A 72,089-nucleotide genomic window follows, 5' to 3' on the forward strand; every position below is an offset into this window, starting at 1 on the left:
CCAGCCAATCAGCTCCTCACTGCCATGTCACAGGCTGTGTTTGAAAAATGGCAGTTAGGAGCTGATTGGCTGGTACCTTATCATTGTTCACTTTATCTCCTAACACAGCTTAGTAAATAGACCCCTTAGAATTGAAAAAGATTACCTAAAATAATTGATTTTATTAGAAGCAATATAATAATATGTTACACAATAATATACAATAATTATATATAACACATACTGTGCATGCATACTTAGTTTTACTAATGATGCAGCACCTTGCATAATTAGGCCCTTCCCCCTCAATGTCATGCCTTGATTCGCGGTGATATAGGGGAGGTGGCAGAGCTAGTCATAGACACTGAGTTGGGTATGAAATGCAGACGGCCGGGAAGCCGTCTGACTAAATACCGATGCCACAATCCCGAACGGTAAAGATCCCGACTGGGGCTGGTAAGTACCCTAACCCTCCCCTCTCCCCCCCAACCCTAACCCTCCCTTAGTGGTGCCTAACCCTAACCTCCCCGCAGGTGGTACCTAACCCTAACCTCCTCCTGGTTGTGCCTAACCCTAACCCCCTCTCCGCACCCTAAATCTAACCCTCCCGGGGTGGTACCTAAACCTAAGTCCCCCTGGGGGTACCTAAATCTAACCATTCCCCCTGTGGCTAAGTGCTAATACTGCCCAGCTTACCTTCGTTCGGGAAGCCGTATGTCTAGATTCCGGCGTCAGGCTCTAGACGGGTACCGGGATTTCGACACCTGTCTTTAGTCCCGCGTCGGGATTTAGATGCCCGGGATTTAGTCAGGCATCTTCCCAGCCGTTGGCATTTTGACCACAGCCCATAGACATCTATGGTGTTAAAAGGTGTCAGCCGTGTGCAATGGAGATCAGTCCACATGGCAGATAACTTAACCAGGCTTGTTGGTAATACAATGTTAATACAGGTATGCAAATATAACAGGTACAAACAGCTCCAGCCAGAAGCTTATCGGGTTAATGCAGGTGTTGTGTATTTTGAAGTAAAACACACTTGTATATATACATTCAGTGGTGGCATTGGCCCTTTAGCAGTGAGTGGTGGTGACACAGTGGTATTTATGGTACTTTCGCTGTAGCATCCAGTCTAGGTAACAGTGAGAAGCTCAGGAGCACGTCCCGTCTCAATGGAGGATGGAGAGAGAAGACATGTGGATAGGCTGCATAACCTTTGACGTTGATAAGTGTCAGCAGAGTGCGATGGATTCAGTTCACATGGAAGATAACTTAACCAGGCGTATTGGTTTATTAGCAGGCAGATAACAGGATGCAGGGTAACACAGGTTTAATGCAGGTATACACAAGAGCTTATAGGGTTAATGTAGGTGGTGTGCATTTTGGGGTAGGACACACCAGTATATATACATTCAATGATGGCATTGGTCCTTTTCCATTAAGTGGTGGTGACACGGTGGTATTTACTGTATGGTGCCTTCGCTGAAACATCCAATCTGCAGTGAGACACTCAGAGGCACGTCCTGTCCTGTCTCAATGGATGATGGAAATAGAAGATGAGTGGATAGTAGGGCATTTGGGTTGCAGTAGCGCATTTGGCTTGGTGTTCGTGCTGTGACAACGGCTCACCTCCATCTCAGGTATAAAAGTCCTGGATCCGGTGCTAGAGGCAGAGACAGTGTGGACATGGGGGTTTTTGGCTAAAACAATTTTTTTTATTAACATTTTATCAATTAACATATTAATTAAGTCCTTTATTATGTGGCATTTTAATTTTAAACTTTTTATCAACTTATTATCAATTCATATACTAATATAAACTTCCTTTATTATGTGGCACCTTAAAATCATATTTATGTTAAAATTTTAAATCAATTCTATTTATCATACCTAGGGGGGTATTCAATTTGGAGCGAAAAGTCCAGACTTTTCGCATGCCGGACTTTTCGCTCCACATCGGAGGTTTGGCAGGGGATAAAGTATCGTGCGCATGCCCGTTTATCCCCGTATTCAATTCCAGAAGCTGCAGAATCGGGACCCAACGGAAAGGTAAGTATAGAAAAAATCAGGGAATTTTCGGGAAATGTTCCTGGCACCCCCCTAATGATGTCCAGACATGGGGGGGTCACTATGGGAACCCCCCTTTTTACCTGCTGAAGGGAGTCTGGGTTTTGAAATAACCGTGGCAGGTGCCTAAATGCAGCATTCAAGAAGGGGTGAAGAATAGCACTTAGCTTATTTTTTGGGGCAAAATAACTATACCCATCAAATTTGGGGTACATCAAAATTGGTGTAAGCATATTTTTAAGTCCCTTAAATGATTTATTAAAATTCTTCAAATATGCACCTGCTGGTACCACCCGCAATGAAGAAAACACCTGCCGCATACTTGGGAACCCTCCCTGAATTAATTTAGCTAGTTTAGAAGTTTGTTACCCCAATTTATTTATTTTTTACTTCAAAATTAAAGCACCTTTTTTGGGGGGGTCCTGAAGCCTTTTTTTTTTTACACAGAATACTTTTAGGGGAGTCCACCAGGGGTGCAGGCTATTTTTTTTAAGCCTGCACTTCTAAACCCAATTCTGCACTTTTTTTCGCCATATAAAAATTGGTGAAAAGTTGTCCCCATTTTGTAACAAAGACTTTTCACACCGGCGAAAAGTCTTTGTAATTGAATACGGGGATAATTGAAATGGAATCGGTATGGAATCCCGGCTGCCGCATGGCCGGCAGTTCGATTCCTGGCAGAGGCAGCCCGACAGATCAGCAGAGCCCGGCCAAGGAAGCCCGACAGCGCTGGAAATCCTGATCATCCCTAAGGTAAGTATAAACTAACCTAACCTAACCCCCTAACCCTCCTTAGGGGTGCCTAACCCTAACCTCCCCCCTAAGTGCCTAACCCTAATCCCCCCTCTGTGCTGAACCCTAACCCCCCCTTCCCTGCTGCCTAAATTTAAGTCCCCGGGGGGGTGCCTAACCCTAACCTCCCCCCGGAGGTGCCTAACCCCCCCTTCCCCTAGCCTAACCCTAACCCTCCCGGGGGGCTGCCTAACCCTAAGCCCCCCCGGGTGCCCTAAGCCTAACCCCCCCTCGCGGCTGTCCGCTCGCGGCGCCTGGCATCCCTTTGCTCGGGATGCCGGGCACCGGTCTCCCGGCATCGGGTAAATGACAGGCGTCTAGATATAGACGCCGGTCATTTATCCCACGCCGGGATAAAGTAGCCAGGAAGCCGACTGTTGGTATTAAGGCAGCCAGTTTCCCGACTGCATACCATTGAAACATGCAAACATGATGTCATCGGCAATAAATTATCGCTGATAACAGCTTTTCGCAGCCAAATTGAATAACCCCCCCCCTTAATCTTAAACAAACCACCTTTTTTAGTAATGGAGGAAAAGCACATGGATATCTCCTTTTTTAACTGACTTCCTGGAGGAAGTTCCATTTTTTAAAATGAATTCAATAAAGTTTTCTGTGTATTTAAGGACACCTTGGTGATACCCATACCATCCTTGAAGCAGTGCGTAAGCACATGAAACGCGTTTGAGGACACAGGTGGCATTCCCCGAACATTGCATACCCTGGCATCCCTCTCGGCCGCTCTCGGCCAGACGCCAGCGGCTCATGTGGAGCAAGAGCCCAGGCCAGGCTCGAGCAACCAGCTCCCTACTACAGCCCAGACTAACTCCCTGTATAGAGGACGGAGGAACCAGAGATCGTAGGAAGGGTAAGGTAGGGAAAGCTAGTTTTATTTTCATCATATGGCAAAGTGACTTTGTAACGGGACCCACCAAACTTAATTCTCCATAAAGGAGTTATAAACATAATACTAACCTATCTCTTTTTTACAGGTGCCACTAATTTATAAACATTTGTTCCATATAGCATTCATTATTGATATTAATATGTTCGGGGCTAATTGGATACCTCCCTTAAGGTGCCCACACACTGGACGACTCGCAAAACATGCAATGTCGACAACGATTTCCCTTGAACTCCCCGGGCAACTCACCGGCACTCCTGAACAGACAATATCTTGCTAAGCTGTGCAATGTGACTATCGACCTAACGTGCATCCTTAATTATTTCCAGTGCATCGTTAAGGAGATAGGCAGATCTGCAGTAGGTAAGATCTGAAGATACGACAAACGACCCACGGGACTGCGCATCGGATCGTTATTCTTCCTGGAAGCTGCGCAATTTGTACGTTTTTTTAAACAATGTATCATTCCAATTGCATCGTTTTCGTGCTATTAGTGCCTAAAATTGTCCAGTGTGTGGGCACCTTTAGAGTTAGAAGTCTCTGAATCTAGCCTAACTATAAAACAAATTACTTGCTAAAACCATCACCCTATTTGTATTTAAGTCATATAACCCATCTAAAAAGTTCACCCATGGTGATGACAGCTAAAGTATTATCTAATGAGTGGTGTTACTACCCAGGCTCTAACATCTAGATATCTGTGATGCAATTGGTGTCTGTTAGGATCTTTGCTCTCTTGTCCATTTCTGTAATACAGATGTGATGGCCACAATGGTATTATCACGCCTGTTTGTATACACCCCTATATACCACATCACTAAGCACTTTGGTATGACAACAGTATTCTGGAGAGTTGAAGAAGAGGGATTGCATGTTTGATAGGCGATGATGGAAGACTTGCATAAATGATAAGCTAAAATCAATCAAGCATACTGAATAATTCCAGTCCATAATCACCCATAAGAAGTCAGACTTCCTGTCAAATTAACATACCAGTTCAGCTTTTCCATGCAGTGGACAGGTTTTGCAGACCAGAAAATCTGCAGATTGTCTTCCAATTAAGGTGCTATACGTTTGCTGATAAGTTATCCTCCATCTGGGCTGGAATCACAATAGCTGTTAAAAGAGTGGACAGTTTCCAAGCTTGAGAAAGTGGGTCATCTGTCCTCTTGGATTAGCTTTGACTCATGAATGCAGGAGATATTGTTGAAATTACTCTTGGTTAAATTCACACTACCTATGATCTGGACCCAGTCTAATAAGGAGTATTCATGTAATTGGTCCACTATTTGACAAAACAGTGCAACACCTTTTGCAGATCATATTTTTCCTGAACCACTGATCTCTTCTACAAACAAATCCTTCTTTAGATTCAGACTGCATAGCTGACTACATGTGTAGGTATGTATTATGGAGGCATCATTTCAGTATAAATGATGGGACAAATAAAAGTGTATTATTTGAGCTGGCACTAATAGTTTATTATTTGATATTAAGGGTCACTAATATTTAACAGGAGCACTAATATTTATTTTCAAAATACTGGGAGCACTATGTTATTTTATTTAGGGTGGGGGAATTGCTATTTACTTTAGGACTGGGTTATATTATCATGGTGACACTACTATTTACCCTATGACACTTTTATTGATATTACAATAGGGGCACATTTATTTATATTAGGATGGGGGCACTGCTAGTTATTTGCTTTTGAGTGGGGGCAGTGCTTATAGTACATGCTGCTGTGGCAATACAAATATGCATATGTGCATGATGGCATTTGTAGTGCCACAAGAGAATACACTATATTATAAAAGAACCTAGTGTCCAAAAGCCAGGGGTACCGAGAGACATATTGCTACTCAGTATTGCAATGCTCTAGGAGCCCGTCATTTTGTATGAGATATGTGGCAATGTACTGTAACCGTTGTTAGAGATGGTCTGAGATGATTTTCTTTTAAATTCAGAGGCTGTTGTAAGGAGATGATAGTATAGACTCAAATAAAGTAGCACAGACTATATTTACCTAATTTCTACAAGGAGGTTATGTACAAATCTGCAAAAGTCAGAATGCCCAGTGTTTGGCACATACAGTATGACCTATTTGTCTGCCTATGCACTTTTGTAAGTGCCCAGTACAAGCAACCTGCTCAATCATTTGTGCAATTGAAATCCAGAATAGGAATGTGCATGATGGAAAGGTAATCGCCAACTCCTGTCCAGTTTTTGACTCATCTCCTTAATTAATTTCAACTTTTCAATTTTTTGTCTTAGGGTGTCTATGTACTAAGCCTTTGAGAGAGATAAAATGGAGAGAGAAAAAGTACCAATCAATCAGCTCCTAACTGTCACTGTACAGAGTGTGTTTGAAAAATGACAGTTAGGAGCTGGTTGTTTGGTACCTCTGTTCACTTTATCTCCATCCAAGTCTTAGTACATTTCCCTGTTGCTGTTTGTTAAGATTTGTTTATGTACTAAAGAAGTCATGAGCCAATGGTGACACTGTGGCTGTCTTTATCTCATGTATCACGTGTATTTTAAAATATTCTCATACATTTTGTATGCCTTTAAAATCAGCAGCTAAGGAGTTAAAGCATAAAGTCTGCCACAGGCTCTTCGGTGGCCAAGTAATCCGAGATAATCATAGCTTACAAGACATACAATGATACTTTTTGGACTGCTAGTGTAACAATTTTTAGTATTCATTTTCCTTTACTATGTAAATGTACCTGACTAGCACCAATGTAATCTCTGTGTAAGGAGGTCAAATGTGACATCCAGCTCTATACACTAAATGTGACTGTAATAATCAGAATATACAGGCAATTTTCAGTCTCTGCGATTACATCTTATGAGTTGTAATTGCCCAGAGGAAAAAATAAAATTTCCTACTGAGAATCACCTGAGATCTCCTGAATGAGCATTTAATCGCTCATCCCTCTAAACTCTATGGAGATTTATGGTTTGAAGTTCACGCTAGGTGATAGGAGAAGAAGCAGTAGCAGAAAACAACTGAACTGAAAGAGATCATCACACTATAAAGCGATTCTACTGCTCTCGTGTAGCACAACACAGAGGAAACAATGAATTACAGAACAAGCAATCTCTGCAATGAGATCTCAGAGCTAAAAATCACCTGTGTGGTTTCGCCTTACAGCATAAACCTGCATGTGCCCCTGTAATAAAATAAAATAAACAATAACAATGTTTCTGTAGGTGTTCTACTGAGCATAAATAGCCACACCAATTCTTGCCATTTTCAAAGCAGTCATTCTAAAAACACACAAACAATCTGCAGATGTAGGCAAGTAGGCTAATGTGACAATACACGACTACATGGCCTGACTGTAGATGTGAGAATGAATTAAGAAAAACACTGCAGTTCTCTAGCAAGGGAGGGGTTAATGCACCAATGCCCTACAGGCCTATCCTGGAGAAATATGTTTTGTGGACCATGACTAGACACATCTCTGGCAAGGAAATAGTTACTAAAATGGTGCAGGTATGTGACCGAGGAGAAGGGATGAATAAAGCAAGTGATCAGATAAGGGGCATTGGAGCAATACTCTGCAAGTCTCTATTAAACAATGTTCAGTGGCTCCCTCCTCCATCACTTCCTCCCTCCCTCCTCCTCTCTGGCTGAGCTGGGGCACATGCTCCGGCCGCTGTGTTTGACAAGTGGGAATCCAGAAACACAGCAAGCGATAGCTGTGTATACCCCATGAGAGAAAGAGGAGAGCGAGAGGGTCCCCTCCCACAGGCCAGCAGAGGAAATCGTGAAGGGGAGAAGGATAGAGAAGGAGGAATGTCGCAGAGAGCTGAAGCATCCAGCACTGAATCAGCGGTGTTACAGCATCAGCACCAGAGAGGGAGAGATGAGGCCTGAGCTGTACATCTGCTCTTGTCTACCAGAGGAGGGAGAAAGGCAGAATGAGAGAACATCGACCCTTAGAAAACTGCAAGGTGAGGGCGATAGAGGAGAGAAAACAGGATGGAGGGTTTAACAGAGAGAACGGAAAGGGGGATACAAGGAATAAAGATGGACTGAGAAGGGATGTAGATGAAGGAGATTGGGAGGACGTTACGTATAATGAGAAAACATACACTGTAGAGGTTACATGTAAACATACAGGATTGTAATATTAATGTAATTGAAAATATAGCAATAAATATGGGAAAATGTAAGAAAGACAGGTAAATGATATTATTTTGCTTTATAACATGTTTTAGTATAGGGATAAGGAGATTTAAAAACTGCTGGAAAAACCAGAGAGGTGAAAATACAAATGTAGAGAAATGAAGGAAACCTGTCAGGAGCTGGGGAATGAAATAGAAGGGAGCACAGACATTACAGAATAGAAACAGCAGCGGTAAGGAAGACATAAGGAAAGGAAGAAATGGTGGAGAGGAATGGAGAAGGGCATTGAGTAAAGAGAGATTACAGGAATAGCAGGGATGAATGGACAACACTAACAATATATCTATCTGGACAGGTTGGAGGAGCATCTCTTCACTAGTGTAATCCCTTTTACACACTCCTTCTTTCCTATCTCATATCTGGAATTGGAGACACAAAGAAAACATTGATTCTTCTGAAGTCTTGTGAGAATTATCTGGAGAGTGAACTGTAACCACTCAGGATTGTGTGCAACTGAGGTTACCCGAATGTCATATTACACTCATCGGAGCAGGACAATAAAGGAGGGAACGTCGACCTGTTCCTTGCAATTAACAAGTATAAACAGACCACCTAACAGTATTACCAGGTAAGATGAGGTAATGATCTGCCATGCACTCCCCTGACAAAGTGTGCGGTAGAGAAGGACACAGGGGTGGGATGATGGGAGAAGTGAGATGTACTATACAGAACGGTTAGCACATGACATCTAATAAAAGAAGCAGAACAAGGAGATTGAGGGAAAGAGTCATTAAAGTAAGAGACCGACATCTGAATACTAATGATAGTCTGAATATTGCAGTCACTTGTTTTAGCCCATGTTATTATAACTATGATACACATGCACCACATTACCCTATTATTTATATGTTTACTTTTCCCATATAACTACTTCTCCTGCTTCATAGTGTCTCCATATGGTTGTACATTTAAAAGTTAATCCTCTAAGTACATTATAGGTTTCCCCAAGAAATTTCCAGAAGATTATACATTGATATCCTGATATGGGCGTAGGACAGCTAGATGTCACTTGTTTTATCACCTTACTACATTTATGTATAGAATCTTACAGTGACTATATTTAATTATGCATAGATGTGTTATGATGAGGGCGCGTTAGTACAGTTCCTATCTTAGTAAAAAGTCAAATCTGGGCCTGAAAGTATTACAACAACTAGTGGCCATCTTCTGTGACTACAGGGGACAAAGGCCAGGAGTCATTCTAGAATAAATGTTATTTATGTGAGTGACTGGAAACCTCCAGCAGATGTTGTTGGAACAAAGAAAATGGCCATGCATTATTTCATTACAATAAACTCAGATTGTAAAATTACATTCCATTTTTTCACTTACTAGCATCATAAATAGGCTCACCAATGTGTCTACTTCATACTTGACAGCTCCTTTCCTCTATAAACGCTGCCATCTTGCTCCAAAAAGCCTGACAGAAAACTAGGCACACTTGTGAATTCTGGACAGATAGCAAGATCGAAGATCATTCTCTACTGTGCTTTGGCTATTTTAACTCTTCATAAATGACTTCTAGTGTGTTGTTACCGTAACCAGTAACTATAAAAGCATTGCAATTTCTCTATAAAACACCTGTACAGATGAAAGGTCTTTTCTCACATTATGTGCTCGATTCAATTAGCTGTAATAATTACCGAGGGCTCGGAGCTATTCAATTACAAGCCTATTCCTTGCATGGATAAGTCCGCAGCTAATGTGTGTTAACCGATACATTCCAGGTTAAGTGCCCAGAGCTATGGGTTAACGCATTTGAGGTGGACGCTTTAAGGGCACAGAGCCCTACTTACCGCAGATTTCTGTTCGAGCCTCAGGAGGGGGCGAATATAAATCCATTTTAAGCACAGCCAATGGACTGTAATTGGAGCGGCTAATGGATTCTGGCCCTATGAGTGGTTAAGTTAGAATTCACAGTAACAAACCCTTTGGGGGAATCAACTTGTCACACAGGGTTCTCAAGATGACCATATGGTGATTTAAAAATATAATAATAAGACTGTATTTGATTCTAAGGGCAGTGTCCCCTGTGTTTCGGGCCAACAACTCCTCACTTACTGTAATAAACTTTTCAGTGGAAACCAAGTACAATGGTGGCACTCCATGATCCTGGTGGCAGTCTAAGCTTTTGACATTACATAAAAGATCTCTATGCTTCCTTGATAGGTTACCCGTCATTCTATTACTTTGCATATTGGCATCACCAATAACAGGTACTGTTATATGATGATGATTGACATTTTTATAACTTATTGGCCCTCATTCAGAGCCGTACGCTCTGAACAGAGCGCACGCTCTGCATGAGGGCCGGGCTCCTTTTTCATGGAGCGTCCTCCTGGACGCTCGTATAGCTGTGGGTCACCACCCACAGGCTATACGAGCGTGCATTTTGATGGCCGCGATGGTCGTGACCATCGCGACCATCGAAACTGCGAGCCGGAGCCTGCGGTTGAGGTTTTCAACCGCAAGCTCCGGAGTGATTTTGGCTCTATCAGAGCCAAAATCACTCCCACTGACATCACTAGTGATGTCAGTGGGCCGGCTTCTGACGGGAGGCGTTCCCGTGGGAACGCCCCCGTCAGGGAGGCACGCCCCCGGCACGCCCACCAAAGGGGGCGTGCTGTCAATCAACATTGACAGCACGCCCCCTTTGATCGGACACAACGAGCGAAGGAAAGTCCTTCGCTCGTCGTGTCTGGCGCATGCGCACGACGGAGCTCCCTCCGTCGTGCGCATGCTCAGTGCAGACCATCGACCCACTTGCGAGCGTACAGCCGCTCGCGAGTGGGTCTGAATCAGGCCCATTGTGTATTAAAGGGAAATAAACTATATTAAGTAAATATTACACAAAATACTTTGGCTAAAGTCATCTGCTTCTAAACGACTGTTTGATTATTGGCCCCCACGACTGTACCGTCTATTTGGATTTCTTATTTGTAATTTGCATTTGTACTACTGCAGAAAAAATATTCTCATTTAATTTATAGATAGGCAATTTCATTATATGAATAGGGTAATGCAACGTTCACATTTATAGCTCTGTCAATCTACATTTCTACACTGGCTTATGTATGCCTGATGTAGACATAATGCTGTGTTTAGAGTTGGATGTACGAGTACATTGAGATATGTGCATCTCAAAATACAAATTTATGAACACAAAATTTTTATGTGTACCTCTAGGACTTAGGATTTATCAAACTCTAAATCAAGCACCATACGCCTAACTAATATTCAAAAGAAATGCAAAACCTCCATATTATAAATGTAACTGTCTTTAAGAAACTTTTGTATCATACAAACTTGAGTGTGAGAAATCCTGTGATTTTTTTCAATGATAATGGCTGACAGAAATTTGCTAGTATATTTATTAAGTTGTTTGAGCTATTTGTTAATTCATATTTTTTATGTACAGACACTTGTATAATTGTACATTAATAGGATTTGGGGGCCTATTTTTTGTTACAAATGGGCTGGTTACACATGCGGAAACGCTAGTTTCTGCATGTTTTTAGTAAAGATGAGCCATTGGGATTTGGAGAAATCCGACAGAACCAAAATTGGGGTTTCGGTGTAAAACCAAGTCCTGGCTCATTCCTCCAGCCAAATTTGAAGCCACCTGTACAAACTAGCTATGGTGTACTTAAGCTGCCCAACCTCCAGTGTGTACTCGGAAAGAGTGTTTTATTTTAAATAGCATTTTATTCGGTAGATGAGAGATAATATTTAATGGAACCTACACAGAAGTCTACAATAACAATAGAAGCAACCAGTACAAATGGATATCACAGACAAAGTAAAATAAGAAAAAATTTACATATAAAATAGTTACTGCATAAACTAGTCTCATCTAATTTTATTATAAATATAAGGACAAAAAAGAAAAGAAGAAGAAAATGTAGTTATAGAAGGTGAAAAGAAGGTGTTGAGTGACCATCCACATAGTGGGGGAAGACAAGAAAAAAGGAAGGATGGGGGGGGTGGCCCAGTTATACTCCTGTGTAGCTATATACACATTAAGAGATCTTAGATATGCATATAAGTATAATAGAGCTGTTATCATGGTTGTAACTACTATAGGTGCAAGGGGTGCAGCTGCTATCTGGCTCAGAGCTGAGGGAGGCCCATCTTCCTTGTCAAAGTTACATGTTATATACATTTTTCACCATTGGGTGGTACATACGGGTCCTTACAAACTTGTGCAATGGAGTCTTCAAATACCTAGTTACGCCCCTGACTGTTTTATAGTATGTCTATGATCAAGTGTCATATAAATGCTGGAGGGACCTCTTGGAAGGAGTGTTTATCACAGCCGGGAACCTTGTGAGCAATTGGCGTAGGAGGCTACTTTCAAAAAATGTGGAAAAACTGATGTTCAGTAAAATGAACTACAATATCAAAGATGAATACTTTTGCTGACAATTACAGAGACTGTAATAGTGGATTCCAGGGGGATGAGCTAATATTGTGTGGTGATGATGATATTAACAACACTGATTAGCGTGTTGATGAGGATGCTGACATCTTGAACTTTGAGAATGATTAACACTGTTAGCCTTAAACCCATTGGTAGCTTGGTTTAACCAAACCATCAAACTGTTTGCTTTGTGGGGGACCAAACAGAACAAGCACTTTAGCAACAGGGATTGCCACTTTGTGGCTTAAGTGCTTGGTTTGTTAAACTGTGCATGTCCTTTTTTATATAGAACATAAGGGTTAGTGGACCTAAAAACAATTCCATCATGCACCACTTTTCATTATGGGTGCTGACCAACTTGCTGTATTGGTGTAAAGACTACTAGCCTGTTACTCAATCTCCATTTACCTGTACTGAGCTGAGACCTGTGATTTGCTGGTTGGAGAAGTTTATTATTATGTTTACTACTAGATGGTTACTTTGGTTTTAATTGTCTGTATTGGCCTGAGGCTTGTGATTTGCTCAGTTTGAATTTGAATGCTCACATTTGGATGGATTCAGTTTGAATTTGAAAGCTCACATTTGGAAGCTTGGTTTTAATAGTTAGTTCCATGTATGCAATTTACTTTCATGTCTTTATAGTTACAACTAATAATCAATCAATGCTTTACTTTCCTTTAAATAGTACTCCACCTCCAAACACCTGTACTAGCCTCAGGTCTGTGATTTGCTGTTAGGGGTAAGTTGAAAGGTGATCTCATTTTCCACTAGACCTTACTCTGGCAGAAATCACCTCTACTAGCCTGAGGCTGTCGTTTGGATTCAGTTTGCATTTGAAAACTCACTTTTGGAAGCTTTGTGTCAGGATGCAGCCTAGGATCGGCCATTACTCACATCTGCGATGGCGTCTTCCGGCTCCTAAGCATCCATACATCAGCCGTGGAGACAGGTAGTGGCTAAGTATTCTGCCTAGGGACTGCTAGAGCCTTCATGCGTGCATCCTGGTTGCTGCGGGTGCAGTCCTGGGCACGGCCATGTTCGACCATGTCATCTGATCAGTATCCTCCTATGGTAGTTCTGCGGTCAGTCAGCTGATGTCTATGGCCAATGACCAGCTACCAAGGGGCATTTTAGGGCACTTCCTGCAGCAGGAAGTTGCCTGTACAACTTCGCTCCTCAGTGGTTTTGCTACCGTGACAGCGTCCCAGGCTCCGCTGTGTTCCTTTCCTAGGGTATTCAGTCTGTGACTTCTAGACCCCTTCCAGCCTGCTGCTGGAAGCACTATACAGCATCTCATACCATTTGTGCTGTTTACAATCGCTATGCAATCGGTGCTGCTGGAAGCATTATACAGCGTCTCATACCATCAGTGCTGCTGGAAGTACTATATTGCGTCTCATACTAACTATCGATTACCATCGATTCTCAGTTTCTCATTCCAAGTGCTGACTACCATCGATTCCCAGTGTTTCATATCAAGTGCTGGCTATCATTGCCACTCAGCATCTCATACTATCGATTACCATCGATTCTCAGTGATTCATTTCAAGTGCTGACTACCATCGATTCTCAGTGTTTTATACCAAGTGCTGGCTACCATTGCCACTCAGCATCCTATACCAACTATCGATTACCATCGATTCTCAGTGTCTCATTCCAAGTGCTGACTACCATCGATTCTTAGTGTTTTATACCAAGTCCTGATAACCATCGCTATTCAGCATCGCTTACCAAGTGCTGATTACCAGTGCAACTCACCTATCAGTCTTTGGAGTATCATCCTTGCTCATCAGTGCTTATATAGTCCTCCCATATCTATCTCTGTGTTTTCTCCAGGTACCTGCCTCAGGGGCCGTGACCTGTTCACTTGGTGCAGCAAAACCCACATCCCGCTTGGAGGGGTCAATGGTGAAAACCATCGAGTGGACTAGACTCTGCGCCCTGGGGTAGGTCTCACCAACACCTGGGAGAGTCGTATGAAGTGGACGTATATATTGCCTTCCCATTTCCAATCGCTCGCTACCCTTAGCCTACCGGCCCAAGTTCCTGCAGTTGTAGCCAATATACATCCACTTTGTTTTTAATAGTTTGTTCCATGTTTCCGATTTACTTTTCCTTATAGTAATCAATGCTTTACCTTCCACTAAATACTCCATCTCCAATCACCTGTACTGACATTGGGCCTGTGATTTGCTGTTTGGAGTAGGGGCCCGATTCAGAGCCGCTCGCAAGTGCTGTGCGCTCACAAGCGGCTCGATGTTAAAGCCCTGCGCATGCACCACGTCCGGAGTGCTCATGCGCGAACCCCACTGAGCGACTGAAGTTCAGTCGCTGCGGGGCTTGCAACAAGACGGGGCGGCAGTCGATGTTGATTGACAGCTCGCCCCGTTTTGTGGGCGGGTAGGGGGGGTGGCCGGACAAACGCAGGTATTCCCTTAGGAATTCCTGGCGTTTGTTGGGGGGGTTACTGACATCACTAGTGATGTCAGTTGTGGACTTTCTGCTCTATTAGAGCAGGAAGTCAACTCGGGCTTGCGGCAGCTAGACCCTACCCCAGGGTCTCGTCGCAAGCCCGATGGTCGCGATTATCATGACGGTCTCCTTGCTGCTCACACAAGCTGGGGGTGGTCTCCCACAGCTTTGCGAGCGGCTGGAGAGAAAAAAAATACACCCACATTCAGAGAGAGTGCCCACCAGCAGCAAGCGGCTCTTAATGAGGTCCTAAGTTTGATGGTGATCTAATTTTCTACTAGACTTTACTCCAGCAGCAATTACCTATACTGGCCTGAGGCTTGTGATATGCTGTTTGGAGAAGTGTGTCAGTAATATATTATATATTCTACTAGGCTTTTACTTTTAGGCTATTAGTTATTAATGAAAACATTCCATAGGGTCATATAGTTTATTTAACTACCATCCTGTCTGCCTTCTGTGCCACTATGTTACATAGATGTTCTCTATTCTTTTAAACTGCCAAGTGCGTATGCTGCTGCTTTGTCGCTTAGTTTAGCCAGCCAGTTCGGTGTAGCCTTTGGTTAATATGGATGAAAACACTATTGAGAGCTGTAATGTGGTCAAAATTGACTAGAAATTACTGGAAATTAATGTTATGGATGTTAATAATACTGTAGGAAGAAAAATAGGTCCAAATTACTTAATTTTAGCTGTTTTATGAATTTTTAAAGAAATCCTAAACCAAAACATTTGAAGGTGGTTTTGCCAAAGCCAAAACATGATGATGATTTAGTTATTAATCAAACCAAATCCAAAACGAGGGGGTCTGTGCACATCTCTACTATTTAGTAATGAGCGTTTTCATTAATAGCAAACTCCACAAACTGAATGTTTTCAAAATTCCTGCGTGAACCCACAATATCCTCAGATGGTGTTGTCTCCCAGAGCTCCGCTCCTTCCTATTGGAAGGAGCACCAGGTTGTAAAGAGGGATCCAATCAGATACTCTACTTATGCCAGCCCGCTCCATGCACATGCGAGAACTTGGCTTATGCATGCACACTAACACTGCCAAGTCAAACTCAGCAACGTAAAGTTACACTGCTACTAATTAATTAACGGCGTAACAGTATTTGTTAGGGATCACGTGGACAGCTGCTTTTTCGGAGTTAAGTGTCCATCATTGCAACTCGCTACGAGTTGGGCATTTATTTATTGAGGGACAATAGGACCCGGATTATGAGTAGGCCCTTTATTATGAAAACAAAGGAAGGGGAGGGGGGAGGGGGAAAGTCCACAAATGCAATAAGACATATACATATAGTAAATATATAAGTACAACATATTTCCAGGGGATATAAAGCAGTTATGACTAGGGCTATAAACTATAATCTTGCAGGTGACCTGGGAGTCAATTTACTAAAGGTCGGTTTTGGTAAATTTTGTGTTTTTGGGCGAGTTTCCATATTTTTTTTAATCGAATATTTACTAAAGATAAAACCAATGGCAAAATAACAAAAAACTCACCATTAGAGCACTTTAGAACATCGGATCAACAATTGATACTTTTACATAGACAACTAGAAGAACCAGAGAATTACTAAGGTCGGTTTTAAAAGTGACCAAAACCCGATGGAAAAATTACAGCAAAAACCTGCCCAAACAATAGACCTGCCTTTGGCAGGTGAGTTTGGGAGAAGCACTGCAAAGATCACTATGATCATTTATGCAGGCTTCTTAGGGTTAAAAGCAATGAAAGTGTTAAAATAAAAAAAAAGTGGGGTCCCCCCCTAAATCCATAACTACCCAGGACCTTTCAACCTTGTCTGTTACTGAAAGAGTTAATATATACAACCCTTCTTATGTGTATGGAATTTATTGCTCATAATGTTGTGATTGACTAGATATGTTTTTTTCCATAATTTATAACACTATGCCTAAAATATATTAAACAATATTAAGAATTTACCTCTGTCTTCCTCAATGTTTAGCAGTGCTCTTGACAGTGACTGCAGGAAGAGGCACTCATAGATTATCACTGCACAGCTGTTATACAGATAATGGGCAAGATGTAATAGGGTGTGAGTTTTAAAAATGAGCGAGTATAGAGCTACAGTTTTAGAACTTGCATGTTTCTTACACCCCCACAACTCATTATGGCAAAACACACATCCAGATGTTTTGCTACTGTGAGCATACAACTCGGGCAATGTAATAGAGTGCGAGTGTTTACTTCTGAAAACTCATTAACAAAAATAGACCTGCTTCAGGATAGCGAGTTACACAAAAATATGCACAGATCTGTGCATGTTTCTGTGTGTATAGAATAATAAAGGAGTAAAAATAAAAAAATTATGTGCCCCACCCCCACCCACAAGCATAACCAGCCCTGGGCTCTGCAGAGCCTGTCCTGGCTCTTAAAATACAGGGTAAAAATGCGTAGGTTTCCCCTGTATTTTAAGAACCAGCACTAGGCTCTGCTGAGCCTGTCCTGGTTCTTAAAATACAGGGGGAAAAAAGCGTAGGGTATCCCTGTATTTTATGAACCAGCCCAATGCTCTGCTGAGGCAGTCCTGGTTGTGAAAATACAGGGGACAAAATAAGTAGGGGTACCCTGTATTTTCCATAACCAGCACCAGACTCTTTTTAGCGGGCGTGTAATGCCACAGCCGGGGAACCCTTTCACCGCAGGTCCTCCGGCCAAAGCACCTGACCACTAGTCAGCCCAAGTTGGGGATCCCTGGGGAGGTGGGGACCTGCCAATAAAGGAGTCCCCCTCTCCAGGGCACCCCAGGCCTGGGCTGATAGCCCGGGGATATCCTGGCACCCCTGGCCGGTAGGTGCCGGGTTGATTGTGTATAAAAGTGTGGTGTAAAAAATAGATTTAATAATATTGTCTTTTTCTGGTGAACTACAGGTCCCAGCAAGCTTCCCCCATATGTTGGTACTTGGAGAACCACAAGTACCAGCATGCGGGGTATTAAGGGCTCGCTGGTACCTCTGGTTCACCTACAAAATAAATATTAAAATAACTACAAGACACACACACCGTGAAAGTAAAGTTTAATTAAAGCATACATGCACACTCACACTTCCATACTCACCTATTCCTAGTGTAGATCACATGCTCTTCGTTCCATGCAGGCATCCACAGTTAAAAAAAAAAAAATTACACAAAACCACCTCGGACAGAGAAAGGGTGCCTCCATAGGTCAGGCTGTCTGTTGGACTTTCCCCCATAGACTTCAATGGTGGGAAAGCTCCACTGAAGTCTATGGTAGGAACTGCTACATTGTAGCCTTTGATGGTAACCGCAAGGTTCACCTCAATTAACCTTGTGGTTATCAGCATAGGCTTCAATGGAATTCCCCACCATTGAAGTCTATGGGGGAAAGTCTGACAGGCAGCCTGACCGCTTACAGCGAAATCAACATGCAGCTTCTACGGAGGTGAACACTGATTGGCTGGCGGCTGCTGCAATGACAGGGCTCATGTGGGTCCTAGTCATTCGCATGCTAGTCGCATTAAAAGGTCAGAGTTTTCATAGAAGAAAACTCACCCGGATTTTGCATAATGTAAGCGCCTCGTACTCACAAGTTCACAGGCTATTACATTTGATGAGTTTTGAGACAAACTTGAACCTTTAAATGTGCGAGAAGGTCCGAGTTTGTCTCATACAAAAAATCGGACTCTATTACATCATGCCTGCAGCATCTCAGATTGCTCCTTATGTAATACCTCCTACTGTTTCATAAAATCTCCACCTACAAATATGCATAATGTTCATCTCAACCTTTTCTTTCTATACACAGGTATCTGGACTTCATCTCAGACCTTCATGACTTGCTCCCCCATCTCCCAAAGTTTTGGTGCAGCTTGAAAAGCCCCCATCAAATATTACATATTTTGCCTTCTATGTCTCTGTTTTTCTTATTAGATAACCCACTGTCTCCCAAATTTACATTCAGTCACAACAACAGTGCCTGTCTGACCTTGTACAGTTTATTAGCTCTCCTGATAGGGGGGCTGGGTGGAGTTGTGAGGGGCTGTGTGTAGGGAGGGGTGCAGGGCCAGAGGGGGTTTAGACGTTAAGATGCAGAGCTCCCCCCAGAGGAGAGAAGCTGTAGAGGAGGCTGGAGGCCTCTCTCTGAACCATGTGCTCTCGGGGGGTGGGGAAGAACACGGAGCAAGGGGGACGCAGCTGCAGAGCTGGGGAGAGAGAGAGAATCCGAGGGAGAGTCCGGGCAGTCATTGGTCAGCTAGAAGGAATCTTAAGGGATCTGAAAGAAGTGGCGAAAGAGCTGAGAGAGGTAAGTGAATGTTATATCCATCTCCATCAACATCCCCCACAGTTTATGGCCATTGCTCTACAAACTCACCATCAACATGTAGACTAAACTCTATCTGTGCCATTGAGAGAATCATTTGCACCTCAGTGCCAATTTGAGCATGAGTATGTGGAGCACTTTACACATGAATTAATCATTACCAATGCATTAAAGGGTCTTTGAAACGTTTTTTCTCGACAATCGCAATGTCGCTAGTCTACCAGAATGTTGACAGGTACAGCATGTCGGCAGACAAAATGTCGAAATGTTCAAAATGTTTACAGCTAACATGTCGACAGGTAAAAACTATTTTAAGCCTAATTCTAAACCGTAACCCTAAGATTTCCATGGTTTACATTGAACTGTGTTGACATTTTAAATTGTGTCGACATTTTTTACATCAACATTTTTCAGTTGTATACATGTTATGTTTTGAAATCTTAACCCTGTCGACATTACGATGGTGGCCTTGTGACTATCGACATTGTGAATGTCAACATGAAGACTGCTGTACATGCCCTTTGAGCCAAAAATACAGTTTAATTCAATTAATGCTAAAAACACATATTAATTACTAACCTAAAGTGCTGACAATCTAAAGAGCGCCAGTCATTCACATCCCTCAAATAATACAATCTTGCCTATTTCCATGTCATAAATCTAATTTTCCGCTGGATATTTAAAAATAATAATACTAATAATAATTGACCAATAATCAAACTATATATATATATATATATATATATATATATCCTAGCTGAAGTACCTGGCCCAGCCCGGGTTTATATCTTCAAGTTATTAAGTTAGGCATGCCAGACCAATTGCCACCCCTGTGTAAAGTTTTCTTCCAAATCCATTCAGTGGAAGACCTAGAACAGACTCTCCAGGTCAAAGTTCTGCCCAGCGTGCACCAACGGGAGGTCCGACCGGGACCTAATCTTCAAGTTATTGTATGCTGGACAGAACTTGAAGATTTAGACCCAGGCAACGCGAGTTGCTTTGGCTAGTACTTGATATGTAATAGGGATGTGCAGGCTCGGATAGGTTCGAGTTTGCACGTTGAGTTCGGATTTTTCCCTCCAAAAAAACGGAACTCAGAAAGAGGCAAAACGTCATCTTGCATGGACGAACATCATCATTCCAAAAGTCCAGGAATGGTGATGTTCGTCCATGCAAGATGACGTTTTGCCTCTTTCTGAGTTCCGTTTTTTTGGAGGAAAAAATCCGAACTCAACGTGCAAACTCGAACCTATCTGAGCCTGCACATCCCTAATATGTAATGATATAATGATGATCCTAATTTGTGTCAGCCTACAATGCCATATTCAATGTGTGATGTGAATTTCCCCTTTCACTCTAAAGTTCTCACAGGGGAAAAGCCTGAAGGATCACTGTTCCATATTTGATAGCATTTGTTTCATCAATTTTTGTCACTAATCAAAGAAACCAACCACAGTGAAGCAACCAAACACATTTTGATTCATTGTTAACACCTAATATGTACATTGCTATCTCCTCTAAATGTTAAAAGCTTATTGGTAACAGTCTACTGTTCTCTGGGGTAGAATTGTGGGCACCATAATGATAAGTACATTTTTCATCATGTAGGGCCATTTTTATGTATCCTATCATTACTGTGCTCATTTAAGGTTGGTCAAACACCTAATAGAAATTTTTTTGCATACTTGCATTTCCTTATAGGTGAAGAGGTGGAACAGGGGAAGAATAGATACAGACACACATAGGCCAAGTACAGTAAGGGCGTGTTTATGTAATTGTGGCACAATTAGACATGGATGCATCTACAGGTACACCTTTAACAAAAGGGAAGGCTGGAATAATAATACACAGTGGTGATAGAACATTTTTTAGCAGCTGATTCTTATTGACTAGTTGTATCTTGACCCTCCCCAGCGTTAGCATTTAACAAATTAACCTCACAGCTATATTATATGATGTTCCAAGCAGGGCCGGTTCTAGACTAAGTGGAGTCCAGGGGAAGAATTTCCTTTGGCGCCCCCTAGCTCACACAGTCACTACCCCCATAGCCTTGCACTCACAGTGCTCCATAACCTCCCCCACACACTGCTCCTATAGCCTAACACACACACTGCTCCCATAGCCTCACACACACTGCTCCTATAGCCTAACACTCACTGCCCAGTCACACACTCAGTGCCTCCATAGCCTCACACACATCCTGCCCCCATAGCCTCACACAAACGCTGCCCCCATAGCCTCACACACACTGCTCCCATAGCCTCACATGCACAGTGCCCCCATAGTCTCAAACACAGACTGCCCCCTACTCAAACACTCACTGCTCCTATAGCCTCACACACAGACACAAGCTCCCATAGGACCTGATTCAGAAGTAGACGCTAAATGCTGCTGTGGTTGCAATTTTTTGCGGAGTCGCAGCAGTAATAATATGCCAATGCTATTTTCAGCCTCTTGTTCACTAGTGTCCACCGGACTGTGCAAGTCCTGTAACGCCCACTTTCAATGCCCGTGGACAGTGGGACAATCTGCCAATGAATCCAAACACTCCACCATCTGCGTACCTTTGAGTCTAGCATTGACACTTGCACCAGCCTATGGCTGGCACAGTGTCTCCTTTTCAACTATGGTTAAACATGGTCTCTGCAGCTGTGGCTCTGCATTTGGGAACACAGCAGAGTTCCATAATCCTCTGACAGGAGACGGGTGCCCCATGTAACCAAAAAGGCAACATCATACTTGCCTACCCTCCCGATTCAGCTGGGAGTCTCCTGAAAATCGGGTGCCACTCCCGGCCCCCCGGAAAGGCAGGCAAGCCTCCTCGCGATGTGTACGCCCCCCCGCGGTTGAAAGCATAAACCCCGGCAGCGGGGGGCCAGTAACGCGATTCACGAAGAATCGCGTCATCGTGGCTCAGCCCCCTACTGCACAGTGCCATTAATATCTGCATTGTGATGAGGGGGCGGAGCCATGATGATGCAATTGTGCTGTCACGTCCCATGCTCCGCTCTCAATGACGCATCAGCTGCAGGGCTCCGCCCCCTTTGACAGCGTCATGCCATATAAGCCCGACAGCTCCCTCCTGGAATGAGGGAGCTAATTCTGGCAAGCCTGGGCAGCATCTTGTATTGGAACAGCCCCTCTGGTGCAGAAAAATTTGTTTTTTCTTTTGCATTGTCTATCAATGGCGCTTGCCAGTACCCTTTAGTTAACCACTCTAGACTTAAGTAGCATGCTGTTCCCAGACTTTCAATGCGTTCATCCACATGAGGCATTGAGCAGGCATCAAACTTAGACACACTGTTCAATTTACAGAAAACATTACAGAAGTGTAAGCTCCCATCCGGGTTTTGGATTGAGTACAATGGAACTTGGCCACTCACTACTGTATGCAACTCTTCAATTATATCTAACTCCAACATCCTATTTTGTGGGCCTCCAAATCCAGATGGCAAAATTTATTGCTTTCCTACTTAGGTAGAATTAATTTACTTAAAATGATCTCATTCCATAAACTTTTGTTCCCATTACAGATGTTGTCAATTCTATTTTCAATAGACGAAAGCTTCTATATAGGGCGTTTAGAAACCTAATATGGTGTTTCAGGCGCCCCCTGATTGGTTTGTTAAAACTTTAACACATTTTGGCTAATGTAGGTGTCAATTTATGTAACTTAAAATTGTATAGTCATGCCGGCATTCTACATTATATACAAGACTGGCTACATCGAACAGATTTTTATACAAATTCTCTGGTAGACCATTTGTTTTTACCAGACCAATATTTGCTGTTTTTTCTCCACTCTCATAAACAGGATGTCAGGTTGTGGCCTAGGATCAGCCATTACTCACCTCAGTGTCGGCTTCTCCTGATCTCTAGCGCAGTCAGACACCAGGTGCGGCTGCAACTGACGCGCTGAGGATTATACCTGGGGTCTGATAGGACAACCATGTGCTCGCACCGTGATGTGGTTTGTGCGGTTACCGTCATGGAAGCAGCCATGACAGTCTGTTTTCTCCCTTTACCCAATGGTAGCGTTGGTTGCGGTCAGCTGACAATGTCCTCCTACGGACTGCTACCTTAGGGTATATAACCGGGCTCTTGACAACAGGAAGTTGTCTGTACAACATTGTTACTTCCAGTGTTAACTTGCTGTTGCAACGTTCCAAGTTCCGTTCCTTCTAGTGAGTTGTTCCTAGTGTTTTCCATGGTGTGTGTACTTAGAATGTCTTCTGAGTACAATCTATTAAGAGACATTTTCTGTGCTAGCTCCGCGGCTGAATCCTCAGCGTGTCTACTGAGTTCATCATTCAAGTACCATCTCATGATACCATTCTCCTGTGTCAGTGCTGTGTCTAAAGCCACAGTGTGTGTACTTAGTACATCATCCAAGTACCCGCTCATTATACCATCTTCTGTGCCAGCATTGCGACTGAAACCACTAAGTGTGTTCTCTGTACATCACTTCAGTACAATCCTCCAATATCTTTTTCCTGTGCTTGCCCTGTGGTAGTGTTCTTCAATATTTTCCCACTTGTGCCAGATACCCGACCAAAGGGCTGCGACCTGCCTACTGGGCACAGCTTAAGCCCAAATCCCGCTTGGAGGGGTCACTGGTGAACACCTCCCTGTAGGTTAGGCTCTGCGCCTTTGGTCAGGTCTCACCAACATCCAGTACTGGTGGATGAGGAAAGACACTAATCCCAGCCCCTCGCCTCCTGTTCCCTCCTCAAGCTGGGTCCACAGCTTCTAATAGTGTGGCGGAGAATCATCTTAGCCAGAGCGTGACACAGTAGCTCGCAGATGAGGTTGTTCAGATTCATTTGCTAATGTCTGCATGGCGTTTATAGCACTATACATATAAAGAACAAAATTGTAATTGTCATCACCAGGGCCAGACTGGGACTAAAAATAGGCCCTGGCATTTTAAAGGACACAGGCCCACCTCGCGTCAGCACCTGGCCCATGGCATAGACTCCTCCCCTTACTAATCCTGACTCCTCCCACATCTTAGTCTATGCGCTTACACATATAATTAATATTAGAACATAAAAGTGTACATCATTCTCTGTATTAAAATACACACAAACGAGCACATCCTGCAGGGGATTTAAACGTGCCATATTTAAACATTTGGTATTTGGTTAGTTCTGTTAGGTAAAGCTGGCGCTACATTGGTATATGTCACGCACAAAGTAAAGGAAAGGCATTTTCCCAATTGACCAAGGCCTAGCTTAGCAGTTGTAGAGGATTAGATGGTGTTCACTGTAGGAATTTTTTAGGGCAGGGGAGCAGAGCAGAGGAGGCCACGTCTGTGCCACCAAAGCAGAGCTGTTACTACACATTTTGATGGCTTGTAGACATAAAGGACCTCATTCAGAGTCGGCTGAAGCGGCCGCACGGTCATATGGGAAAAGGGGCCGGATAAGCAAATGATTCCCTCTCAAGTTGCGTCCCTAAGTTCGGATCGGTAGCTGGCCGACCAAGGGGAGGAAGCGGCCGGAATTCAAAAAAATACGCCCCCTTCTCGTATGCATTGCACATCATCTCCGGGCATATAAGGATTAATCGAGACCATCGGGAACCATCGGAACTGGTCGTAAAGCTTAAGGTTGACCATACCCTCTCTTAAGCTCTACGATCATGTCTGTGTAAAAACCTCCCATTTCACATGTACCATGACGCTACTTTGTTAATTATGCACTCCCATAAACCGTATGCACTCCCATAAAACGCCGTTCGCATAATTAGGCACGCCTGCCTTCGGACCTCCACTCCCCCGTTTTCAAGCACCTTCCCCTGTTATCATCCACAAACGCCTCAATCTGTCACTCAAACTACCGACCTGGCTGTGTTCAAGGAGAGAGAAATTTCTGATCATAGCGGCTAGTTTGCGCACGCGCATTGCGAACTTTACGCATGCGTAGTATAGCGAACATCGGTGGCGTACGACCGTGCGGCCCTTCGACCAACTCTGAATGAAGTCCTAAGAGCTTTGGTTTCCCCCGACACAAAAGAATATGGTAGTATGTGCACCGTAGGTGCGGGTCAAAAAAAACAGTTGTGTGTTCACTGAGAAGGGGCGTGAGCACACAATAGTACCCCCAATTCAAATTATTCCATACCATAGTGCCCCTTTGTCACATTACACTGCAGAGTAGTGCCCCTCATTCAAGTTACACACAGTAATGCCCCTTACACCCAGTGATCGCGCTAAATGAAAAAAAGTGTGGGACCCAGGGACCCCTCACTTAAAAAAAATGGGGTCCTACTCCATAGTGTCTGGGTCCTATGACAATTTATGCCTCACTGCATGTAGCGCATAAAAAAGCACAGAACAGCAGAAGAGGTACAGACATGAGGAGAATAGGGGGCACTTAGTACACAGAAGAGCAGAAGGGGTACAGACATGGGGAGAGGGGAGCAGGGGTCACAGAGTTGGGAGGGCAGAATACACGGGAGAGCAGAAGGGGTACAGACATGGGGAGAGGGGAGCAGGGGTCACAGAGGTGGGAGGGCAGAATACACGGGAGAGCAGAAGGGGTACAGACACGGGGAGAGGGGAACAGGGGTCACAGAGGTGGGAGGGCAGAATACACGGGAGAGCAGAAGGGGTACAGACATGAGGAGAATAGGGGGCACTTAGTACACAGAAGAGCAGAAGGGGTACAGACATGGGGAGAGGGGAGCAGGGGTCACAGAGGTGGGAGGGCAGAATACACGGGAGAGCTGAAGGGGTACAGACATGGGGAGAGGGGAACAGGGGTCACAGAGGTGGGAGGCAGAGTATACGGAAGAGCAGAAGGGGTACAGACACGGGGAGAGGGAAACAGGGGTCACAGAGGTGGAAGGGCAGAGAACACAGGAGAGCAGAAGGGGTACAGACATGGGGAAAGGGGAACAGGGAGCACAGAGGTGGGAGGGCAGAGTACACGGGAGAGCAGAAGGGGTACAGACATGGGGAGAAGGGAACAGGGGTCACAGAGGTGGGAGGCAGAGTATACGGGAGAGCAGAAGGGGTACAGACACGGGGAGAGGGAAACAGGGGTCACAGAGGTGGAAGGGCAGAGAACACAGGAGAGCAGAAGGGGTACAGACATGGGGAGAGGGGAACAGGGGTCACAGAGGTGGGAGGGCAGAGTACACGGGAGAGCAGAACATGTAGAGATATAGGGAGAGGGGAATAGGGGGCACAGAGGTGGGAGGGCAGAGTACACGGGAGAGCAGAACAGGTATGGGGAGAGGGGAACAGGGGGGACAAGTGAGAGGGGAGAGCAGAACATGTACAGACATGGGGAGAGGGGAACAGGGAGCATAATGGAGCTGGAGAGCAGAATAAGTACAGAAATAGGGGGAGGGTTAGGTTTAGGTACGAAGGGTGGAGGGTTAGGTCTAGGCACGAAGGGGCGGGAGGGTAAGTATGAAAAGCTCAGTTTTTAACAAACAAAAAAATTTGGTGAAAAGTGAGAAAAATATGGGAAACAATATGTGTCTATATAGTTCACACTAGCTGTAATGTGTCCAAGGCACACAGTAAACAACACTCAGAGAGGGCTGTTGCAGCAATCCAATAGAACCATGTTGTGGATACATAAATAAGCATATGGTACAGTACACAAGCCTCCTCCTCTATCCTGCCCAGTCACCAGCAGCTTGTAGAATCCCAGCCATATAGACAGGGGCAGCCCTAGCCCAAATTTTTTGATAAGCAAATATATTTTTTGGTGCCCCCAGGCATATTATTGCGCATGTCCAAACAAATTAAGGGGCCCTGGTCTCATGGAAAAAGCCATAATCATTACACATACCCCTTTCTCGTCACTCTGGGAACAGTCCTTTCCATATGTACCTTAATGCAGTCCCCCCAGTAGTTCCCGTTATACAGTACTCCCAGTATGCAATGCCCCCAGTAGTGGTCACCCTTATGCAGGCCCCCAGTAGTGATCCCCCTTATACTGTGCCCCCAGTAGTTGTCCCCACCATGTGCAATGCAGTGCCCCAGGAGTGGTCCCCCTTATGCAGTCTCCCAGTAGTGCCCCTTATATAGTGCCCCCAGTAGTAGTCCCTCCCTATGCAGTGCCCCCAGTAGTGGTCCCCCCTATGCAGTACCCCTTATACAACACCCCCTGTAGTGGTCCTCCCTATTCAGTGCCCCCAGTAGTTTCCCCCTATTCAGTGCCCCTTGTGCTCCAGGAGAGGTCCCCCTTATGCAGGCCTCCAGTAGTGCCCCCAGTAGTGATCCCCCCTAAGCAGTGCCCCTTATACAGTGCCCCAGTAGTGGTCCCCCCTGTGCAGTGCCCCCAGTAGTAAGCCCCTTATATAGTGTCCCCAGTAGTAGTGCCCCCTATGCAGTGCAACCAGTAGCGGTACACCCTATGCAGTGCCGCCAGTGGTAGTCCCCCATGCAGTGCCCCCAATAGTGGTACCCCTTATGCAGTGCCCTTTAAATAGTGGCCCCAGTTGTAGTCCCCCCCTATGCAGTATCCCCAGTATTGCCCTTTATATAGAGCCCCCAGTAGTGGTCCAACGATGCAGTCCCCCCAGTGGTAGTCCCCCCCTATGCAGTACCCCCAGTATTGCCTTTTATATAGAGCCCCCAGTAGTGATCCCCCGATGTAGTGCCCCCAGTATTGCCCTTTATACAGAGCTCCCAGTAGTGGTGCAGTGATCCCAGTGGTAGTCTCCCCCCTATGCAGTGCCCCTAGTAGTAGTCCTTTCCCCTTGTAGTGCTCCTAGTAGTAGTCCCCTCCCCTTGTAGCCCTTGTGGTGCCCCTAGTAGTAGTCCCCCCTTGTAGTGCCCCTAGTAGTAGTCCCCCCATATGCAGTACCCCCAGTAGTGGTCCCCCGATAAAGTGCCCCTACTAGTAGCCCCCCTTGTAGTAGTAGTCCCCCTAGTAGTAATCCCCCACAGTAGTACCCCTAGTAGTTGTCCCCTCCCTTGTAATAGTAGTCCCCCTAGTAGTAATCCCCCCACAGTAGTACCACCCCCAATGCAGTGTCCCTAGTAGTTGTTATAGTAATTTCCCACACTAGTGCCACCCCCCAGTAGATACACACATAATGGAAAAAAAAAAACACTTACCTGAAAGGCAGGGGAGGCAGCATGCAGGTCTTGCCTGGGATTTTGCCGAACTAGCTGCTCCCTGTTACTAAAGATACAGCTGGTCCTCTAGCGTCTGGCAGCAGAACATGGCAAATGAAGACTTCTCAAATGTCAATGTGCTACGATGTCTCCTATGAGGCGGTGGCCATTTTAGGAGAGACAATTTCAATAGTACTGTATCCATGTAGACGGACAGACCAGCCCATGCAGCCATCGGCCCTTCTGACATTTGCCAGAAGTGCCCGATGGTCAGTCCGGCCCTGGTCATCACTCCCTTTTCTTCCCAATGATTTTTAACCCTGAATTTCAAGATGTTTGTGCCTGTATGCCTTTCTCACCATGGATTGATAGGGGTATCTGTCATTTTTTCGCGCATTGGTCAACAGTGAATCCCGCTAACCTCTTCAAATAACAGAAATTGTAGACAAATACAACCTACTTCACTCTCATTTACTGGTGCTATACCAGGCACAACATTATGCAAACTCAGTGATTCGCACTCTGGGACTGATTCAGAGTTGGGGATAGAGTATAGAGTAGATATCTCTCTCAACTGTGAACCTGAACAAACCATATTGCAATGCAAGGGGTGTAAATACATACATTTTTTACATGTGAGGTAAATACTGGCTGCTTTTGCATGTAGCCCACAAATACTGCACAGCTTTATTATTACGCTACAATGTAGATATCAGTTTGGAAACACTCCTCCCAAATCTAAATCTCTCTGCACATTTTAAATCTGCCCCACCTGCAGTGCAGCATGGTTTCACCAAGATGATCAGTTGAGAGAGATATCTCACTCTATTCCCTGAGTGAGAGTAGTCTGAATCAGGCCCTCTGTCCTCGTGACTGTTCTAATCCCCTGAACATTATAATTGCCAAGCCTTTAGGAGGGAAGAAGACTGTTTCTGTACAAGATAAACTCCTCCAAACTCATTTAGATCATAATACAGTTAACACGGGACTCTCCTTTAGGAGAGATATCTTTCCTCATATTTCAATGGATAGACTTTTGCAGTCAAGTATGTTTGGATATCTCTCCCCTCATTATAGATTGTTAATGGGTTTGTCGGAAACAAACAATTGCCCTAAATGTAAAACCCAAATGCCACATTTTTACAATGTATGTGGAAATGCCCTCTCATATGACTATTTTAGACTTCGGTCAACAGATTTTGCTCTACTTATCTTTTAAGCTCTTACTCCAACTTTAGGCATTCCTCCAACTTATGTTCAAATGAGAGGTGGGGGTAGAAAATTATTATTGATTGGCTCGGCGGTGGCTCGTAAATGCATACTACATATGTAGATCAGCGAGGATCTTCCATCCATAGTATTGTTCAAAAATAAATTGTTCGATGCTTTTCAGATGGATTGGCTGGAAACAACACCACATAAAGAGACAAAAATTGCCTCTTTTTCCAGTTATGGGAGGACTTTATTGACTCTCTACAGTATTTCTTCAACTGAAATGTAAGATATATCAAAAGATATATCTAAAACAATTGTATAAGACATATGATGGAGGACTGTCCGGTTTCATACCCCTCCACTGACTTTTGAGATATGGATCTCCATTGGGGGTCCATGGTGCCAGGAGAGATGTGCCAACCATGTCTGGGTTGGGGATTGCATTACTTTCCTAGTTGCATTACTGCCAACTATGCTATTGTACACTATTTTCTTGATAAAACAAATAAAAAAATTAATTAAAAAAATAAAATATACTGATGACTTTATTAGAGGTCAAACCAAACCCATTGCTATGCTCATAAACAGGACCCCAATAACGGGTAATGGGTCAAGCAGACTTCTATAATGTGGCCTTGGAGCATGGTACTGACATTCAGGGCTGGATGCACAGTAGTCAGATACATCTTTATGGAGCTAACACTGTTCTTATATATGCCTTAGGAACTATTAATTGTTCCACAATAACATCCTTTCTTGAATACTTGGTAGAACAAATTTTTGACATACTGCCAAGTGATGGAATGACAACCTACTATCGGGCTCTACTGTGTTTCCATCAAGCTCTTTTACATTCTCTCTAGCCTTTACCAGTAGGGTCTTTTAACTGTTATGAGACAAATATTTATTTTCTTATTTCAAGAGTAGGAATACAGTAAACTGGCTCAACAACAGTTTCTACTCTATTAGGGATTACCTCCTTCTGCGGTCCGCTGCTGCTCTCATCATTTTCCGACACCCCAATCATGCTTCAAATAGGGGATACTTCAGATTCAGAGGACACTTTACTGCCACTTTATCAGTAACATTATCATAGATGTCCGGGTTATTTACTTCTAAAAAAAATTAGGTATCCCACAGCTTCCAGAAGTGGGAATAATCTCCACTATAGCATCAAACATCAAGTTAGCAACTAATCCCACAGTGTGTTTCTATGTTCACTTCAGCAGTAACATAATACAGAATATCCCCATGTATTCAGATTACACCAACAGTTTTCCCCTGACGTTTTGAGGGGTTCACCAATTGGGATTTTACAAGAGGCTACCAGAATCTACCCATTTGTCTTTTACAGTGATTATACACACTTTTTTTTTATATGGCTCAGCCTGTCAGCCTGCTGTGCATGCTGAGCAAAGAAAGACACTCTGCGATCACATTGCATAGGTTCAGAAGAAAGTGGACAATTAGCAGCAACATGGGCCAAGCCACCACATCTAAAACATCTGATTTTATTTTTATCAAGACTTATATGAGGCAGAAACCTTCCTGGCACAGCTGGCCAATCTCCAGGTTCTAAGCCTACAGTCTCTGGATGTTTAAGTTCATTCCACTGCCCAGCACCCTTTTGCCATGTAACAGTCTTACCAGAATTCACTGGAGATCACCATTGTGGGACTAGGAGCCGGTGGCATACACTCTAAAATTCCTCGGCTGCCACATACATCTCCACCATTTCCACAAGCTGATCTGCTGTTCAAGGGTCCCCATGGCTCTCCCATCTGCACAGAACTGCAGACAAAGACATTAGTCTATAATGACCCTTTCCATGATCTGTGGCCCTGTCAAGTCTCTGGTTGTAGCCCCTTCTTGGTGAGAAGGATGACGTCATGCATTTGACAGCAGGGAGGTTTATCCACTTAGTATTCCCAATGATTAACTCGTTATGCTTGAACAGACATTGTGACACCCAAATGAGTTAAAATTTCAGTTTTGAGTTTGTCATAGTGCAGGGCATCAGAAAGGCTTAAGTCAAAATATGCCTTTTGCAGATCTCTTGACAAGAACGATGCCAAATGGCCTGACCACTGATGTTTAGGTCAACTTTGTCTCTTAGCTGTTCTTTCAAAATGCATCTAAAAGGCTTCAGCATCATCACGGTTTGCCATCTTTTGCAGAAAATGACTAGCTTGTATGGAATTGGGGCTAGTTGTGACATCCGGGGAAGCATTTCCAGACAGTGCCACTAGATGCTGCATCACCTCTTTTAAGGCTTTGTGGTTGTGGTGTTGATGCCTGCAGAGTTAATCGATAATTGCTGTTGCTTCTGGATCTCTTCAACATCTAATTGATGTTGTCTCCAGGCCTCCCCAGAGCCACTTGCTGCATCCTGGTGGCTTCCTGCTGAACTGATGCAGCCTGTAGGAAGGTCTTAACTATGTCTTCTATGTTATCTCTTGGTGTAGGAGAAAAGCAGAATCTGGCTTCCCTTAGCATCTGATGATGACACCACCATGAAGTTCAAAATATTAGTCTTCTTCACACAAAAAAAACAATAATGGGTGTCTGTCACTTTACATTTTTCACATACATTTTTATGGCTGCGATTTAAATGCCATGCTTGCACTCTTCACAATGTATTGCAAGATCAGGTTAAGGAGTGCTGTCTTCTGGGGTAAACAGCCGTGCTCTGCATGCAGCAGCCAATCAGTGTCACACTTGTCAAGGTCCTTGGTATAAGTACCGCAGCTAGTTTTGTCAAAAATAATAAAAAGAAACCATAACCTGTCCGGCTCTAAATAAACAGAAGTCTCCCTCTCTAAGGGTGGGAGAACCTAATGTCCAAATCACACAAAACAGCAGTCTCACAACAGGTCTGTCAGGTAGTGAGAACTGCCCCAAAAAACTGACACATCTTTTATCTGTTAATATGTGTGTGATATTCTGCACCAGCAGAATTCCAGATACATTAAACAGTCCAGGTGCTTAACCCTGTGTCAGTTTTCTTGACGTGTAGAAGTAGTTACTGGTACAGCTGTACTCACAGTTACACACTTGTTAATTTGGATAGTGTGGAGCTTGAGCGGAATATACAGAGCACCAGTCGGTGATGTATCAAGGTATATGCAGGATACACAGGCCATATACAGGATAATGTAGCAGTGTCTCTGAAGCTAAGTGGAACACGTCCGTGTCCCACTGTGGCGCTCATGACTGTGACAAGATGGCGCTGCGCATCAGCAGAAAACCAAATGGCAGCTTTCTTGGTAAAGTTGAATGAGCATTCATGGAGGTAGCGCAGTAGTATATAATTCCAGCGGCATTTTTATAATGAGTGCAGGGGGTGCAATGCACATGGGCCCCCGGGTCCTGGGGGACCCACACCGCACACCCTGCACACATATATGAAGAGCAGCAAAACTCACAGGGAAAATAGTGGCATACATTTTCACTGTGACTCGCGCATGTGTAGAAAGAGGTCTTCAGGAATAACGCACGGGCGCCATTTTCCCGGAGACCCGTGCATGTGCAGTAGATTCTGGCATTAAGAATCTACCACGCTCTGTGCATTGTCACAAAGGAGGGGGCTCAAACGGAGGCTGCACGCGGGCCCCCTCCTCTCTTAAAACGCCTCTGGTATACTCCACCCTTCAACATTATCAGCCTCTCACAGGTGGTATGGCAATCGAGGCTGCTCATTAATTGCCACAGAGAAGTTTATAACCTGGGACATATAGCTGCCATCAACAATTTCCCCAGTGCTTTTGTCCGAATATATATTTATTACAGATCTAATTAATCATCAAGATTAACCCTAGCAATTCATCATTACTGTAGTTATCCTGTAACCACGAACTTGCTAGCTGTTGTTAAATCTCAACGCTTCTCTTTGTGTATTCTCATGTAATACTGTACACACACTGATGAGATCATTTTTTAAGAGCAATCATATTCCAGACTCCTTTGATTGTCCTTTGTTGTTAATTACTAGCATGAAACTGCAATTGTTTGGTTTTAATGACTTGAAGAGGAGGAGATGATTAAAACACTTGGCCTACACATATGCCAGGTTTCCATGGAAATGATAGTTCTCATATTCTAAAATCAGGCTGCCAGTGAACCATACCACTGTTTACTCAATGTAACATAGAAACGAACTGGTTACAGATATGAGTGTGTTTTATTTATATAAATATATATATATATATATATATATATATATATATATATATATATATATATATATACACACACACACACAGTGCATCCGGAAAGTATTCAGAGCGCTTCACGTTTTTCACATTTTGTTATGTTACAGCCTTATTCCAAAATGGAAAAAAATTATTTTTGTCCTCAAAATTCTACACACAATACCCCTTAATGACAATGTGTAAAAAGTTTTTTTGAGATTTTTGCATATTTCATTGAAAAGAAAAAACCTAAGAAATCACATGTACATAAGTATTTACAGCCTTTGCTCAATACTTGTTGATGCACCTTTGGCAGCAATTACAGCCTCAAGTCTTTTTGAATATGATGCCACGAGCTTGGAACACCTATCTTTGGGCAGTTTCTCCCATTCCTCTTTGCAGCACCTCTCAAGCTCCATCAGGTTGGATGGGAAGCGTCGGTCCACAGCCATTTTCAGATCTCTCCAGAGATGTTCAATCGGATTCAAGTCTGGGCTCTGGCTTGGCCACTCAAGGACATTCACAGAGTTGTCCTGAAGCCACTCCTTGATATCTTGGCTGTGTGCTTAGGGTCGTTGTCCTGCTGAAAGATGAACCGTCGCCCCAGTCTGAGGTCAAGAGCGCTCTGGAGCAGGTTTTCATCCAGGATGTCTCTGTACATTGCTGCATTCATCTTTCCCTCTATCCTGACTAGTCACCCAGTTCCTGCCCCTGAAATATATCACCACAGCATGATGCTGCCACCACCATGCTTCACTGTAGGGATGGTATTGGCCTGGTGATGAGCGATGCCTGGTTTGCTCCAAACATAATGCCTGGCATTGATGCCAAAGAGTTCAATCTTTGCCTCATCAGACCAGAGAATTTTGTTTCTCATGATCCTTCAGGTGCATTTTGGCAAACTCCAGGCAGGCTGCCGTGTGGTTTTTACTAAGGAATGGCTTCCGTCTGGCCAATCTACTATACAGGCCTGATTGGTGGATTGCTGCAGAGATGGTTGTCCTACTGGAAGGTTCTCCTCTCTCCACAGAGGAATGCTGTAGCTCTGATAGAGTGACTATCGGGTTCTTGGTCACCTCCCTGGCTAGGGCCATTCTCCCATGATCGCTCAGTTTGACGGCCAGCCAACTCTAGGACGAGTCCTGGTGGTTTCGAACTTCTTCCATTTACGGATAATGGAGGCCACTGTGCTCATTGGGCCTTGCAAACCAGCAGATATTTTTCTGTACTCTTTCCCAGATTTGTGCCTCGAGACAATCCTGTCTCGGAGGTCTACAGATAATTCCTTGGACTTCATGCTTGGTTTGTGCTCTGACATGCACTGTCAAGTGTGGGACCTCATAGACAGGTGTATGCCTTTCAAAATCATGTCCAAACAACTGAATTTACCACAGGTAGACTCCAATTAAGCTGTAGGAACATCTCAAGGGTGATCAGTGGAAACAGGATCCTGAAAGTCCTGAAACTTTGGATGTCATGATCTGAGTGTTATTATTGTATTTATGAAGACCGGGGAGTGCCGTTATACATGGATATATGATGTTACTGCCTGAATTAGCGTGCACCACGGTGCTGAGTGGAGTGCTAGCATTCTGATTATGTTGATATATATTGTGATAACTTGGGGTAATTTAGCTCGGTAAACGGGTCAGTGGTGCAGTGCCTAGGTGCATAATAAGGGTTCACATGCAGCTTTTCAGTTTTAAATGATATAAATGGATCTTTACTGGCAGCATTCAGGAACAAAAATAACAAACATCTAGCCCCCATTCAGGGCACTAACTCACTTCTTAAACCATGACTATTATGGGCAACTAGTCTGCAAATGTAACAGAGTCTCTCAAAAGCCTCAGTCCTGTCTCTCACAGGTATAGACACGGCAGGTTGGTCTTCAGACAAAGGGGCATATTCAATTGAGTGCGAGAATAGTAAAAAACCTGCAAAGTTTTTCTTGCAGGTGCGGGTTTTTAGCTATTCAATTAGGTGCGTGGTTTTTTTTTTTTTTTGCTCGCCGGGAGGTTTTTATTCTCACACCTCCAGAGCAAGCGTGATTTTTCCTAATTTCATAAATTTTAGGAAAAATCAGTGGGACTTGTTCTGGTACCTCGGCGGCAACCCCCTTAGGACTAATTAAGCAATTGGAAGTTTCCAATTAGCTTAATTAGTTCTTAATTACCTTTCCGAAGTGCTGTCTTCTGCATCCAGCGTCGGGAGCCGGCTCTTCTGCAGCAGGGTGAGTATATTAGTGTGTGTGGTGCTTGTAAGTTGATATGAGTGACTGTGTGTGTGCATGAGTGTGTAGCCCCCCCCCCTGGAATGGGTGCTGGGAGATCTACATCTCCCAGCAGCCCTTGCCCCTCCTACCAGCCCCTGGAGCCTCCCAGGAGCTCCTGGGTCTCCCAGCAGCCCCCTCTCCAGTAAGAAGAGAGGAAGCCACCGGGAGCCGCGGAGACCCCCGGCCAGGTAGGTGAAGATTTTGAATTTCTTTATTTTTACGCGGCATGGGGTTTTCAGAGCTGAAAACCCTGCGACCACTATTTTTATATTGAATACCGCGGGTATCGGGAGTGTGCATACCCACGGTATTCCTAAATTGGGCGTGAGGTGCGCAAGGTTTTTACCTCGCTAAACCTCGTGCCCAATTGTGTATGCCCCAAAGTCTTTTTTGTGGTCCTCCCTGCCTCCTGCATGTATGGACACTGGTCTCCTGGCCTGGCTTGGCTGTCACAACTTCACACAAACAGTGTGAGATTTGTTGTTCTTCCTCTTGGTCTGGACAATGGTCTCCAGGCACATTGGGCTCTGTAATGGCCACAGTCCCACTTGGACTCTCTTCTGCCAGCCTGACTGGTCTGCCTCACTCTGTACACAAGGTAGTCTCTAGGTGTGGACACACTTACTATTTCTGCCCTGTGTGCATGAGCGTATTCAGTGCACACCTGGTCCCCAGGGAGAGAGGAGAGGGCCCCAAATGAGGAATCAATACGGGCCCCGTCCTCTCTCCCCGGTGGTACACTGATGAAGCAATAGACTCTGGGCACTAGTCTGTGCCCAGAGTCTACTGTGCATGCGCAAGTCACCAGGAAAATGCTGCAGCAACCATTTTCACAGGGATTTCACTACTGCACATGGGCAAAATGGCAGTCGTGGCCATTTTCCAGGGATTTTGCACAGTGCTGCTACAGCCGACACAGGACTTCGGCGAGGTAAGTATTGAAAATATGGGTGCAGGGTGTGTGGTATGCCCCCTCTGGACCCAGGGGTCCGTGTGCACTGCACCTATTATAGATATTCCCCTGCCTGTATGGGCGGATCCCTCCAGCTCCACACAGAATCACTATCACCACCTAGCTTGGTATTTCCACTATATATATATACACACACACACACACACACACACACACACACACACACACACACACACACACTGAAGTACCAAAAGTCATAGGATAGATGCATAGTGTCATATAGGACCCCCTCCAGTATGGCGAAGCGCAGCAACTCGATGTGGCATGAATTCCACAAGTGAACGGAAGACCAGATGCATAGATGCATAGTATCATATAGATGCATAGTATCATATAGGACCCCCTCCAGTAATAGATAATAATAGATGCATAGTATCATATAGGACCCCCTCCAGTATGGCGAAGCGCAGCAACTCGACGTGGCATGAATTCCACAAGTGAACGGAAGACCTCTGGAGAGATGTTGACCCATGCCATCTTGATAGCTTCCCACAGCTCCTTGGTATTTTTAGGTGCAGGATCTTGGGTGCAAATTGACCTCTCCACCACATCCCATAAATACTCAATTGGGTTCATGTCTGGTGGCCATACCATTCATCGGAACTCTCCAGAATGCTCCTCGAACCATGTCTGGATAAATTGGGACTATTGACATGGTGCATTACCCTACTGGACTGTTACATCATTGTGGGGGTATATGAAGTCCATGAAGGGCTACAAATGGTCATCAAGCAAATTCAACATAGCAGGTTACCAGTCAATGATGTGGCGGACCAGCGGACACAACCCATGCCACGTGAACACACCACACCATTATGGAACCACCACCAGCCTGCACAGTGCCTTGTTGACAACTGGGATCCATGGCATGAAGACATGAGATAGAGATGGGGAGAGAGAGATGGACATGGGGGAGAGAGAGACATGGTGGAGATTGAGAAAGAGAAAGAGACATGGGAGAGGGAGAGAGAGAGAAAGACATGGGGGGAGACAGACATGGGGGGGAGACAGAGAAAGGCATGTGGGGTTAGACAGAGATAGACATGGTGCAGAGATAGAAAAAGAGAGACATGGGAGAGACTTGGGGGACGGAGAGACCGGTAAATTCGGCATTTAGGCAACCCCCATAGAAACCTATGGGAGCTGCTTTTGTTATAGAAAAAAGGAAAATCAGTTATATCTACTGTGGTCCCCCTTAGATACATTCAGGGGATCCTTAATATTTGTGGCTACTCCCCAGAAACGGTTGTTTTTGGGTCATATCACGCAAATATTATTTGATAACTATGCCCCTTAGTGAGATAAATGAGTTTAGCTGCTGTGCTCAGACTTCTTTTTAGAATGAAAGCCTGGTTAGATAAAATCAGTTAGATGTAGCCACTGTGGGAGATTGTAAATCCATGGGGGAGATGGACTAAGCCTTGGAGAGTGATAAAGCGGAGAGTAGTGGAGAGTGATAAAGTACCAACCAATCAGCTCCTGTCATTTTTCGAACACAGCCTGTAAACTGACAGTTGGAGAGATATACAGTACCACCTAATGAGCTCCTGTCATGTTATAGGCTGTGTTTGAAAAATGACAGGCGCTTATTGGTTGGTCCTGTATCACTCTCAAAGGCTTAGTGACTCTCCTCCATGTCTTTACAGTGTCTTGTGTGTGTTACGTGCATAATATGGATATGCTCCTTAGATGTTTGTAACATTATTTAGAGACATACTAATATGGGGAACAAAGGACAGTTCTAAGATTTTCCCCACTGAAACATGCATTCAGCTAGATATTTAAGTTGCACCATACAGTTTTGTAAAACTTTGGTTCCATCTTTTGCACATCACAATGTACAGTAACTATTTCATTGTTCTGTGTGCAGTGTACTTAGAGACTTTGAGCACCATAATAAATTGAGACTAATTATGCTCTACAAACTAGGGGTGAGCGGGTTCGGATTTCTGAAATCCGAACCCCCCCGAGCCCCCCCGATCCGAGTCCGATCCGAATCAGGCTCGACTTTTCCCGCCTGACTCGGATCTGAAATCGAGGCAAAACGTCATCATCCCGCCTTCCGAGTCTCGCGGGTTTTGGATCCTATATAAGGTACCCGCGTTGGCGCCATTTTCTCACTCGGCTGTGGACAGTGAAGAGGGAGGGTGGGAGTTAGGGCTGTGTAGTGTAGTGTAGTGTAGTGTAGTGCTGCTGTTGTCCACTACTTCGAAGTCCATAGGGGCTGGCTGTGTTGTGCTGTGCTGCTGTTAATAGGGGCTGTGTCCACTACTTCAAAGTCCATAGGGGCTGGCTGGACTGTGTTGTGCAGTCAGTTCTCCATAGGGGCTGTGTCCACTCCAAAGTCCTGTGCAGTGTCCCAGTCCTAAAGGGGTGCTGTAGTGTTGTCCAGGGGGTGCTCTGTCCATCAGGGGTGCTCCCCCCAAGTGCTAAAAAAATAATATATTTTCTGTGTTTGTGAATTGTGTGCGCAGTAGCCGCACGTGCATCAACAAAGTAGTGCCAAGCGTGCGCCTGTGTCATAAGTAAAGGGCCGGCTGGCTTGACCGTTAAGGGTGCTGTAACCCCCGAAAGTACACTCCAGTCCAAACCAAAAAAAATATTATTTTCTGTGTTTGTGAATTGTGTGCGCAGTAGCCGCACGTGCATCAACAAAGTAGTGCCAAGCGTGCGCCTGTGTCATAAGTAAAGGGCCGGCTGGCTTGACCGTTAAGGGTGCTGTAACCCCCAAAGTACACTCCAGTCCAAACCAAAAAAAAAATTATTTTCTGTGTTTGTGAATTGTGTGCGCAGTAGCCGCACGTGCATCAACAAAGTAGTGCCAAGCGTGCGCCTGTGTCATAAGTAAAGGGCCGGCTGGCTTGACTGTTAAAGGGTGCTGTAACCCCCGAAAGTACACTCCAGTCCAAACCAAAAAAAGAATTATTTTCTGTGTTTGTGAATTGTGTGCGCAGTAGCCGCACGTGCATCAACAAAGTAGTGCCAAGCGTGCGCCTGTGTCATAAGTAAAGGGCCGGCTGGCTTGACCGTTAAGGGTGCTGTAACCCCCGAAAGTACACTCCAGTCCAAACCAAAAAAAAAATTATTTTCTGTGTTTGTGAATTGTGTGCGCAGTAGCCGCACGTGCATCAACAAAGTAGTGCCAAGCGTGCGCCTGTGTCATAAGTAAAGGGACGGCTGGCTTGACCGTTAAGGGTGCTGTAACCCCCGAAAGTACACTCCAGTCCAAACCAAAAAAAAAATAATTTTCTGTGTTTGTGAATTGTGTGCGCAGTAGCCGCACGTGCATCAACAAAGTAGTGCCAAGCGTGCGCCTGTGTCATAAGTAAAGGGCCGACTGGCTTGACCGTTAAAGGGTGCTGTAACCCCCAAAGTACACTCCAGTCCAAACCAAAAAAAAAATTATTTTCTGTGTTTGTGAATTGTGTGCGCAGTAGCCGCATGTGCATCAACAAAGTAGTGCCAAGCGTGCGCCTGTGTCATAAGTAAAGGGCCGGCTGGCTTGACCGTTAAAGGGTGCTGTAACCCCCAAAGTACACTCCAGTCCAAACCAAAAAAAAAATTATTTTCTGTGTTTGTGAATTGTGTGCGCAGTAGCCGCACGTGCATCAACAAAGTAGTGCCAAGCGTGCGCCTGTGTCATAAGTAAAGGGCCGGCTGGCTTGACCGTTAAGGGTGCTGTAACCCCCGAAAGTACACTCCAGTCCAAACAAAAAAAAAAATTATTTTCTGTGTTTGTGAATTGTGTGCGCAGTAGCCGCACGTGCATCAACAAAGTAGTGCCAAGCGTGCGCCTGTGTCATAAGTAAAGGGCCGGCTGGCTTGACCGTTAAAGGGTGCTGTAACCCCCAAAGTACACTCCAGTCCAAACCAAAAAAAAAATTATTTTCTGTGTTTGTGAAGTGTGTGCAGTAGCCGCACGTGCATCAACAAAGTAGTGCCAAGCGTGCGCCTGTGTCATAAGAAAAGGGCCGGCTGGCTTGACCGTTAAAGGGTGCTGTAACCCCCGAAAGTACACTCCAGTCCAAACCAAAAAAAATATTATTTTCTGTGTTTGTGAATTGTGTGCGCAGTAGCCGCACGTGCATCAACAAAGTAGTGCCAAGCGTGCGCCTGTGTCATAAGTAAAGGGCCGGCTGGCTTGACCGTTAAAGGGTGCTGTAACCCCCAAAGTACACTCCAGTCCAAACCAAAACAAAAAATTATTTTCTGTGTTTGTGAATTGTGTGCGCAGTAGCCGCACGTGCATCAACAAAGTACTGCCAAGCGTGCGCCTGTGTCATAAGTAAAGGGCCAGCTGGCTTGACCGTTAAGGGTGCTGTAACCCCCGAAAGTACACTCCAGTCCAAACCAAAAAAAAAATTATTTTCTGTGTTTGTGAATTGTGTGCGCAGTAGCCGCACGTGCATCAACAAAGTAGTGCCAAGCGTGCGCCTGTGTCATAAGTAAAGGGCCGGCTGGCTTGACCGTTAAAGGGTGCTGTAACCCCCAAAGTACACTCCAGTCCAAACCAAAAAAAAAATTATTTTCTGTGTTTGTGAATTGTGTGCGCAGTAGCCGCACGTGCATCAACAAAGTAGTGCCAAGCGTGCGCCTGTGTCATAAGTAAAGGGCCGGCTGGCTTGACCGTTAAAGGGTGCTGTAACCCCCGAAAGTACACTCCAGTCCAAACCAAAAAAAAATAAATTTTCTGTGTTTGTGAATTGTGTGCACAGTAGCCGCACGTGCATCAACAAAGTAGTGCCAAGCGTGCGCCTGTGTCATAAGTAAAGGGCCGGCTGGCTTGGCCGTTAAAGGGTGCTGTAACCCCCGAAAGTACACTCCAGTCCAAACCAAAAAAAATATTATTTTCTGTGTTTGTGAATTGTGTGCGCTGTAGCCGCACGTGCATCAACAAAGTAGTGCCAAGCGTGCGCCTGTGTCATAAGTAAAGGGCTGGCTGGCTTGACCGTTAAAGGGTGCTGTAACCCCCAAAGTACACTCCAGTCCAAACCAAAAAAAAAAATATTTTCTGTGTTTGTGAATTGTGTGCGCAGTAGCCGCACGTGCATCAACAAAGTAGTGCCAAGCGTGCGCCTGTGTCATAAGTAAAGGGCCGGCTGGCTTGACCGTTAAAGGGTGCTGTAACCCCCAAAGTACACTCCAGTCCAAACCAAAAAAAAAATTATTTTCTGTGTTTGTGAATTGTGTGCGCAGTAGCCGCACGTGCATCAACAAAGTAGTGCCAAGCGTGCGCCTGTGTCATAAGTAAAGGGCCGGCTGGCTTGACCGTTAAAGGGTGCTGTAACCCCCAAAGTACACTCCAGTCCAAACCAAAAAAAAAATTATTTTCTGTGTTTGTGAATTGTGTGCGCAGTAGCCGCACGTGCATCAACAAAGTAGTGCCAAGCGTGCGCCTGTGTCATAAGTAAAGGGCCGGCTGGCTTGACCGTTAAAGGGTGCTGTAACCCCCAAAGTACACTCCAGTCCAAACCAAAAAAAAAATTATTTTCTGTGTTTGTGAATTGTGTGCGCAGTAGCCGCACGTGCATCAACAAAGTAGTGCCAAGCGTGCGCCTGTGTCATAAGTAAAGGGCCGGCTGGCTTGACCGTTAAAGGGTGCTGTAACCCCCGAAAGTACACTCCAGTCCAAACCGAAAAAAAAAATTATTTTCTGTGTTTGTGAATTGTGTGCGCAGTAGCCGCACGTGCATCAACAAAGTAGTGCCAAGCGTGCGCCTGTGTCATAAGTAAAGGGCCGGCTGGCTTGACCGTTAAGGGTGCTGTAACCCCCGAAAGTACACTCCAGTCCAAACCAAAAAAAAAAATATTTTCTGTGTTTAGCCGCACGTATATATCAAATTGATATAACATAAATGGAGGACCAAACTTTCTCCGATAAAAATAAAATAGAGAAAGATCAAGAACCACTTCCTCCTAGTGCTGAAGCTGCTGCCACTAGTCATGACATAGACAATAACATGCCATCAACGTCGTCTGCCAAGGCCGATGCCCAATGTCATAGTAGAGGGCACATACAATCCCAAATGGCAAAGTTCAGGAAAATGACCTTGAAAAAGACATTTAAATCAGCTGAAGAGAAACGTAAACTTGCCAATATGCCATTTACGACACGGAGTGGCAAGGAACGGCTAAGGTCAATCCCTAGTATGTTCATGACTAGTGGTTCAGCTTCACATGACGATGGAAGCCCTCCTCCCACTAAAAAAATCAAAAGAGTTAAGCTGGCAAAAGCACAGCGAAGAACTGTGCTTTCTAAGAAGATATCACAAATCCCCAAGGAGAGTCCAAGTGTGGTGGTGGTTGCGATGCCTGACCTTCCCAGCACTGGACGGGAAGAGGTGGCTCTTTCCACCATTTGCACACCCCCTGCAAGTGCTGAAAGGAGCACCCACAGTCCACTTGCTGATATGCAAATTGAAGATGTCACTGTTGAAGTACAACAGGATGAGGATACTGGTGTAGCTGGCGCTGAGGAGGAAGTTGGCGAGGAGGATTCTGATGGTGATGTGGTTTGTTTAAATCAGGCTCCGGGGGAGACAGTTGTTGTCCGTGGGATGAAAAAGCCCATCATGGTCATGCCTGGGCAGAAGACCAAACATTCCACCTCTTTGGTCTGGCAATATTTCTATCCAAATCCGGACAACAACTGTCTTGCCATATGTACCATATGTAAAGGTGAAATAAGTAGGGGTAGGGACGTCAACCACCTAGGAACATCCTCCCTTATACGGCACCTGAAGCGCGTTCATAAAAAGTTACTGTCAAGTTCAGAAACTTTGGCTAAGACCGTAAGCAGTCCAGGGACACCTAAATCCCGTTGTCCTGTTGTATCCAAGCGCCTGCAAACCACACCGTCAACTCCCTCCTCGTCAATTTCCTCCTTAGTCAGGATCGGAAGTAGTCCTGCAGGCCATGTCACTGGCATGACTGACTCTCCTATCCGGGATTCCTCCGGAGGATCCTGCATTGCTACGCCTACTGCTGCCGCTGCTGCTGTTGCTGCTGCTGGGAGTCGTTCATCATCCCAGAGAGGAAGTAGGAACACCACTACTTTTACTAAACAATTGACCCTCCAACAGTCCTTAGCGAAGAGGATGAAGTACGACAGCAGTCATCCTGAAGCAAAACGTATAACTGAGGCCTTGACTGCTATGTTGGTGTTAGATGTGCGTCCGGTATCCGCCATTAGTGCAGTGGGATTTACACAATTGATGGAGGTAGTGTGTCCCCGGTTCCAAATCCCGTCTAGATTCCACTTCACTAGGCAGGCGATACCGAGACTGTACAGAAACGTCAGAAAAAGTGTCCTCAGTGTCCTGAAAAATGCCGTTGTACACAATGTCCACTTAACCACGGACATGTGGACAAGTGGAACAGGGCAGACTAAGGACTATATGACTGTGACAGCCCACTGGGTAGATGTATCACCTTACGCAGCAACAGCAGCAGCGTCACCAGTAGCAGCATCTCAGAAACGCCAGCTCGTTACAAGGCAGGCTACGCTGTGTATCACCGGTTTCAGTAAGAGGCACACCGCCGACAACCTCTTAGAGAAACTGAGGGAAATCATCGCCCAGTGGCTTACCCCACTTAGACTCTCCTGGGGATTTGTGATATCTGACAACGCCACCAATATTGTGCGGGCATTACATCTGGGCAAATTCCAGCACGTCCCATGTTTTGCTCACACAATAAACTTGGTGGTGCAGAATTTTCTGAAAAGCGACAGGGGCGTGCAGGAGACGCTTTGGGTGGCCCGAAAAATTTCTGGCCACTTTCGCCATTCAGCGACTGCGTGCCGAAGACTGGAGCGCCAGCAAACACTCTTGAACCTGCCCCACCATCACCTGAAGCAAGAGGTTGTGACGCGGTGGAACTCAACCCTCTATATGCTTCAGAGGATGGAGGAGCAGCAAAAGGCCATACAAGCCTATACATCCACCTATGACATAGGCAAAGGAGGGGGTATGCACCTGACTCAAGCGCAGTGGAGAATGATTTCCGTGTTGTGCAAGGTTCTCCAGCCCTTCGAACTTGCCACACGTGAAGTCAGTTCAGACACTGCCAGCTTGAGTCAGGTCATTCCCCTCATCAGGCTTTTGCAGAAGCAGCTGGAGAAAGTGAAGGAGGAGCTAAGATGGAGCGATTCCGCTCGGCATGTGGGACTTGTGGATGAAGCCCTTCATTCGCTTTGCCAGGATTCCAGGGTGGTCAATCTGTTGAAATCAGACCACTACATTTTGGCCACCGTGCTCGATCCTAGGTTTAAAGCCTATGTGGTGTCTCTTTTTCCGGCCGACACAAGCCTGCAGAGGTGCAAAGACCTGCTGGTGAACACACTGTCAGCTGAAGCGGAACGTGACACGTCAACGGCTCCTTCTTCATTTTCTCCCGCAACTGGGGCTGCCAGGAAAAAACTTAGGTATCCTAAGCAACCCGCTGGCGGTGATGCAGGGCAGGCAGGACCAAGTTTGGACATCTGGTCCGGACTGAAGGACCTGGCAACAATTTCTGACATGTCTACTGTCACTGCATATGATACTGTCACCATTGACAGAATGGTGGAGGATTACATCGGTGACAGCATCCAAGTAGGCATGTCAGACAGTCCATACCTGTACTGGCAGGAAAAAGAGGCAATTTGGAGGCCCCTGTACAAACTCGCTCTATTTTACCTGAGTTGCCCCCCCTCCAGTGTGTACTCCGAAAGAGTGTTTAGTGCAGCCGGGAACCTTGTCAGCGAAAGGCGTAGGAGGTTGCTTCCACAGAATGTGGAGAAGATGATGTTCATCAAAATGAATTATCAGCTCTTCCAGGGAGACCAGCCTCCAGAAGGTACAGAGGGACCTGTGGTGGTGGATTCAAGTGGGGACGAGTTAATACTTTGTGAGGATGAGGATGTACACACTGAAGAGGGTGAGGAATCGGTGGATGAGGAGGATGAGGATGACATCTTGCCTCCGTAGAGCCAGTTTGTGCAGGGACACATTAATTGCCAGCTTGTTTTGTGGGGGCCCAAACGAACCAATCATTTCAGCCACAGTTGTGTGGCAGACCCTGGCGCTGAAATGATTGATTTGTTAAAGTGTGCATGTCCTGTTTATACAACATAAGGGTGGGTGGGAGGGCCCAAGGACAATTCCATCTTGCACCTCTTTTTTTTCTTTGCATTATGTACAGTTTGGGGCCTAGTTTTTCTAACTGCCATCCTGTCTGCCACTGCAGTGTCACTCCTAGATGGGTCACGTGTTTGTGCCGCCCACTCGTGTCGCTTAGCATAGTCATCCAGCTACCTCGGTGCAACCTTTTGGACATAAAAACACTATTGTGAGGTGTGAGGTGTTCAGAATAGACTGGAAATGAGTGGAAATTAAGGTTATTGAGGTTAATAATAGCATAGGAGCAGAAAAACCTACAAATTCTGTGATTTTAGCTGTTTTTATGCTTTTTTCAAAAAAATACAGATCCAAAACACAAAACCCAGAACCCAAAACACGGAAGGGTGGTTTTGGCAAAACCAATCCAGATCCAAAACACGAAGAAAGATCCAGATCCAAAACCAAAACACAAAACACGAAAAGTGGCCAGTGCACACCCCTACTACAAACCCACTATAATACATTCACATTGCAGGTCTCAGGTAAGGACTCCCCCAGTGGTGTTACTTTATGGGAGAAGATGGGAGTGCAGATGTGAGCCAGAAAACCACTTCAGGGCATTTGAGCTTCTCTGGTAGGAGCAGCTGTTATGCAGCACACTGCTACCTTTTATATTTAAATAGAACAAACATATAAAAGATAAACAGCATCCTGAACACTGACTTAACACTTGAATTATTAAAATAAATAATTTTATTAGCCATGCAATAAAAAGAAGAGGGAGATGTCCATCTAAATATGGCTTCAACACAATGTTAATGGTACAAAAATAATAATATACAATGTTTAATTATAATGTTTTAATCTATTATGTTCATAATATCTATATTAATGTGAATATAAAATGTATAAAGAGAAGAAAAAATATTAAAAGAAAGTAAACGAATGGACCCATTTATCAACGAATTTTATCATATGCAAAGACTTTAAAAACTCGTTGCGTATGATAAATGGTGCTCCAGTCAGTCAGCTCCCAACTGTCATTTTTCAGTTGGGATGACAGGAGCTGATTGGCTGGCGCATCATTATTAAGTGTGAAAAAAAATTGAAATATGTTTAAAATGTGCACTTCCCTCAATGTATTCTCGGTTCTTATTATCTCAGTATGTGTATACGATGTAGTGTTGTTTTCATATGACAGTGTCCACAGTAATTGACACCTCTGATATAGCTATTAAATAGTAAACTAGTTGGTATTATATAAACAGTGTTATACAAAGTATTTTATATCAGAATTCTCAGTGATAGGAGACCCATTAGTTTGCATACAGAGTGTACCTGCTATAAATGTACAGTAGTAGTGTGGTTGAACATGAATACAAGTCACTGATATATATCATTGATCATAATGTAACTGTTAGTAGACCTATGTAGTTGCATACATTTAGCTATTCTATGCATTTGTGTTAATAGGTTGTTCATGTATTGACATGCCCGTAGCTGAGCAAGTAGCTATAATATTAGTGTGTGGAGTACAGTCTGATAGGGCAATTTGCTGCATTTTAATAAGAGGTCCCCACACAGTGGATCCTCTGTACTTATCTGCAAACTCTATGTACTATAATCTAAATGAGGACACAGATCATGTAAAACACTATCAGTGTTTGTTTGTAGGAAAGGTATCTATTTCCTAACTTACAATGGTCTTTATACAGGTAATCCGTTCATCAAACATAGGGCGAAAACTCTTTATTGATGACGTCATTTTCGCTGTTTTAATTATCCCCGTATTCAATTTCAAAGACTTTTCGCTGGTGTGAAAAGTCTTTCTAAAAAACAGGGATAAGTTTCTCCAGTGTTTAGCTGGCGAAAAAAAGTGCAGAATTGGGGTTTAGGGGTGCAGACTTAAAAAAAATAGCCTGCACCCCTGGAAGTGTCCCCTAAAAATAATCTGTGTCAAAAAAAGTTTAAAGAAAAAATCAGGACACCCCAAAAAAATAACTGTAAATTTAGGGTGAAAAAAAAAAATAGGGAACAAACTTCTAAAATAGCGAAATTAATACCAGAGGGGTTCCCATATATGCGGCAGGTGTTTTCTTCATTGCGGGTAGTAGCGGCAGGTGTATTTTTGAAGAATTTTTAAAAATAATTTTAGGGACTTAAAAATACGCTTTCACCCATTTTCATGTACCCCAAATTTGATGGGCATAGTTATTTCCCCCCCCCCCAAAAAAGCTAAGTGCTATTCTTTACCTCCTTCTTCCAGGCGCATTTATGCACCTGCCGGGGCTATTTGAAGACCCCACTTACCTTCGCCAGGCAAAAATGGGGGTACCCATAGTAATCCCCCATGTCTGGACATCTTTAGGGGGGTCCCAGGAACATTTCCCGAAAATTCCCTAATTTTTTCGATACTTACCTTTCCGCCGGGTCCCGTTTTCGCTGATTCCTAAGTGAATACGGGGATAATATAGTATTTTAATGAGAGGTCCCAATGTTGGATATCCTTTCAATTAATACATTAGTTCAATGTGTCAATAATAGATTCTATGTTTCTGCGTATTGGTAAATACAGCAATTAGGTCTTTCTGTATATGGTCCCCATGTGAGCAATCCACTAATTAGACTTTTTTACACTGTAAAAAGTAACATGTTGAACTTGAAACGGTTACATGTTCCAATAGTTCTTATTAGTCAATCTGTTTGTATTCACACCAGAACACAGCGCTTCACATATATTTCTCATAAGTAAGACATACATACATAATCATATCAAATACAAAGTTAGTTTATAGGAATAGAGCAGTGCAGGCAGAGACTCCTGGGGTGATTCAGTAGTGGATGGAATTGCAAAGCTGCACGCAGGCATATACTGTAGTGTGTAGTGCATGCAGGCTTTGCAATTCCGTCCTTTCAAATATGCAAATGCAGCAAGAGGTGTCTGACACCCCCTGCTGAATTTGCGATCCCAGCACTGCGACCAGGGTCACAGGCTGGGATAATTATCAAGACCATCGGTGATGGTGGACGGCGCCGGCCAGCTGAGTAAGCCTCAGCTTACACGGGCTGGCCGGCTTGCGAGGCCACGAAATTGCATCCGTGGACCGTGGCCACTTAGAAAGCTTCAGAGGTGAATTCATAATCGGTCAATCAGAAGCAGCTAAATAGTGCTAGTGACTCTTCATCTTTAGCGTGAACTTGCACCAGCCCTCAGATGCTCGCACCAGCCCCCAAAAATTTGCACCAGTCCTCAGACACTGGCACATCCTCTCACACATTTGCACTAGCCCTCAGACACTGACACCAGCCCACAGACACTGGCACCAGCCCACAGACACTGGCAAGTGACACTGCTGCAGGTGTGTATGTCTGCCTTTGCTCACAATTATATGAACAGACCAGGGGCGTCTTAAGAGAGGAGGGGGCCCGTGTGCACTCCCCGTGAAGGGCCCCCTCCACTCTCCCCGGTGGCCGGCAGCCGACTGACACGGCTAGCCAGCCACCGGGGCCTTAGTAGACTCCGGGCACTAGAGTGTGCCCGGAGTCTACTGCACATGCGCAGAACGTCGGAAAAATGGGCGCGGCGGCCATTTTCCGGTGTTCTGAGCAGCGCTGACACCCGACGTGGGACCACAGACAGGTAAGTCTAAAATAATATGGGTGCAGTGTGTGCGGTGCGGGGCCCCCCTGGACCCGGGGGCCCATGTGCCCTGCACACACTGCACCCATTATAGATATGCCACTGGAACAGACACATACTGTACTCTGCATGTGTTTGTATTACCTTTCCTTCCCTCATATTGCATCTCCAAGAATGAGATATATCAAGCCTTCTAAAGATGACAAGAGAAGTTGTCTATAGCAATCAATCAGCTTCAAGCAATCATTTATCAAGTACATGCTATAAAAGGATATCTCTACCTGTACAATACATCTCTTTTCAAGTATGAGGAGACACAAGCACCAATTCTGCCTATGGAAGCAGGCAGATGCTTTTTTGTAGGCATGAGCTTCAAAATGGTCACTTGACAGATCGCTCAGCAAGACAATTAGTACTGTATGAGAGAGATACAGAACCATGCTTACACTTGCAAGATAGATTGTATATGAGGCAAAGATTTCTCTCGATTCCCACAATATTTTTTGACTCCTTTGTATATAGTATTCACAGTATATTGCACACATTAGGGGTGACTTCAGAGAAATTTAGAGGAGGATGCTCAACACAGGGGTGTTTCCAACACTATTGTCATGCCATTAGACCCCTCTCTCATCATAATGTCCCACACACAATATCATCATATACCCCATAAATCCCTCAACATTGCCACCTCCATTAGCTATGACCATATTATGCCTCACAGTAGTGCCCAATTCATATAAAATAGAATAGAACAATGTATTTTATGCATACCTCCCAACTTTCTTTTAGTGCAGCTCGCCTTCGACATGTGCCTGGAAAAATGGTGTGTCCTCATTGCAAGGGGTATGGCGTGTCCTCATTGCAAGGGGTATGGCCTCAAGTGATTTGCCAGGCACATGAGCCACACCCCCTGTGTTTGTCATGCTGGCAGCATACCCAGCGCTCCAGGAGCTTCTGGGCATGAACCCAGTCCCTCTCTTCACTGAATAAATGCAGTGCCAGCTTTAGAGCACTAACACTAGATGCTTCTGCACATAAGTCTGCCTAAGTCATAATTATGTGAATACATATTTAAGGTACTCAGCCAACGCTCACCTGCGCCTTTCCAGTCAAAAGGAGTCGCAAGTGTAAGATGCGAATAAGGGCCTGATTCCGGGCTGATGTCGCTGCTGCTACTGTACGTCTCCAGCGGCTGTGTGAATATATGCTTATGCCGCAGGAGGCACATTGTGTAAAAATACGCCCACTGCCAGCTTCTCTGGTCCGCTGCCCACGTATGAACACACAGCATTGGATCAACATCGCGACCATCGGTCACAGCATCGGACCTCAGAATGGCTGACACAACTATGCAGCCGGGGCCAGTGAAACTGCGTTAAAGGACGCAGCCACTGGTTTCAGCACACCCAGAAAATGGGGCAGACACCCCCCTCATTTTCTGTAACGCTCCCCATTGCCACCCCGAAATGCCTACAGCCTGTTCAGGGCACTGCAACATTGTGACACATGCGTACTGCGGCTCCAGTACATGTGCAGTCCTGAAACCTTTGGTCAATAGTGATCGAATCAGGACTGCGTCCACGGCTGAATTCGCCCCTACACAGCATAAGGGATACATTTTTGGGTGTGCACAAAATAAAAATGCATATTTTATTGAAAACAGATACACATTCATCCAATTCTTATGTACCCCACAGTATTTAAGTATAGAAGTGGTCTGGCAATAGAGGAAGCAGAGCACTGCCCAGCTCAATTCAGAAGCCATGAGTCAATCCATTTAGATATCTGCTCCAATTGTATTCCAGTTTTCCCAGGGCGGTCTTCTTTTTCCAACTTCAAATTTTTTATGCAAAAGACCCACAGTATTTTCTCATAATTAAAATTTTTGATGAACCCATAGTGGCAAAATAATCAGAGATGTGCGAGTTTGGTTTTACTCGGATATATTCGGATCTCAAAAACGGCATCTTATTGGCTGTCGGCTATCACGTGTTTTGGATAGCCAATAAAATAAATCCGAACTTGCGATAATTTTGGCGAAAAGAACAGAGTAAAACCGAACCCACACATCTCTACAAATAATTTGTATGTGGTTCCTATAACGGTCTTCCTTATTAAGCGTTATTAGCCCAAGGATATTTTCTTGGCTTTATACATGGTACGTGTATATTTCACAGAATTTGCATGACACTGGGAAAGTTTATATTCAATGCACTATTAGGCACCTCTGCCTTTATTCTTCACACACATACACATATATATATATATATATATATATATAATCAGAAAGAAATCACTCAGCACTCCTTTCTGTTCTTAAACATCCACCTAGGTGCCCTCCTGAAAATAGCATAATAGTATATAGATGCGGCACCACTGCCAGGATTTAATATTGCAAAAGAAACACCAAGAGGCTGGTATCCGTGTCAACGTTTCAATTTAACACCATACATTTTCATCAGGACCGATGATGTAAAATTGAAACGTTGACACGGATACCAGCCTCTTGGTGTTTGTTTTTCAATATTAAATCCGGAGAGTGCAGCCGCATATATATATATATATATATATATATATATAAAATCTAAATTAACTGAACACCATGGGAGGTGTAATTCGGCAACAGCTAAATTGGAGAAGGATGCCATTGGCCCTTAATACATATTATGTGCAAATCTTAATACACTTATTTTCATCTTCTCTACATCAATTATCCAGAATATGTAACCATGATTCTAACAATGTGTTTGTGATATAGCAATTATATGAGATCATGGAACAGAATTTAGGAAACAACAATAATGTAATGCTGTATTGTTCTTATTAAGCATTTATCTTATAGGTAGTTCACTATCATGTGGACAAGTTCCTTAACTAATTATATGTATGTTTTAGGTGGTGGAGCAGATAGACAGACTTACTTCTGACTTTGAATTTGAACTGGACACTGATGACTGGACCCCTGGAACTGTTAGTAGCACATCCAGCAGTGAAAAGGGGGGTCCACTGTGTGACCTTGGACCTCTGGATTTCCTGAGTTCAGACAGTTGGGAATTCTGTTCTTTTCTTGAAGCATCCACTCCTTCTGATTCTGGAGATGGCTCAGACCGTCCTCCTGACTACAGGCTACTTAATGGTGGAGCCACTCCCAATGGGCCAGACTCCTCAAGTGAAGAAACTCCTGTCCCACCACTGAAACCCCAGCCAACAAGGACCCCTGGCTCCAGAGACCGGGTAAGGTTCAGTGACAAAGTCCTGTACCATGCACTCTGCTGTGATGACAGTGAAGATCCCCCATATGGCCAGGACACTCATCGGGACCCCCCAAGAGCTGCAGTCCATAGTGCTGCTATACGGAGCAGTAAAGGGGGAATTGCTGGAGTCAGGAGGGGCACCCGGAACTGCAGTACCCAGACTGTGTGCGACAAGAGCACCCAGACTGTGCTACCATATGTGCCAAAAAAGGGAAAGAAGGAGCAGAGCTGAGGAAAAAAATATAAAACTTGAGCAGTTTGAATGAGTGGAGTGAATGAGTAGATGAAAGAACAGATCAGAAGGGTTTTATATGCTTAGAAAGCAGGGTGGTTAGCTAAGCAAAACAGGTGTCATGTTGACATCGCTGCACACTTCTATACTATGGGCAATATATGGTGCACTTTTTAACCTTTCTTATGAACTATGGGGGAGAGGACAATAGAGCGGGGCTCCTCATAACCCACCCTGTAACCTCACATCTTCTGCTGTGACCTCACATCTTTCTGTCCCTGCGCCAGCAAAATCTTCACCTCATGTGTATACTATTAAAGAGAAAAAATAAAATCACTGATTTCAAAGCGTGTTTTATCAAGGAAGGGGATGGTGATGATGATGACAGTTGTCACTATTGTGTGAAATGTCTGATTGTCTCAGGTTTACAACAGGGTTTTCCAAAACAGCTGAGCCATTATGCTATTATAATGCCATGCAAAGGGCTTCTGTAATAACACTACGCACATGAAAACAAAATGGAGGAGCTCAATCAAAAAGACGCTCCTGTAACTGGGGTAATTGCTCTCAAGAGGTCATTGTGCTCTCTGTTGCACCCCACCAATTTCAGAGCTGTAATGCCATTGCATTTCCAGACCATTAATCTTCAAACACTCCACTTACTGTGGCGTTCGATTCTCCAGAGAAATAGAAAGTGAACTTGTGTGCAAGAAAATGAAGTTAGCAGGATTAATAATTTAATAATATGTGTTGAAATGCCTCCAGTACAAACAATGTTTTTCTGTCTATTGAAGCAACACAGAAGTGGCAAACGACCAAGGTACAGATAAAGAATAGCACTTACTGTTATACTCTATGTACTACAAGCCCTCTAATATACAAATATGCCTCCCATCATTCCAGAGGAAAAATCAAGTCATACCTTATCCCTTCTATCTATCCAGCTGTAACGTACAGATCGCTATAAATGTGAAGGTGAGTTGTTATTTGGGAATCATTCTAAAAATGTCAGGTTTAAGAATATATTTGTGATTTAATTCTAATGGAAAACAATATGATTTGTGCCTGTGACTTGACAAATTTAAGTATTTAAGAAAAAAAGAGTTGGCATGGGGCTATGCTGTTAGCTGGAAACATAATTGCAGTTACACATATTTGCTTACTGTACATTACCCCCTAGGGCAGGCCTGGCCAACCTGTGGCTCTCCAGCTGTTGTGAAACTACAAGTCCCAGCATGCTTTAGCAGCTGATCGGTGGGAGGGTATGCTGGGACTCGTAGTTTACAACAGCTGGAGAGCCACAGGTTGGCCAGGCCTGCCCTAGAGGATAGATGTTGGAGATATGCAGGACCAGATTAAAAATGGAGTGGATAGAGCTCTAGCTCCAGACCTCCACATAAAAATAGGCCCCTTCATCATGACAGCATGATGATAACCAGCCACCAGCTGGTCACTCAGTTAGCCATAAATCATAGGTAAAAAAATTGTATTTATAGTTCTTTCACAAAAATATGCAAATGTTTCTATTTTTTGTAGTTAGGGAGATATTTTGGCTGATAGTGTAGTGGTGTACACACGCCTACATGGCCCTGGCCACACCCCCCCTAGTTACGCCACTGCTGATACTGTAGGGGTGTACACACGCCTACATGGCCCTGGCCACCCCCCCTAGTTACCCCACTGCTGATAGGTCCTGGCCCTGGTGGTATGGGGGGCATAAACAGGGAGGGGTCAACTTCTTTAAATAAATTAGTCTAGGGGCTATTTAAAGGTTTTGAAGTTTGAAGAGCCTGTTACAGTGGGACAGAAAGATTTATAAAAGGGGAGCATTATTAGAAGGTTGCTGTAGAAGCACAGAGGTCTATTAGAAAAGTTTATGGGTGGGGTCAGTAATACAGGTGAGATAGGAGTTAAGTAGAAACAGTTATGAAAGGATTGACATTTTTCATTTTATTGTAAAGTTTAGGGGGGAGGGTTAATGATGGAGGTACAGCAGATAGGACAGGATGGGTAGTACAGAGGTGTCTTACAATAGCATTTATGATTAATTGATTAATTGCATCGGAAATAGTTATTGGTAGGCCAGGCAGGACGAGACTGCAATTATCAAATCAGAAAAATATAATGGAAAGGATCATGGAGTTTGGCGACATGTAGTCAGGAAAGGTCTGTTTTGAAGTAACATGACTTGGATGCAAAATAAAAAGTGCAGAGACGAGGGTGACGGAGGCAGAGTGAGTTTGGGAGTAGGTAGGATGATGGTACAGTCAGTGAAATGATAAGACACATGAGACTATTTAAATGTTGAATGACCTTTATTAAAAGTGACCATTCTTGTTTAGAAAGGTGTATCTAAATGTCATCAGCATGGGGTTTATACACCCTGACATGCATTATAGACACTTCGATGAACAACATAGACATATACATCTGTTTCCCATCACTCTGCATGTGTTACATTTCTATTTATACTATTGTTGATGATGTTGTAAGAAGAAGAAAAAAAAAATTTCTGTTAAATAATTTACAGAGTTAAAGTCACAAATGTGGGATTTGTAGCTGTGTAAATCAAATTAGAAACCAGATTTCCTGAAAGAAAGTGTGACAATGGCGTGGTTTAAGGAGTATAGGTAACATGATTGGCAGGAGAAACGTTATCCCGAGCAGCTGGAAGACCTGGTTTGGAGCAAGAGAGGCTAGAGATTAGGAATGGATGGGTAACAAAACAGACTCTATGATGATCTGTAAGTATGGGTGATTCAGCATACACACATCAGGCGCATCTACACATGTGACTGAAGGGGCATATCCAGGCTGTAATGGCAGGTTCTCTCATAGGCAATGGTCAGTGAGGGATGGTCGATTGTGGGCTATGTAGAGCTGTGTGGAAGCATAAAAATAATTTTCAGCCTAATATTTTGCACAAAGTATAGGACTGGTACCTGTGTGGATTAATGATGATGATGGGTATCAAACCAAGCGTGTGGATACACAAAGGATGCATACAGCTCTGCATACGGACAAAAGGTATGCATTTAGTTAAATACGAGGGGGAACATTTATAGCCAACTTGTGTTTAACTGTTAATCAGCCCCACAGTGGCATATGACAGGAAAAGCTATGGGACATATTCAACTAATTGGCGCGCTGGACGGGATTCATTTAGCGGGGATTCCACACGCGGGTGTCCCTGAGACCCCGCGTGCGAGTCCCCTGCTGTTTGATTTTACCTCGCACCTCATGTAGGTGCGAGGTAAAATCAGCGTGAGGCCGCCCTATTCGGCCTCGCGCGAGCATGAATAACACACTGATTCCGCAGTTCTCGCGTGGAAGTCCTGTTTTTTGACGAGGGGAAAAAGCTATTTTATTGAATAGCTTAACCCCACGCCGCGGGACTTTCACCCCTCAATTACTCGCGGGAGAAGTCCCGCGGGTAATTGAATATGCCCCTATATCCAAAAAATGCTCTCATATAACTACTACAGTAAGGAACTATATTGTCCAATCTTTAGGGGAATACTATATGTTTGTCCAAATTATTAGCAGTAATAGAAGATAGAGCAGTATAGTGACTGCGATAGTATCAGTCTATAGGCAACAGAATCTATGTTCTCATCCCTCTTCCTGACCCTCTATGTTTCTCTTTTCTCTGGCTGCCGACGCAAGACCAAGCAGTTCTGTGAATTTACAGTAAGTAAAATAGTGGTGGGAAAACAACTCCTAAACAACACACCCCAAATCTTTCCATGGTCTCACAGAGGAAGGGCCATTCAACAGAGTCAAATGCTTTAGTAGCATCCATGAAGATTACCACGACCTCAGCCTCTTTGTTGTGGGACATGAGGAGATGAGTAATATAACATCAAGAGATTTACCACTGCCTAGCCATAAAAACCATCGAATCTGGGTGAACAATGGATGTATAATAACTAGGTTAAGGCTTGATGGCAACATTTTAGCCAGTACTTTAACAGCAGTGGAGAGCAATGTTATAAGGCTATAGAGGCAGTTCTTACCAGGCTTGGGCAATGGATTAATAAGTGCCTCAGACATGGAGCGCACCAGGGCTTTAAGGTTGTGTATGCCATTAAAGGTTTCAACCAGTTTAGGGCCATAAAAGTCAGGATGTTTTTTTTTTTTTTTTTTAATTAAAGTTCAATGGTAACATATCAGTTAACCTGGCCTTAACATTTAAAGCATCTATTTCTTCCAATGTGAACCCAGCATCCAGAAATGCACATGCTTCAGCTGAAAACATTGGAAAATTGCTATAATCCAAGTTTGCTGACTACAGGAAGCCCGAAAGGCATATAAAACCTTATATTATTGAAGAAATACTCCTGCTATCTCCAGGACCTAAATTCTTCTATCCTCATCAGCACCTAGACTCTCTGGGATAGCAGCTTTGGCTCCCTGTACCCTTGCAGGTATGCTGAGCAAGCAGAACCACTTCTTTCTGCATGAGCATATTGCACATGTTCAGTAACAGTTTACACATGAGACTTGTTGGGAAGATGATCAGATGATTATCTCTATGCTGACAACCACACTACATAAGAAGAGTATAATCTATCACCCACATATAACCAGGGGTGCCGAGAGGGGGAGGGAGCGGGTACTAGTTAACTGGGCCTGGGCTTGCTGGAGGGGCCCGGCGGGGGTCTGACACCTCCACCATCTCCTCCCTGTCAGCTGAGCAGCCCAACCCACACTGCTGTTTGCTGGGCTGCAAAGGGAAACTGCTTGCTGTCCCAGAGAATATGGAGTGAGGCAGGATTGTCGTTGACAGCAAGGTAACACTGCTAGGAGGCCACAAATGTTGATCCTGCCCCATCTGCATGACCCAGAATGGTTTAAATATCCAGTAGGAATTGTCCTCTGTACAATTAAATCAATACACAGGCAAATGAGAGTGGCCTGAGATGCCTTTAGAATGGTATCCATCCTCTAGCATTAATGGCATTACACTGCAGGAGACCAGGGCCAGATAATTCATTGAAAAGTTGCTGCAAATGAGGATGCATAAATCTCCAAACATCCACCATGCCCAGTTCCGCCACAGTGCTTACAAACATCATACCCTCTGCGTGTCACCAGGTATTTTATTCCATCGCTTAAGATGTTTATCTGATACATTATTAATGTCACCAAAGCATCCTAAAGTTTCAGTCTATCAAGTACAAAACAGAGATGTTTATGAATAAGGATTGAAACCCATTTCGAACAGGAGGTATGAGTAGCATGATATGCCTAGGAGAGGATCTTGCTACCCACTAGGTGATTCATCATCAAGCATATCACATGAGATTTATACTTCTTAACCTGCCATAGAACCAGAGATCAAATTACTTATTTTCTTATTAAGGCCCTGGACATTTCATGCAAGTTCCCCAACAAAAGAGTTTGGCATATTTCTCATGAGAAAACCAATAAGAAAGGGTGTAAAGAGGGTGGGAGCTTTCCCATAAATGGCCATCAAGCAAGGAGCTCTCCAGCAATATAATGTTTTAGTACATACAATATCAAGCAGCAAAAAGTAAAAACAGAATAGCAACGATCAAAGGCCCATGCAGCACTAGTATGAGGAGTAAAGCCAGAATAGTAAACAAGCGACTGGAAAATAGAACCTTGAGCCTCAAACTTGCATCAAGCAAAGGGAAAAAGCCCCTGTGATCCAGAGCACTGCCGAAACCCACCAGCATACGAAGGTGCCATATAAGAACAAATCATAACAGTATAGGAGCGATTGTCAAAAGAGAAAAACAAACATGACATAGCATAAAACATATGGAAAAATGCTCAAAAAGACTTTAGTCTCAGAGCAATACAATTTAAACAGGGCATTAGTCAAGAGCAATGAAAGCAACAAAACAGGAAATAGCTACGAAATAAAGATAGAAGGTCCAGTCACAGTTACAATTGGCGCTTGTCCAGGAACACAGCAGTCCAGCTATGCTGCAGCCTCCCTAGAAGTATCAATGGACACATCCTCACCATCTGACACCACCAGCAGTCTGGATGTGAAGAGCATGGCATAGGGTAATTGGAGTTCTTTCAAATGCCTTTAAACTGGGACAAACTAAAATCAGCTCTGCTGTATATCTATTGAAAAATCTGGGTAGTCTCAGAATAGCATCGCTATCCCTGTAGTGAAGGCAGCTTTGCTATAAAGATAGTGGGAGAAGCCCTAGGCAGCAAAGCTCTAGTAAGGATGTTGTGAGCCCTTTCCACAGCAAAATATTCAGTAAAAGGATCATAACCGTAAGTTTCATCAAACCAATTCCCCAAGGAAATCTCAGTTTGGCACACCCTCCTACTTTTCAGGTAAGTCGGTATACTGTATAACATTATTTCGGTATAGGTGCCCCTTATTGTCAGAGCTTCTGTTTAGCCCACTTGCCTGAATCTTCATGGGGGACTGGACATTCCTAGGTCTAGATGTGTGGGCCTCATCCTCTCCCACTCATTCTCTCATATATTGTTATATATATTATTGTCTCTCATAGTATTGCTCAGCAGTTACATGTTTCTAATATGTGCTTACTGTTTGTACCACATACTGCAGAATGACCTCAGGGGGGGCAGCTGTGGCTGTCTTGGGAAAGGGCTAAGTGGCCTGTTGAGATGTGCCCTGTGAATCTTCACCATGAGGAGGCTTCAATAAACTTGATAACAGCTGAAGACTGGTGAGACTTTCCAATGGTGGGGTACAAAGTGGAGTGTAACCGGAACAGCTGAGGACTAGAGTAAAAAAAAAAAGTATGGGGAAACATAAAGGGTCATCCATAGGAGGTTACGAGAGCAGTCTAGCACTCCCGGCTTTTTAACCACTTAATAGGCTCAACCACATGGGATGCGACCACGACCAAACTGGTTTCCACTGACAAATTCCATGTGACCGTGCCCTCCTCCTCCATCCCCTATCATTTTATAGATGAAATTAGACTTGTACAGTGCAAAACTTTTCTTCCTGGTGCGCCCTAATGATGTGACTTAATGGTCTGTGACCACCAACATCGCATGCCCATTTTACGCCCAAGGATGCTGTGTAATCAGCATTCTGGAGCACATGCCCAAATAAGAAGGCTTAAAGAGGAGAACTGAAGTTGCCATCTGATCAACAGAGTGCAGAGATCAGCTGTTGATCAGTCACCTCGGAGACACACTCCGCTGCGCACTGCATGATGGGGAGGAACCATGATTTGTATGGTCAAAATGGAAGCATTGCTAATCCTTCTGTTGCTTTCCTTTTTATCTTCTTTAGGGGTCTTGCAATTAGAGCAACATATCCAAATTTAAATATCCAAGGTCTTCCCGTGTCCCAATCATCTGAATTATTTGTGGAAACAACTCCTTGTGCCAATACCATTCCCCTTGATGGATCTGATATTGATGGTGGTCATTTGCCACTCTGTTGTCCAAAAGTGGATGCATCCTGCGATAATCAACAGACTGGAAGCAATCAGACTGCACATGCGCCACATCGGGAAGCGGACGGACGGAATCCCGACCATCGGATTCCCGACTGTCTAATCCCGGCAAGGGGTTAAATGACAGGCGTTGAAATCCCACCACCATTTCACCTACGCCGGGAGCCCGACACCCGGCTAATCGATCGAAGGTAAGCCGGGCACAGACAGCCGCATGGGGGGGGGGGAGGGTTAGGTTTAGGGTTCCCGGGGAGGACTTAGGGTTAGGCACCCCCCGGGAGTTTAGGGTTAGGCTACAGGAAGGGAGGGTTAGGCACCCCGGGGGGAGGTTAGAGTTAGACCCCCCTCTGGGGGACTTAGGTTTAGACACTTAGAGGGGGGATTAGGGTTAGGCACTTGGGAGGGAGGTTAGGGTTAGGCACCCCTAAGGGATGGTTAGGGGGTAGAATAAGGTAGGAAATATTTACCTTGGGACTATCAGGATTTTCACTGCTGCCGGGATGCCGCTGTCGGGATTCTGCCACATCATGCGCTGTGCAAGGGCCGTCTGATAAACAGACTTGTAAGCAACTTTGCATCGGAACTTCAATGTGAACATAAGGTGTCATTACAAAATAACTGAGGGACCTATTCATCATAACTAAACTTTCTCTGGAGGTAATTAGGTTTAGAACTCGCATGGAGTTCTACCTAATTACCAGAGGAATTCATCATTCCTCCTCTCCATATCTCTCTATTCCGAAAAGCTGTCATTTTTGCGATGACAGCTTTTCAGGAAATAGATAGTTATCCCTCTCTACACTAACTTATCGCAGCTGGAAGCAGTGCTGCGCATACGCTGTTACATCTGTAAAACCAGCGCATGCGCAGCACTGCCCATAGGCAAACACAGGGGGGGTTTCCGTCTGCCTGGAAACCTCCCTCCCCAGCCAACACCATGACCACAATAGAAATAGTAATATAATAGATTGTTACTAGTGCTGCATGTTCTTCTCAGTATCACAAATGAAATAATTACCACCACCTGTGGATCTTTTAACATGTATCAGTCAGTAATAAATAACCTGTGCACCAACTAGAAGATCTGGAAAACATGCACTGTTAGAGATGCACTGCTATAGAGCCCAATATGTACATATACAGTATGTCCAGGACAGTGCTCGGTTCTTCTGCTGCTCCTCCAGGCTCCCGGACTTGCTCCAATAGTCTGGAATGGTGCCCACATCTAAAATAAATATGTTCAGCTCAGGCAGGATGGCCTACTGGCACATCTAATGACTTATTGTGATCACTGGTCCTGTATATGCTGGAATACACACAATACACTTTGTATGATGCTTATTAAAGCTGGTTAAGTACTAATTCTGCCCTCTTCATTGCCAGGCCACACTCGCTATAAAATTAAGCCTTTGGAAACCCCCCTCTGGAAATCCAGCATTTGCCACGGTTGCCTACAGATGCGGTAAGTTTGTGCACCCCCCCGCTCTCCTCCCCAGTGTCCAGCACTTACCTGCCCGCACAGCAGCCTCTGGCTCCGTCTGCTATGCTGTCATGTGGTCTCCCAACAGCACACAGTACTGTTTAGGAGAAAAAAAGTCTGTTTTTTTTTCTAAACTTTATTGTGTTCTGCTGGGAGAACACATGACAGCATAGCAGACGGAGCCAGAGGAGAGACCAGAGCGCCGGAGGGAGACGCCGGGGGACCTGCCCACGCTGACACAGGTAAGTGTTACCTACTATTCGCCACCTCACAGTGGCTAATAGTAACTCCATCAAATTCCGAAAATACATAATTTTCGGAATTTGATGAATACCATAATTTCCATATCCCCATACTAATGTATGGGGAGTGTGGAAATTAACGCAGGGGGACTTAGCAAGGAGATATCAGTGATATCTCCTGTGTTAAGTCTCTTCATGAATACTAAAATAACGTTATTTAAGGAAAATGTCCTTAAAAACTTTATTTTAGTGTTGATGAATAGGCCCCTGAGTCTCCTGTTTTTCTACCAGAAAGACTTTGGAATAAAAGAGAGTTTGTGTTTTCACAAAAAAAATCTATCTTGAATTATATTTATTTTCCATGATAAATTCTGGCCTCTTTGAACTTTTACCTTGAAGAAGCAAAAAATAATTTTTCATTCAACAAGGCTAATTCATGTAATTTATTTTCACTACATGTCCAAGGTGGTGTAGTTCAGCTGTTTTTAGACTGCTTATCTACTGTAATGAATGCAGCCATAGGGCTCTCCTCGTCACCACTGTGGATGCTACCTTTAACTGGAAGCATAAAGGTATCCATTGAGACTCACCAAGGGAAACCAATTCCTTACCGTATAATCTCATATTTTAGTAAGTTTTATGCACTTACTTTCCCTTGAGTATCAGCAGACAGATACAGAAAACATCTATCCTCCATCCTCTAATTGTACAGCAGTTTTTGCTGATAAATAAGCCCCTGCAGGGTCCTCTTCTGTATAGAGTTCAAATTGTTCTAATAGTAGTCAATGCAGAGTTATACGCAACCTGGACGTAATTGCTCAACACATTACATGCACGGACATAAATTACTATATTTGCCTGTATACTGAGTCATATGCATCTCTATGGTACACCTGGCTACTATCCGTACACTTAATATAATACTCACCATCATCTTTTAGACGCAGTTGCACCAGTCGAATCTTAGTACAAAAGATCCATCTGAAATCAGGCAAATTTATTAACTGTGCACAGCCTGCAATTTTGTTGACATGCCCTCTCTGAATTTTGCTTATGTGAGACTGCCCCAGTTATAGCCCCCCCCCAGTCACAAGGGGGGCACTAGAGATGCGATTAAATTGCGTATGACGCCGTATCCAGACGGTAACAGAGCATTCACAGTATAGATCCATGCAGGATACACTCCACAAATGGGCATAGGCTCCACTCTACATTGGTCTCACAGTCTTTAATCTTCTGGAATTAGTTTGACTTTACACCAATTGATTTCATTCCTTATCCAGCAAGAGCATGACCTCATTTTTATTAGCGCTTTATCTTATTATATAAGATTATACTTGGCATTAACTTTTTCTTTTCATCTTTAATAATGTACTTTTTATGGCATCCTAACTTTTTCTCCTCTAGTGTTTTTTTCCCTTCTTTCTGTATGTGGCCTGTGCATCCCTGTATGTGGCCTGAGCATCCCTGTATGTGGCCTGTGCATCCCTGTATGTGGCCCGTGCATCCCTGTATGTGGCCTGAGCATCCATGTATGTGGCCCGTGCATCCCTGTATGTGGCCCGTGCATCCCTGTATGTGGCCTGTGCATCCATGTATGTGGCCTGTGCATCCATGTATGTGGCCCGTGCATCCCTGTATGTGGCCTGTGCATCCATTTATGTGGTCTGTGCATCCCTATATGTGGTCTGTGCATCCCTGTATGTGGCCTGTGCATCCATGTATGTGGCCTGTGCATCCATGTATGTGGCCCGTGCATCCCTGTATGTGGCCTGTGCATCCCTGTATGTGGCCTGTGCATCCATGTATGTGGCCTGTGCATCCATGTATGTGGCCCGTGCATCCCTGTATGTGGCCTGTGCATCCATGTATGTGGTCTGTGCATCCCTATATGTGGTCTGTGCATCCCTGTATGTGGCCTGTGCATCCATGTAAGTGGCCCGTGCATCCCTGTATGTGGCCCGTGCATCCCTGTATGTGGCCTGAGCATCCCTGTATGTGGCCTGAGCATTCCTGTATGTGGCCTGTGCATCCCTGTATGTGGCCCGAGCATCCCTGTATGTGGCCCGAGCATCCCTGTATGTGGCCCGTGCATCCCTGTATGTGGCCCGTACATCCATGTATGTGGTCTGTGCATCCCTGTGTGCCTTTTTACTTTCTTCCATAAGGTTATATATTTTTGATGGATGATGTTGTAATGTTATTAGCTGATTTTCAGCAGCATCTTTGTTTTTCCATCATGAGGTAGTACAGTATGTAATGCATACGTATGGGAAATAACAGAAGTGTTTGAAGAGTATTGATAAGTGTTATCCTCAAACAAAATGGAAGTAACATCACTGGAACTGGTGGCAGAGGTCACAGTTCATATCATCTGTCATTAAATGCCAATGTAATGACAATTTCTTATCAGCAATCAATTTTATTATAGAGATAATATTTATATTGTGTATTCATCTTGTGACATATACACGTCTGTGCCACTACATTGGTGACTTGAATTTTCTGCAATGTTACACCCAATAGTTGATAATTGTCCTGACAGAACAGCTTATAAGAATCAAAAATCTCCTCTAAGTTCAATCACATTCCTACTACATGAACATACATACTGTATGATTCAGTTTGGCCATTACATGTGTGGTGAGACTGAAGACTAGCACTATCGCTCAGTACTTGCATAGGTCACATTAAGTAGTACAGTATACATCAGAATTAACCTTTGGATGTCCAGCTGCTAAAGGTTTTAGCATGTTGGCTATACTGGAACTTGTAATTCCACAATAGCTGGACAGCCACGTTGTCTAAACATTGTTAAATGCACATTCAATACTTCAGAGTTGAGGAACCTGTGTTTCAGCAGTTGGGGTATTCCAAGTTCCAACACACTTGATAACTTACTGTAGGTCAATAATGTCACATCACTGGGGTTTTGTAGATTTGGATCAAGACCCTTGGTATTAGCTTTATTAGTAGGAGATTAGATGAAGTTTGGGACCTTTATTAAGCCTCTTCTCAGAGGACCAATGTTACTTTTTTTGTTTAGATGACTGAGAGCAACCAGTGATATAGCCTGGGGAAGAGACAGTCCCATACTCATCTAGTGACTTTGCCTTGAAAAAGACCCTAGTTCAGGGTCAAAACGCGTAGGATTGTTTGTGGTGTCCCCTATCTGATGAACACAGGGATTCTTTCCAGCGGAGCCAGCATTTATCCAGAAGGGTGTTCCCGGGACTCCTGAAGGATTTTACTTCCATGCTTTTAGAGAACTGAGGCCATCCGGTTCTGAAAGCCCTGCTGGTAATAGCCTTTTATTCATTCAGAACATTGGGGAATTATATACCACATGTCCCTTCTTTTGTCATTCTATATCACTGTCTATATGTGATTTGTGGCTTTTTTTTTAAATTAAATGGTATTACACTATATGCCTCTCTCTACATGTTTTTATCCTCTATATCATCCGTTATGAAAATATTTGGAGGTTAAGACAGATACAGTGAAGAGGAGGATCGATAAGGATACATCCTGATATACAGTGTGTGACGAAAGGGATGGACTTATACATCACTCCATAAGGAATGGCATTGTATTTATTATTGAACTTTTAGTGAACTTTCCTTGGCTTAGGTTTTATTTGCGTTGGTGAATTATCACATCATTTTTTTATTCGCATCATATCACAGGTGGTGGGGATCACCTATATTGGGTGTGGTTGTCACTAGCAGCAGATTTCTGTGCGCACCAAAGATTCTCACGTTTTATTTCTCAGTGATATAGTCTGTAGGTATGCTGCAGGGAGTGCTGGTAGCATGATGGATACAGTCTATAGCACCGGTTCTCAAACTCGGTCCTTAGGACCCCAAACAGTGCATGTTTTGCAGGTCTCCTCACATAATTACTAGTGATATAATTAGCGCCACCTGTAGATCTTTTAAAATGTGTCAGTGAGTAATGACTACACCTGTCCACCTGCTGGGTGACCTGCAAAAAGTGAACTGTGTGGGGTCCCGAGGACCGAGTTTGAGAACCACTGGTCTATAGGAATAGCTGACCTTAGGACTGCAGTACATCAGAAGCAGGCCATAGCCGCAATATGAATGAAGTGCTTGTAACACTTGTGACAGACTGCAGATGTAGATAGTGAGTGCTATACACAAATAGAAGCAGGCTGCAGGAGATGTTGGAACTGCGCACTGAAAAATAGAAGCAGGCTGCAGGTGGTGTTTGAAGTGTGTGCTGTCCATAATAAATAGGGCACCCTTAGAACTAGATGAATCATGTGACCTGATGTTGGAGACTGGTTTGTCAGAGCAGATCAAGTGATCCTGTCCAAGATGCCAGTACCAGTTATGCAAGAACTGCATGTTACAGATAAGTGACCGCAAGTCTCAGGAATGCCATAGGTGGCCAGTGGGAATACAGATGGCAGTAAGATAACATCGCTGGACCCAGTAACACGGACTTGGACACCAATGTGTGACACATAATGACAAGACAGCAATCGGCTGTTTCCTGTTTTTTATTTTCTCCACATGATCTTTTCCTCTTTTTGTTTATATAGATTTCTTGTGGGGTTTTATGTCTATTTCTTTGGGGTGTAGATGGGTTCTTAAAACCAAATGGGGTTGAACTAGGTATGGTCAAGGTCAGAAAAGTTTTATTTTCTCAATCAATAAAACTTTATTGAAAGAAAGGTGTGGGTAGTGTGTATTTTATTCAATTAAAATCACTTTAATATGTGTTTGTGTGTTATTTGCAGTTATTTAGCAGTTATTTTCTCACTATAAAAAGTGCAGTTAAGCCTAAGTAACATTCAGTCTTTCATCCAGATGGAACCCACCCACACACAAAACTAAGTACAATAACAGATCAATATTTCCGATCTTTGTGGAGCCCTCTACAACTGCATCGGGATCATTTAAGAGTGGCATAACACAGTACCAGTTATTAAAGAATGGAACAAAATTAGAGTCACGGATAAACTATTAAAGGGTTCTTAGTGATGTTATTCAGAAACATTGTTCATTCTCAATACTGATGGTTTTATGAAAGACCAGTTGTGGTAAACTGAGGTCATTAGCTTCTGTCAGGCAGCAGTAAGTTGTAAACTGTATCTCGGAAAAACAGTTGGTGTGCTTTGATGTACTGTACCTGTATGCATACAGCCGCTTTGCGGTATGAATGGACAGATTTAAGCGCTTAAAATACAGCTGCTAATATTACAACAAAAGCTTAACAGGCCATGCTGTACCATAATAAAGGCACTGGTCTATGGTAGCAGTACACTGCCTTTATGCAGTGACGTGCGGGGAGGTCAATAGCTGGGGAGGCACACATGTATAAAGAAAAACTGTTTTTATATCAAAACTCTGGAGTATGACAGAGAGTATGTTAAGGGAGGGAGTATGCTACCCAGACTGCACATCCCTGCCTTTATGTTCATTTCTTATTACAACATTATTTTTGTTTTGCCTGCATCAGCTCTTCTTCCAATCAAAGTCACAGGCCAAAGGTACAGCATAAGCCTAAACATTACACCATTGGTTCCCATACTGTATGCTGTAGCACTCCGGACAGCATTATGGAGATACTGGTTGTTTGTACCTAACTAATTTATATATGGAACAGTTAGGTATTTATTTTGACCTAGGGGTGGTGTGAAAATATTGCTGAGGCATTAAGGGTGCCGTGAAACAGAAAGTTTTGGAGCCACTGGGTTTCACAGTTATTAGGTCATGTCAGGACTGGAAATTTGAATTCAAAACTTAGGAACTTAAAATAGGAAGTATTTTATAGAACTGATGTAGGATATGGTTACTTTAGCTCTCTGTACATTTGTTATCCCCCATTCAAAAAGGTAATCCACACAGAAATATAAGAATAGAAATCAGCTCCAGTCTCTGCAAATTCTTAAACTCCAACTGTGTTCCTACATTTTCGGATTATCTATAAATCAGGCCTGAGGAAGGAGGAGGGTACTCTTGAGAATGTATGAATTGGACTTCAAAAGAAAAGAGTAAAAGCATTCTCACTTAGAGGCACTCACAAATATATGTCCTTACACCTTATGTATGAGAAGGAAAATTATCCAATATAGAATCTACAATGTTTGTTAACTTTATATTGATTTTATATAGAATATTTTGGTTTGCTTTAATCAATTTTAAGATAATCATAATTTTTCATCTGCATAAGATGAATACAAGTAATTATCATACACTGTACTAATATAGTAGTCCCAGCAGTCCTCTCATATAGTTATCGGGCTTGCAGAAAACATAGGACTGCCTCCATGCAAGTTTTAGTTCTCTCCCTAGGGGGTAAATTTACTAAGGGTAGATTTTCAGTTCCATTCTATTTTGTGAATTGCTGGTGGTTTTGACAATCAGGTATTTACAAGAGGCAAAAGCCTAAGAAATTAAACTTCACACGCAAATAGAACCTCAAATATACCATTGGTACTTCCCCATAGCCATGAGTAAACTAAACATTCGATTTGAAAATCAATCCAAAATAGCCATTTTCAATAAAATCATGACAAACCGTTCTATTTGATTTTAAATCATGTAGAACTGTCTGGAAACTCAATATGATGGGAAAAAAATGAGAGAGAAGCATTTGGGTAACTCTGGCTGTGTGAATCAGGCATTTAAAGGCATAGCAATGACTTTTTTTTAAACAATTTTATTGGAATTTTCAGGATACAGCAAATAAGGCACATCAGCATATACATTGGCATGGAATAGTCAAATGACACAAAAAGACACAATATTCCAAGAAATGTGAGAGAATAACATGGACACTGATGGCTTTCGCAGTAATAGAACAAAACGATCCCCAATTATTTAATAGAAGATGGGAAATGTCCATCACAGAAGGGAAAATGAGGAAAGAACGACAAAGGAGAACAAGAGAGAAGGGGAGCGAGGTAGTGTTAGTGAGGAACATAATGGGGGTAAGGGGCAGGAAGGGAAGTGTTGGCATGGGGAGTCACCTCCGAGAAGCCATATTATACTAAAAATGCGACTCCTGATAGGCTAGTCAAGGAGCCCAAGTCTCCGAAAACTTAGGAACATTTTCATGTAGCTGGCTAGCAATATATTCTAGGTTGTATGTATGCAGTGCCACCAAATGTGAGCCAGGGTCCCCTCTCCCCCACAGCCCCTCCGGAAAATAGCCCAAATTCACATCGGGATCAGATACCATCTGTACATTTGTTTGTATGCGTTTTCCTTAATTCTGACACATATGGAAGACTTTGCCACCAGCTCGTGAATCTTGACCCATTCTTTTGGATCCAAGTACAGTCCCATGTCTCTTTCCCAGGCTAGTTCGTGTGGCTCCTTCAGGGGCCGATTATGACCTAAGAGTAGATTATAGAGAGTGGAAATAAGCCCTTTAAAGCCGGAGCGGAGTAAGCAGAGGGACTCCAAAAGAGATTAAGACGGGTGAGACCTTGAACCATTTACTGTGGTTTTAACGCATGGATGACGCATCTGAAGATATTGGTAAAAGTATCTTGTCGGAATTCCAAATCTGACTTGCAGACTGGAGAACTCAGGAAACGGGCAAACAGGAGCAATGTGTCTCAAAAATGTATTATTATTGGCCGTCCAGGTAGCGAAGGATCTAGGATCCAGTCCAGGCACAAAGGACCACATTCGGAGTCGGTCGAAGCAGCTGCACGGTCGTACGCCACCGATGTTCGCTATACTGCACATACGTAAAGTTCGCAATGCGCGTGCGCAAACTAGCAGCTACGATCAGAAATTTCTCTCTCCTTGAACATAGCCAGGTCGGTAGTTTGAGTGACAGATGGAGGCGTTTGTGGGTGGTAACAGGGGGAGGTGCTTGAAAACAGGGGAGTGGAGATCCAAACGCAGGCGTGCCTCATTATGCGAACGGCGTTTTATGGGAGTGCATACGGATTATGGGAGTGCATAATTAACAAAGTAGCGTCATGGCACATGTGACATGGGAGGTTTTTACACTGACATGATCGTAGAGCTTAAGAGAGGGTATGGTCAACCTTAAGCTCTACGACCAGTGCCGATGATTCCCGATGGTCTCGATTAATCCTTATATGTCCGGAGATGACGTGCAATGCGTACGAGAAGGGGCGTTTTTTTGTCTTCCGACCGCTTCCTCCCCTTGGTCGGCCAACTACCGATCCGAACTTAGGGACGCAACTTGCGAGGGAATCATTTGAATATCCGGCCCCTTTTTCCGTACGACCGTGCGGCCGCTTCGACCGACTCTGAATGAGGTCCAAAGTCCCTATTATTCCATAAGGGAGTCATAGCAGGGCAATTCTGGATCAAGGCAAACGTTCTATCGCAGTAGTCCCAGATAAACAAAGAGAAGCAAAGAGTTGGAGGGATAGTAAGAGAGGGCAGCCTAAGCTTGTGATCCATCCAGAAGAGAGAGTAAGGAGAATGGAAAGAAAGTAGCTGAGCTTCTAGGTCTATCCACCCCCTTGTGCGAGATGCAACATGAGCCAGTACGGCCTGAGTTAAGTGGACAGCCAAATAGAATTTGTGAAAGTATGGTAGGTTCACATAGCAAATGTATTTTATCACATGTCATATGTACAATCGCCACATTTTATTCATTTATAATAAATTGATCCAGTATTTTTACATCAATACTGAATGGTTATAATTAGGGGTGAGCGGGTTCGGATTTCTGAAATCCGAACCCCCCCGATCCGAGGCCGATCCGAGTCAGGCTCAACTTTTCCAGCCTGACTCGGATCTGAAATCGAGGCAAAGCGTCATCATCCCACCTTCCGAGTCTCGCGGGTTTTGGATCCTATATAAGGTACCCGCATCGGCGCCATTTTCTCACTCGGCTGTGGACAGTGAAGAGGGAGGGTGGGAGTTAGGGCTGGCTGGGCTGTGTAGTGTAGTGCAGAGAAGTGTTGTGCTGTGCTGCTGTCGTCCATAGGGGCTGTGTCCAATACTTTAAAGTCCATAGGGGCAGGCTGTGTTGTGCTGTGCTGCTGTTGTTAATAGGGGCTGTGTCCACTACTTCAAAGTCCATAGGGGCTGGCTGGACTGTGTTGTGCAGTCAGTTGTCCATAGGGGCTGTGTCCCAGTCCTAAAGGGGTGCTGTAGTGTTGTCCAGGGGGTGCTCTGTCCGTCAGGGGTGCTCCCCCCAAGTGCTAAAAAAAAATAAATAATAAAAAACAAATTCTGTGTTTGTGAATTGTGTGCGCAGTAGCCGCACGTGCATCAACAAAGTAGTGCCAAGCGTGCGCCTATGTCATAAGTAAAGGGCCGGCTGGCTTGACCGTTAAAGGGTGCTGTAACCCCCAAAGTACACTCCAGTCCAAACCAAATAAAAAAATATTTTCTGTGTTTGTGAATTGTGTGCGCAGTAGCCGCACGTGCATCAACAAAGTAGTGCCAAGCGTGCGCCTGTGTCATAAGTAAAGGGCCGGTTGGCTTGACCGTTAAAGGGTGCTGTAACCCCCAAAGTACACTCCAAACCAAATAAAAATGTTTTTTCTGTGTTTGCGAATTGTGTACGCAGTAGCCACACGTGCATCAACAAAGGAGCAGCGCCAAGCGTGCGCCTGTGTCCCATAAGTAAAGAGCCGGCTGGCTCATTTCTTAAAGGGTGGTGTAACCCACAAAGTGCACTACTCTCCAGCAAAAATAAAAAAATATTTTCTGTGTTTGTGTGCGCCTTAGCCGCATGTATATATCAAATCGATATAACATAAATGGAGGACCAAACTTTCTCCGATAAAAATAAAATAGAGAAAGATCAAGAACCACTTCCTCCTAGTGCTGAAGCTGCTGCCACTAGTCATGACATAGACGATAA

The 72,089-nt window shown here is 44.1% G+C and overlaps 1 protein-coding gene across 1 annotated transcript; it reads left to right on the forward strand.

Annotated features, from left to right (window-relative positions):
• Window positions 1–7,388: 7,388 nt before the first annotated feature.
• INSYN1 (inhibitory synaptic factor 1) lies at window positions 7,389–53,419 on the forward strand. The gene is made up of 4 exons (XM_088446217.1): window positions 7,389–7,702; window positions 8,233–8,505; window positions 18,623–19,120; window positions 52,513–53,419. The coding sequence occupies exons 3-4, from the start codon at window positions 18,965–18,967 to the stop codon at window positions 53,101–53,103; spliced, it is 747 nt and encodes a 248-aa protein (XP_088302343.1). The 5' UTR covers window positions 7,389–7,702; window positions 8,233–8,505; window positions 18,623–18,964; the 3' UTR covers window positions 53,104–53,419.
• The last annotated feature ends 18,670 nt before the right edge of the window (window positions 53,420–72,089 follow it).

Source organism: Taudactylus pleione, unplaced genomic scaffold, assembly GCF_031769625.1.
Source record: "Taudactylus pleione unplaced genomic scaffold, aTauple2 ptg000019l, whole genome shotgun sequence".
Classification (NCBI taxonomy): Eukaryota; Metazoa; Chordata; class Amphibia; order Anura; family Myobatrachidae; genus Taudactylus; species Taudactylus pleione.

Bases quoted from the DNA above. Each gene is read 5' to 3' on its own strand.
- INSYN1 (XM_088446217.1), top strand. From the start codon at position 18,965: ATGTGCTCTCGGGGGGTGGGGAAGAACACGGAGCAAGGGGGACGCAGC. The intron at 19,121-52,512 runs GTAAGTGAATGT...TGTATGTTTTAG, and splicing joins TGGCGAAAGAGCTGAGAGAG to GTGGTGGAGCAGATAGACAG.